At 41.6% G+C, this 64,412-nt stretch overlaps 5 protein-coding genes across 5 annotated transcripts; 4 read left to right on the top strand and 1 right to left on the bottom strand.

Moving 5' to 3' along the window:
* Positions 1-13,229: 13,229 nt before the first annotated feature.
* LOC112963892 (beta-microseminoprotein) lies at positions 13,230-18,242 on the top strand. The gene is made up of 4 exons (XM_026061337.1): positions 13,230-13,300; positions 16,323-16,422; positions 16,887-16,989; positions 17,889-18,242. The coding sequence occupies exons 1-4, from the start codon at positions 13,298-13,300 to the stop codon at positions 18,016-18,018; spliced, it is 336 nt and encodes a 111-aa protein (XP_025917122.1). The 5' UTR covers positions 13,230-13,297; the 3' UTR covers positions 18,019-18,242.
* Positions 18,243-27,207: 8,965 nt separating this feature from the next.
* LOC112963872 (beta-microseminoprotein-like) lies at positions 27,208-29,447 on the top strand (the record flags this gene model as incomplete). Its single annotated transcript, XM_026061314.1, has 3 exons — positions 27,208-27,319; positions 28,499-28,604; positions 29,318-29,447. Coding segments are annotated over 3 exons (348 nt in total), but the record flags the coding sequence as incomplete, so codon positions are not given.
* A 6,060-nt stretch (positions 29,448-35,507) lies between these two features.
* Positions 35,508-35,856, bottom strand: ELOB (elongin B). The gene is given in 2 exon segments (XM_026061313.1): positions 35,508-35,763; positions 35,765-35,856. Coding segments are annotated over 2 exon segments (348 nt in total).
* A 5,558-nt stretch (positions 35,857-41,414) lies between these two features.
* LOC112963870 (beta-microseminoprotein-like) lies at positions 41,415-43,980 on the top strand. Its single transcript, XM_026061312.1, has 4 exons — positions 41,415-41,438; positions 41,811-41,898; positions 42,619-42,721; positions 43,851-43,980. The coding sequence occupies exons 1-4, from the start codon at positions 41,415-41,417 to the stop codon at positions 43,978-43,980; spliced, it is 345 nt and encodes a 114-aa protein (XP_025917097.1).
* Positions 43,981-58,285: 14,305 nt separating this feature from the next.
* LOC112963888 (neuropeptide Y receptor type 4-like) lies at positions 58,286-59,419 on the top strand. The gene has a single exon (XM_026061332.1). It carries the CDS (start codon positions 58,286-58,288, stop codon positions 59,417-59,419), a length of 1,134 nt encoding a protein of 377 aa, XP_025917117.1.
* Positions 59,420-64,412: the final 4,993 nt, after the last annotated feature.

The following is a 64,412-nucleotide window of genomic DNA, read 5'->3' as shown; positions in this document are numbered from 1 at the left end:
GGCTCGGACCGCGCGTGGGGGCGGTGCCGGGGCTCGGGCCGGGCTCGGGGGGGCAGTGCCGCCGTGGGGACCAGGCTCAAGGCAGGCCGTGCCGGGATGAGGGCCGGGCGCTGGTGGCCTGCGGCCTGCGTTGGTGCTGCCACGAGCTCTTCATCAGGCAGCAGTCGGGGTTATGGTTAAGGGTCGGTGGGGCCAGCTGCACTGCTAATGTGTGTTAAGCACAGCGGGCTTCGAGCACGGTCGGAGTGGGACCTGCAGTTTGCATCCATGTTGCGGTACCAGCTGCCTGCCTGCCTGCCTCGTAGCTGTGCACGGGGAGCTTGCCTGTGTGCATGCGTCAGTCTGTCATGCATGTTATGGATACCGGTTCCCACGGGAGCTGACACGTGGCACGGATTAACAGCCCAAAGCTGAGAACAAGCCAACCTTTCACACCTTGGTTGCTCACGCTATGTCTCAAAAGGCTCAGAGCAAATCACAGAGGGGGTTTCCCCAGGGCTGAAATACACCCACGTACAGACAAGGATGACTTTGTCTAGTGATCGGCACCACGTGGTGATATCTGTCATCATAACGGTACCTGTGGCAGGGACACGGGCAAAACAGAGATACACCAACAGCCTCTGTGATCGCCACCAAGCATCAAGAGATCCAGCCACGCACAGCTAATGCTGAGTAAAGTACATGGGCCTCGAGAAAGGAAATCTTTGCAAAGCATAAGGGGGACAGAATATTTGTGAGGGCTCAGCACCCAGACACATGCCAGGTTGTTATACCAGTTGAGGCCCCGCTGCTTAAGCAGCGCAGAAAGCTGGGCACTTGTCTGAACATCTGGCCCTTGTTTTACCTTATAAAGGGGAGCTGTTCAAGGTAGACCCGGTAGACCAGGAGGTGCAGAGGATTTGTCTGAGCACTCAGCATCCTCTTTCATCCTAAATCAGCCAGCGAAGGTGGTTTGAGCTAAACTGACTGAGCTTGATCTCAGACAGATAAGGGATGTTCCCCCTGTCCCTTCTGCAAGTTGTAGGGACAGCAATACCCAGCAGAAGGACACTGAGAAGCAACTGAGAGGTAGCTTCAACCACTGTGACTGCTTCAGAGGTCTTACCTCCTTGACTGAGACACTGTTCATTACTTTAAATAGGGGACCCTACTCTACACAAGGAATAAAGTCCAGGACAGCAGGAATCGCTGGACATGGTAACATGTATGTGGCACAGCAGCATTCACCAGTGGAACATTACAATTGGGTATGAAGTTGCTCAGACTCTTACAAGTAGAGATGGCCCAAATCCTCATATTTTTGTTCAGTTCTTACACAGTCCATAGGTCAGGTAAAATTTCATGTGATTTAAACATGATTAAGCTCAATAAATCCACACCACAATTCCAGGATTTGTTGGAAGAAATAAAATACTATTACAAATAATGGCTTTACCATGGAAGCCCTAGCAGTAGGTATTTTTTTAACCATTTTAGAGTATGATGAGTGAACTATTCTTTTTTTCCTCTTCTACTTCCTATCATTCAAGAAATAATTCTTTTCAAGTAGAGCTARTCTTCAAGATAGCTGTACCCTGAGGCCTTCAGAGAAGAAAATAGGAAGAGAAAGCACTAAGTTGAGCAATAGTGCAAATCACCACACTGGAATTCACAGCGAATTATCCTTGGGCCTTTACAGGTCAAACACCCACTGTAACTTCCCATTTTCTCACTAATTCATTTTTTCCAATGGATTAAAAAACCTCTCATACTATTTTATTTCATATGTTCTTTATTATAAGTGAATAAATGAGAMAGGAAATGACAATAAAATAATCTGTTCTTTCAGTTAGTAACTACATTACTCATTACATAGTCAGTTTATTATTACATGGAATTTATTTATCCAACTTATCTACATCAGGATCTCAGAAGATTGTAATGATCCTATCTGAAAGACCATTGTATATCAGGGAGTTAGTGAGCCACATAACAGTTAACCTGAGTAGGCGCAGACCTGTGCTGTATTGTGCTGCACGTATAGCTTGGCCTTCAGACCTGTGTTATGCTGCATGACCCTTGGCCACAGGGTACACTTAGCTGGCTAATTGTAACGAAGGAGTCTATAGGCAGTCCTCATTTGGTACTGGTGATTACAACASCTGTGTGTCCTTGTCTTTATCCTAAAGTGAAGCAGCAAGTTCTCATGTGAACATCCTTTTGTTTGACAGTAGAAATGATGAATAGAATTTTTTTCTTCTAAGAAAATCCTATAAGAGCTCTAAAGACCAAGAGAACATCTCCACGGATGGGATCTACACCCTGTGCTGTGCTGTGCCATGCCCTGATTGGAGATCAGTCCAGTGCTGCAGAACTTGGGGTTCCCAGCACCCGAAGGGATGTAAGATTATCTATCCTCTTTCCTTCTTGTGTTAGCTCCAATGTATGGTATTTTAAGCAACACCTTCTAGAATCTGAGTGCCTTTCTTACTGGGATCATAATGAACACTAGCCCCCGTGTCTTGCACTGGTGCACAACAAAGGCCTTGGGAGGAACCAGGGACACTGGGAGACTTACTCCTTATCTCTACTAATTTAAATAAGAAGAAACACCCAAGATTTTCAAGTTCCCATTTGTTGATTTTAATGGCTACATCCAGATATTTTAAATATATTGCTAGATTGGGGCCATAGGAACTTCTAAAAGCAAAGTGTCACCATATCCCTTTGAATTCTATTTTTCTATGATAAGATACTATTACTGAACTGGCTCTTACCTTCAACCCCTGTAGAACTTGAATAATTACAATATACTGATAACAGAGCAGAGAATCAACAAAGTACGGGTGGAAAAATTTTAGCCCAGGCTAGTTTCATAACAATAACTTGAGCAAATAAGACTGTAAAAAGCCAGGCAGATGGAATTAATCTAAAATTATTCTCAAAGGCCTTCAGTGTTTTGCTGTAGTTCCTTCCTTTGCAACACTCAAAAACCCAGCAAACTGCCTTTAGTTAGTTTTCATGTTCACTGAAATGTGGGATTAAATCCAATAAGTTCTTTGTTGATAATGCAGTGGGTTTCTCTACTGGCATAAAACTGCATGTATTAGAACATGGAGTCCACATGCTCTATGCATAGTAATGCTGAAAAATGTAGGGCCTTACCATCAAGCAGCTTCAGGTCTAGGGGTGTCTTGCAAATTAGCTTCCTTTAGGAAAACAAACAAACAAACACAAAAGAGTAATGACATGGAACTGGAATATTTCCTTAGGGGAAATTGTTTATTTGTGATGCATACACCAATCTCTGAGCAGAAAGAGTTACAAATGGCACAATAAAAATCTCCCTTCTAGAAGTCCCAGCCTAACTATCATTAGCCTCAGGCTCCCAGAAAGCAATTCAGCCTTAAAATTCCTTCTGGTTACAGAGAAGATGGCAACAAGAAAAATCTCTTGCTGTTCATCTCAGAACTTTCCAAATGAATATGGGATGTAAGGGTATCAATAATCACATATATCACCAGGGACTGATTTGCATGCGAAGAAACAGAACATGTAAGACTACACAGAGCTGAGCTGTCTGATGCCAGCCCCAAGCTCTGTGGCATGGAATGAAACATCAAGTCATGAAAATTACTTTTCTCATTTCCACACAGTTTCAGATTAGGCACCAAGCTMCCTCTCCCTCTCTACAACTTGTGTGTGGCACTGGAATCTCTGTCAGTGCATCTCAGATTCTCTAGGACCCTTTAGAGCAGGGATGTCCTGGAGCTGTCTGTGGGACAGCTTATCTTTCCTGCCTAACACAAGGACAGAATTCATAGCAGACTGCCGTTTCCTGCAGCTTCATCAGTCCCATACAACTGCTCGGCTTTGTATATTTGCAGCAGTATGAAAGGAGTCAGAGGTGTCTTGATGGGGCTCTGAAGGCTGCAGTGAAATTGTTTAAGGTGGAGTCAGACAGTCAGAAGGTTGCTGGAAGGCCCCTGGCAATTACAGATGTGGGCCAGAGTACAGGACACAAAGGATTTGAAGGGAATTTACACAAGACAGATTTGAGCAACATGACACATACTGCAGTTGGTGCTCATTTCTCCTGGGTACCCCTCCAGTTTCTGGAGGAGGAGAACTAGCACAGCAAAATGGGATGCTATAGCTATGCTGACATGAATAACAAACCTTCATGGTCCTTTTCTAGGTCCTACTTCAGTCTACTTTCTGCAGTCATGTTCCATGGTGAAAAAAGCCACTGCCTGTGCAGAAGCTGTTTGTCAATGCTGTCTAAAAAATCACTACTCCAGACTGCTGCCGGTCCATTAATCCCCTGTTTGGTACTAGTAAGCCAACACTTAAACTGGAGGCAGTAATGCTGCAAGTTTGTTGCTCTAGTGTGAAAGCTTATTTACATGCAGACACAGCATCAGGATTATGCATGAAATTGCATCTGACTCTAGGATTTTCTAACTCAGTTGGGTATACAGATGTAAATATGTATCTGTAGTTTGCTTCTTTAGTGCAGGATTGAAACTAACTCTGTTTAGATTCAGCAATTGGGGCTCACCCTGGCACACTTAGGGATTCTGTGCCCTGGCACAGAATTTATCCTGGCCTAGGTCCCAAAGCTTTCTTCCTGCAGAAACCAAGGCATGGGATGGGGAGAAAAGGAGGTAGGACAGGTACAACAGATGTTTGGGGTGCTTATCCAGACCAAAGAGCACAGTAGTACTCCTGAATCACCAACTTAGGTGTAGGTTATCTTAACCACTAAGCTTATTCATTATGTTCACAGGAAAACATCTGTGAACATCAGCACAAGAAGTATTAGCAAAGCAAAGGAGTTAATCTGGTATTTACACTCTTGCACAAGTGGACACCTATTCTTTCCAATGGGCCTGATCCTCAGTGGCATCCACAATAACCTCAAAAGGCCCAGGGGACAGCACAGGACTTTCAGCAGCTGCAGCATGGCAGTGGAAGGCTAAAAGCAAGACGATACAAGCTTGAAAATTATTTGGAGGCCGATACTGTGCAGTCGGTATGTATGAACGCAGCTTACTCGCTCTGCACAACTTCTGCAGAGCTAAAGGCAAATATTTTCTTTTGGAATGGATCCTGACTATTCTCAAACCAAGTAGGGGATTTCTTTGTCCAGAAAACATCCCCATAAACATGACCAGTTTCAAGGGAGGCATTAGATATGCAATACCCATTCACTTTCAGGATATATGAGACTGTATTAGAGACAGAATGCTTTCTAACACGCATGTTAGGCAGATTATGAAATAGCATGAAATATTCTGTATTGGTACAGGATTATTAGAGGGGTATGATTTTTCTCTTTTACTTATTTTTTAAGCTATTTGGATGAAGCAATTGCTAAGTTCCCATGAATGTTTGTTCCTGAAGAATTTACAGCTTACAGTGGACAAAGACGTAGGGTTTTGATATTAAATTAAATATAAATTAAAATGTAATTCTCTCTTCTTGGTAATCCAGGGTAATGAGATGCCATATTGCTGCCTAGGTAAAATTATTTGTTTTTTTTATCTATGGGTAAACTTTGGCAGAAATGCTGCTTCCTGGTGCCTTACAGCTGAAGAGTTAACAAAAGTTTAAACAGACACAGCACTTAGTTAAACTCACAGATGTTTACATGGAAAAAAAGAAAAGAGAATACCATAGCCAGGTTTCTTGATAGCTAACACAAAGCAAACAAGTTTTTATAATGTTAGAACAGGATGCAAACAAAAGAAATATTCAAAGTACAATAAAAAGACAAGCTTCCCTGTCATGCAAGAAAAAAGCCAATACAGTTCATGCATTGGTCTTCATTTTCCATGCCACTCCTCTCTCTAATGCAAATGTTGTGTTGTGTGGCATGGTATCAGTGTGGAGTGAGATGGGGCTACGCATACCCTGCAAATACCAAAACTCCCCAGCGCCCAAGAAGCGGGTTCCAGCTCCTGCATGGTCTGCAGGCCACTAGCACTTGGGGCAGGCTGGCAAAGTCAGGGCTTGAAGATGCCTGTGTCTCATACACAGTATAGAAAGGAGTGTCTATAGCCAGAAGGAAGTACAAGTGTGCTGTCACTGGACTGGCACAGGAACCTTGAATGTCCACAGGTATTTCTGCCTCCTTCTTGGGATTCAGTGCTGGCTGATACATCACAGTAACAGCCATACCTTGGGAGTCCCCACAAAAGCCTCCTCTCCCCTCTCTTCCCTGAAATTAGGTCCTCTGGAAGAATAACTGGGTCACAGCAAATAGTGGTTTCAGTGTCCAGAGCACAGGCAAGGCCATCTTACACTCTGTTGTAACAGAAGTATGAAGCTGAACCCCTAGTTGACCTCTTCTGCTTCTCAGTAGTGTTGCTTCAGGGTTGACTGCTCAATGCTGCAATCCAGTCTGACAAAACCCAGTTAAGCAAGTTACCTTAAAACAGCACTAGAATTATCAGCACACTCAGTGTTATACTCAAAATTGTGCCTTTTAATATTCTCCCAGACATACCCCTGTTTCCCAGCTCAAAACACCATGACCATCGGTTCATCTGGCATTCAGGAGTTGGCAGGGACCATGTGAGCAGGTTGAAGCCAGTAGAGCTGTGCTGGTGACTTGGAATACCATGATGAATCTGAACTGGTTTCCTTGGGAATCACGTGTAAGACAGCTTGTAGACTGTAGGTGCCAATGAAGGAAGTTTGCAGGAGCGCTGGAAAGCACAAGTAACAAGGAACTGTGAAGCTGCCGCAAAGCATTGCCTGTATCACTCTAGTGCCACAGCCATGCTCCAAATAAGTGGATAGCTGCTGAGGCAAATATGTACTTTGAAGTTATACAGAGCTCACAAAGTTCATGCTAGAGTTATCCTGGAAAATATGTAAGGACTTTCAGAACAGATATGGTATAGGCCTGAACCCACAGTTATCTCTCTATGTCAGCATCTCCTGGTGGTACAGTTGGGTAGGCCACAATGAGTTAGGAAACAGGTTGTAGATTTACTGAGCATCACACTATTATGTTTTCTTGGGTAAGCTTCTTAAAATAGCTGACATTTGGTGCAATTTGTTTTTTCTCAAGGCAAAAAGAATGAAGAATCATTACACAGGATTAAATTCCTGCCCTCAGCCATTGAAACATTCTTTCTTCTTTCCACTGGCTTGTTTGTGGTGCATAACCTGCAGAAGGTCCAGACAATATCTCATTTAGTTTATTCAGACTGTGTTTTTCTTACTTTGGAGGGTTTCTTGTTTTTAACTTCTGCCTATGACATTAGTAACATTTCTGCTGCAGACAGAAATGACAGAACACACCACTTGCCTATCAGTGTGTCCCTCTCAGGGGATTCAAAATCAGTTCACCTTTCCTATAAAAAAATTAATTATACTCTGTGTGTTAAAAATAAGCAGACTATAATTACACAACATCATTTAAAAGACCTTGTTGCCTTGCACTGAATTAAATTAAACAAATTTTTCTTACTGGAAGATGTTGTCATGCAAGCAGGAAAAAATTCAAGATGGTTGAATGACAGATTTCCTTTTTAGTTCAATATAAACTCATTTCAGATAATTAGAAATCATAAAGGAAGAAAAAGAAATCCAGCGCAGAACTTATGCTAATGCCCTAAAAGAACCCGGAAAAAGACTCGCACACACTTGACTTTGTTGGCTTATCATTTTCCTCGTATAGATCTGAACCTTCTTTGATCCCCAAAGGTCACCTCTCCCAGTAAAACCATGGTCTTAGAGGATGACCATTACCCTGCAACTGGTTCCCTGTGGAGTGGGGTAGGAATGCCTGGTGTGTGGAGAATGGGGGAGGGTGAATATCAGGTTCTATCTATGGGTTCTGTGGTCCTTCACAGTCATGTAATAAGCTCTGAAACACATAATCCCTGACATACCTAAGGGAGCCATCAAAAACTATGTATCAAGTCAATATTACAATCAAGGGGAAAAAAAAAAAGGTCCTGAATCACAGTCCCATGGTTTTCCCCTTCACTCGTTAGCAAAACTTTGAAACAAGAGACTCATAGGACTAGTAAAATAATGCTGTTCTCTCTCTTTTGGAAACAGGTCAAGAAATACACTCTCCATACCAATTGATATATCATAGTTGATAAAGCAATCCAGAGCAGGATGACTCCCAGTTTGTGTTTTAAGTTTGACCCAGCAAAGCTGTCTGCCAAGCACGTACTTGAGAACAAGGAGTGGCTCCACTGTGGACAATGAAACTACCCACATGTCTAAAGCAAAGTATATATTTAAGTGCTTTGCTTGATTCAAGTCCTGAGATCTAATCAGAAGACTACGGAAGTCAATGGGAGGTTTCTAACTTTCTTCAGCAGCTAAAAATTCTATTTCCTATGTATATAAACTTATCTATGTGATTTCCAAGCAAATATTTATCTGCACGGTGCATGTATGTTTATTAGAATCAGCAGTGAACATTGCAAAATACTTGTTCTCTCATCAAGTATTAACCCACCCACAAGGACATCTGCCCTCTGGCTGTGCAGAATCTGAAAGGGACGTTTTTTTGTAATGGAAATCAGAACACACATCTTATATTTAAAAAGGAGGGGAAGGTATATTTCTTCTTATTTGAAATTGGAAATATCAGAATTATGCATACTTAAATGAACAGCTGAAGGCAGCTGCAAAGGGCATAAAAACTGCAGGGTAATTCTGGAGCCTTGTCAAAGAATTCCTGCTAGGTCCTGTATATGCATATTCATGTTGGGAGAATCCTTCCTTGTAAGAGCAGCATTGCCTCTAAAGCCATTACAGGATCATGCCTTTTTAACTGCTGCTGATGGTCTGCTGCTGCAGAATATATGTCAACCTTGCTTCACAGAAGCAGCCTCTTCTGACCAAAACAGCAGTATATTTAGTATAGCAGGTTATAATATTGTGTTTCCCTCCAAGAATATCATTCTAAACTCTTGTTTATAGTCAGAATTGGATTAGTTTAACAGTAATGATGTGAAATTAGTTTATTTAAGACAGTGCAAACTCATTTAGACTTAAAATGAGTCTCTCTAGCATTTATCTTTAGCAGAGAGAGAATGTACTTAAACTACAGTAAGTTTATGTCAGCATAAACTACACTAGGCTTAAAATATAAGAAGAACATCCAGACTGGGTTTTACATCAATTTAATGAGAAGATTTTTGAATGGATTGGAAGTGAAATCAGAGGAATGAGACTTTTCTGTCTCTCTCTAGCTCTACAGATATACTTCATAAAAGGCCTAATAACAACAGATTAGCTTGAGCTGCAAATTGCCAGGGGGCCACAAAACAGGACTATGGGGGCAGGACAAAGATAAATGGCATCACCTTCCTTTCCATTACCCCAAATAAACCTGATAAGATTTAATACACCCGTCAGAGAAGGTGAATTTAACTTCTTCTTACCAAATCACTTTCACCTTGCTTTACACAGTGGTTAGCCAGCTTGTGAGCACTGCTTGCTGTTCCAGCCCTGCAACGTGGGCTGGCTGCTCTGGGACACCTACTTGTCCAGCTGGCCACAGACGAAGGCACRTGACAGTTTGAATAGCTTTTGCCGCAGACTGGATAAATGGTTGCTTCTGAAAATAACCCTTTGTCATCCTGTATCTGTAGGAACCGGTATTCAGGAGATCCTTTTGTTCCATGTGAGGATATTCCAGGCWCCTCCTCAATATTAGCAGAGCTTTGATAGACAACACAAACTTTTCATGAGCACAGCAACTCACAGATGTACATCAGATACTGACACTAATAAGCCACATTGCATCACACAACTGAGGCTTCACATCATTCAGAAATAAAATAGATTATTGCTATTTTGACATCTGGCTCAGTTATGACTTCTGGATTTTGCCTTGCTCAGGCCCCCACATCTGCACTTACAAAGAGCCTACCTGGGTGACACCTGTGCTCTAAATCAAAACCAACCACTGTGTTCACAGGGAAGACACACTGGGTTTAATCCTCCCTCCAGAGATAAGTCCATGTTGCTAGTTTTGCCTTCAGTACTGAAAGCTCTTGTATCTTTATAAAGTATGTTGTTGTGGCATTTGCATTTTCCCTAAAGACCTGGAGTCACTTTTGAACTTTAAAATGTCCCATTTCCAGTCTTTGTGATTGTAAAGGGAAGCTAGAAAACATGAATTGCACAGACTAAAAAATCCCTAATGATTTCCCCTTCCCCACATCCAAAATATTATTTTTTAAAAAACTCTGGATTTTAAAAATAGCTTTCTGGTTTTTGAGCACTTGAGGTCAGTTATGCTGCATGTTTTAGTAACAGTTTGGCATTGTACCTGTTACATTAGCAGGCGCTTCTTCAAACCTCCTTCTCTTTTAACCTCTGCACTAGGAACTGGTATAATGCATGTCTGCAAACCAATTTCTTGTTCACAATATCTGTCCAGTTGTTGTGTTCCAGGAGCAAGACAGAGTCCTGCAGACTTAGGGAACCCTGAGTTACCTCACCTCAACCCATCTGCATTTTCTTCCAGTCTAAACTGGAGAACCAGAAAGGTGTTTCTAGGTGACAATCATAGGTCCCACCCCTGCATTTGATGATGTAGTAGCTAAGCCTTTGTTTGGGAAGGATCATTGTCCTAGGTGCAGAAATGCACGAAAGGAACACGAGCTACCAATAGGAATGTTCCAGGAAAGTACTTCGAAGTACTAAAAAGAGAATACCATGGTGTCTGAACAGAAAGACCTTTTCAGGGATTTCTCCAGATGTCAACACTTCAGAGAAAATGCTTCATGAAAAGCTGAAAGACACCTGACACGTTTAGCAGTATTCAGCTGGGAAACTAGGTAAACACTAAGAATGAAATTACTCGCAATCATCATACCAACAAAGCGTTAAAAGTGTTTCCTGATCATCAGTAGAGTCTTGCATTCAGAGACAGCAGGCCTTCAAGGCTGTATGCTTTCGTAATCCAGCTACCAGCTTGAGAAAAGTATTGAAAACAATTAGAAATGGCTGAGCTGATCACAAACATTATATTCTCATTAGAGTTGTAGCCAGATCTGAGGCTTTAGGGAGAGGCTGAGGAAACAGTTCTTTTAAAGCAAAATCTGCATATCTTGAGACCGGAGGTTGAAAGGCACTGGAAGGAATGTCAGCCTACCAGCAGATACTTAGCAGCACAGCAGGCAGGGCTCCAGCATGCTTATCAAGAACTCGTTGGCAGAAGAATAAGGTTTTCTGCCTAACAGGTGCTTACATAATCTATGTTTTAAAGATGACTAAATATAAAAACTTCACATCTGTAAGCAAGAATGTTGGCACAGAATCAGTAGTTAGTGGGAGCCAATGTATAATGGCATCCCCTACTGCTATTTCTCAGAACATCAAATGCATATATCAGCATTTTTTTGAACAATGTAACAGGACAAATAGGTTTCAAAGTAAATATGTAAATTTTGTAAAATGTAAAATCCATTTCAACAACAGTAGCCCTCAAAAGAATTTAGGGATGGAAAGCAAATGTTGAGCACCCGAATAATATGGTGCCTAGGACAGTAGATCAGTCTTCAAATGTATACACAGGGAAGTACTTATAGATGAAAGGAGGCATTATCTCCCCTGATAGTATCTGGGGTCATTTCCACAGAATAGGCAGACTTTCCTACCTTGTTATATATTCAGATTTGAAATGAGATACTGTCAAATTGGGACTGTTCAGAAATGGGTTACAAGAATGAAGTGAAGTCTGTGCTAAACTGCTGAAGACTAGAAACACTGTACTTCATCTGAGAGAACATCTGACAGTCCGTAAGCACAGACAAAGAACTAGACAAAGAAAGATTCTGATTATACAAGACTACTTTATGTAGTATGCAGGAAGCAAAGGATGAAAAATGAAATTATTGAATTTTCTCAATGACCTAAACATGATTTTCATAAAATCAAAGTTTTAAAACATGTAGTGATCTATCAGAACAAAAAAAGTCAGCTATAAAGTCTGTAAAAAGCAACGCTTAGAAACTTTTCATGAATTATGTATTTCTTACTCAATGATAATCAAAGCTGCACAGACTTCAGCCTCAGCAATTCCTCCAAGAAGATCATGGAAATATGTGACATGATGTGCTTCATTTTTTTGCTCCTGCTGAATTCTTGGGAATGAATACATCCAAAACCTAAATTATTGTTAGTACTCAGATATACATCGTACACAGGAGGAAATGAACGACAACATTCCTTTCCACCCCTCCAAAGTATTTGCAACCATTTTGTGAATTGTTTAATTTGCTCTCAAAACAAATAATTATTTGGCTTATAATAAAACAAAATTTTCTTGTCTTTATTTGTCCAAAGTTTCTAAGTGTGATTTTAAAATGATATGCCAAACTTCCTATAGCTGATGATGAGTATCCCATGGGAATGAATTTCCAATTACTTGTCAGCATCTATAATGGAGTATGTGTTGTTGAAACAAGGGCAGGGCTACAGTTTATTAATCTCATTCTGAAAAGGGTCACTGAGGTTGCAGGAGTAGGAGAAACCAAAGTATTTGATTAGCACTCTGAAATTTATCTTTGCTTGTGAAAGCATTTTGCATGTATAAAAGTGATCATATACTCTATCACAGCTACTCAAACCAAAGCCTGAAAAGTCCCACAGGAACAACGAGTGTTGGACTTGGGAGGAATTATTTCTTTTACTTGAGGAAAAGTACAGATGTCGTAAAGTGATCCAGCTTTGACTAAGATCTGAATGTTAAGAGGTTTTGATACTGATAATGACCAAGTACCTTTGGTTATCTTACAGTGCACATTGTAGCAATAAACATGAGTATACATCAAAGAGCTGACAAAAGATCTCTAAGCTCCTACTTTCCACCTCTAAGCACATCCCAGCCCACTGAAAGAAGAAATGATCAGCATTCCTGCCAAAGTCAAAAATCCCCTGGACTAATAAGACAACCTAACGACCATATAATACTGTCTACAGCTCTCTGTGTCAGTTTACCTTGAAAGCCTGTCAGTACTTGTATTTCATCCAAAAGGAGTTTAGTCTAATCATAAGCCTTACAAGGAATAGAGAGTTCCTAGTTCAACCCTTTGCCTGGGTCAGTGCTCTACAGAATCAAACACTTTCTTGTTACCGGCTGGCCAGATTTCAGTGATTTCCTCAGAAATTTCAACATAACTGCATTTGAGCTGAGCAAGCTATTTTTATAGACATGACTTGCTCAATATAAAGGCACCACAGAATATTTGCTTGCAGATTCTACATAAAGCACTGCAGAGTTCATCCAGAGACTTCAAGCACTTTGGAATCCACACATTGTACAATGGTAAGTCAATGTTTTAGATCTTTAAAAGCTATTCACGTCAAAACTGCAAAAGAAGGGTATTCAAGAGAATCACTTAATTACACATTTTTTCAGTGTGACTATATTTTATTAAAAAACTGCTAGAAGATGCAAAGGAAATGAGACATTTATGAAGCTGACTGAATTTTGTTCTTTGTTTTGTAATTGTTTGCAAGAAGCTGTACAAACATACCGCTGGGTCCTTTACCTGCTGTTATCCTTTTCTTAGAAATGCGTCCTTTGTAAAAGTCTTTGCAATTTTGTAAACACTTAGGACCATGCTTTCAAAAGCTACAGATGTGAAATACATATAAAATACATTCCCTTTACAATGAAATCTATAATGCACAGTGTATTCAGCCTGTATTTCTCTTTTGATATATCAAGAGATGTCCTGATTCAGCTCTTCAAGCTTCCAAATGTGTTTGCAGAATCTGAATCATTTAGGCATTGTTAAATAGATAAACAAAGCCCTATGGCCCATTTTTTTGCTAATTTATGCCCACATAATCCCAACACATACAGACATTAAATACTACCTTTGATGACAAACTCAGGAATGGCTGAAGTTTTACAAAGGAGGTGGTAGTTTCTGTTACATAAATAGATTTGTAAATAAATGGAGAAATTATCATGTATTTATTTCTCTGCTTAAACTTTTCTGAAGGCTTGTCTATACTCAGTTGGACAAAACATAGCTGGACAAGGTGATCTGGTATCTCATTCCACATGAATTCATTCACTTTCAAAGGCTATCAAATCCAGTTCGGAAGATTTTGTTCTGCAAGATGGCTGATGACATCCCCTTTCTAAGGGAGTGAACTATCTGAAGCAAAAAATATTTGAGTGCTTTGTTAGTGGAAAGCCTGGAACAACACAACCTTGATGTTTAACTAAGATTCCTTGGCATTACTGTAACATTAATAATCTCTCCCATTTTTAATGAAAGATACTGATTCTGCAGTGCTTTCTTACTGCTTTGATACCCTCTGCACTCAGCCTACTTATATGTGGGCCCTTTTCTGCTAAATAACTGTTACTTAGATGATGTATCCTTTGGTCGTTCCAGCATAAGGCCAGTTCAGACACCAATTACACCATGGACCTCCCCTTCTCTTTCTGTGTTGATTCAGTGGAGGATCCAAAACTTTGCTCTTTAGAGAGAGGAGCATGTCCAAGTTCATCTGACTGGCATATTTAGTAATAGCAAGATAAGGACAAACATTAGAGCAAACAAAGGATAAAACATTCACAGAAAGCAGCCCAGGGCAGCAAAGAAAAGGATTCTAGCTGTTGCAGTAAAGGCATAAGTGACAACAGTAAGACCTCTGGCAGAGCTGGCCTGTGCTTTTGCAAACAGCTGAACCAGTTTGGAGGAAGGCCACCCCCAAACTCAGCAAGCTCGCGGCAACTGACATACAGCAAGCACTATCCCAAACATGTCGAGATCCTCTGTGGAAGGCCAGGATCCCCTGAACTCACAAAGCCCCAGGCAGCAAGCAGTACAGCAGACAGCCTTACAGATCCATGCCAAATGCATGTGGAGGCTTAGCAGAGACAGGTTGCAATATTATGTGTTCTCTCATAACTTCACAGTACAGGAGTTAGACAATTTTGCTTTGGCCAGATACCATGGAATGGCATGTTTTAAGAGTTTCTGTCTCTCTTGTTGACTTTTATCTTTCTGGCTACAATGCTGAGCATGGTGACCAGCTCCATTCAACCCCAAAGCCTCAAGAACTCCAAACTGCAGAACCACTATGGAAATTGAGCATTCCACCTTTCCCAGACTATTCTGGAGTCCCTTCTCCTCCCTTTCRCTGCACCATAAATATCCCTACACCCTGTAACATTTCAGTATTTCAGGGATTAAAAGAGCAAGCATCTTCCACAGCAGAGAGAGGAAATTCACCTTGGCTCACCATGTCCCTAAGTTTCTGAACCTTTCACTGTCTTTTGACGTTCATGATTCAAGTCGCCCAAGGTAGGCAGCAGAGCTGTTTCTAAAAACAAAGACTTTCACTGCTACTTTTAACCACACTTTCAAGAAGCAACAGTCTCTGGAGTTTGGAACTAACTGAAAAGATCTATTTCTTTTACAATGCTTTTGTGCTAATCTGCAAGTGACAGCAAGAAATTTTAAAGAAGTTCCTCCACTCATTCTCAGTCTCTGGCCATTCCTAAACTTTTGCCTGAAGCTGTCCATCCAGAGGAAACAATCAAAATAATCCTGTGCTCTCTCACACTTATTCAATCCTGCTACCCCAGCATAACAGCCCATACAAAGTTACAAAGGTCTTTTCAGTTAAGTCCTGGACATTCAGCAGGTCCAAGCTGACATCTTAAAGATGTTTAGCTGTTGCCACCATCAGGCAAKACAAAGGATGTACTGTGGCTTGTCCAAACCTATGTGTGCACAGTTTGACAAGATGCTTCACATGCTTCTAAGCAGAACATACAGCTCTGGAATTCTGCCCTAAGACACTAATTTGTGTCTCTCTTCTCTACCCAGTCACCATTTCACAAAACTTGCTGGAATATAATTAAGTCAGAGATCTTCACTCCACTGGCAGATTTATTGAAACTGCTGTGCTTAAAAGTTAGGGCCCTGACTAAGGAAGAGCATGATCCAAAACCATTATATCTTTAGGAAGCCTGTATCTTTGCAAAACAATGGGCTGCTACACAGTGGTTTGCAGGAGAAATAGCTAAATCTGACTTGAAGGCAATAAATAAAGCACTAATACAGTGTCTGACAGGGCTTTCAAGTGTATACTAGTATTGAGGTTCTTTGCGATTTTACTAGAGATTGAGCCTTAACACAAAGTGATGCTGCAAACACATTTATGTTAGAGCATTTTGTCTCTTCCCATCTAAGGAAAAAGTCATCAGTGTAATGAAATATCTAGGAGTTCCCTCTTACAATGTTTCCATGTGTTTTTCAAAACAAAGATAATCAAAGTGGAATTAAATTCATGCAATGGGCTCTGTCTCTCTCTTACAGAAGGGCTTTCTGGCTTTCCTTCTTGCAATGGGCATCATAGTGGCACTGGGTGATGCATACTGTTTTCAGAAGATGAACAAGCCAGGGGAATCTGATGAAGGTAAGAACAGGGAAAGTTCTGTATTGGCTGAGCTCTGTGGGGAACTGCCAGGAGGGGCCTGAAACTTTAGGGAGGATGGAGATGTCAGAAAGACCTGAATAGGAGGTTCCAGCATCAAGTTTCCCTGGGTGTAGTTGCAGCAATATTAGTTCTGTTGTCCAGCACATGAAGCTGCTAGTGGAGTTGAGGGTAATTCCGAATACACTGTGACAGCAGACAGCAGCCCTGGCTGTTTGGTTGTTCACTTCTACCTCAGATCTGTCACACTGAAACTGTCTCTAAGAAATGAGAGGAAACAGGTTCAGGCTCTCAAAATAGTCTGGGTAGTAGCCAGGAGAGCAGAATGACTTCTACTTTACCAGTATCAAGACAGAAAATTTCCAGGAGACTTGCAGTTATTTTTAAACTTTTCAGCCTTTATGTGGAAGCTTAAATAACTTCTGTTTTGCTGCTGTGTTGTGCAGGCTGTATCCTGGATGGAAAACTATACCCCTTCGGAGAAATCTCAAGGACAGAAAATTGCTACAGATGCAGCTGCACCCGAGATGCAATGCGTTGCTGCACCCTGTAAGTTTGAACTTCTCAGTGGGACCATTGCCCATAGGAAGACTGTGGGTTTGCATCTGTCAAGAATAAATGAACTCCTAAAGGCACAAGATAGCCTTTCCTCATCTATGTCACAGAGCTGGGGCAAGTCACATATGGCTCCTGATCACCTAAATCCCTGGATGTGTTCTCCTTAGCTCACTTCCTACCTCCTGGGAATGGACAGCCCCTTCCAGACACATCCTACTGATACTTGGCTTTACCTTTAAGCCATCTACAAACTCCTCTCAGACTGCAGTGAAGTCTTTCTTTGGCAGGGAAAGTGGGGGCTAGAAGGAATTAGTACCACCAGGTGCTTAACTGAGGCCCCTCATAAGGGTCCATAATGATCAGAATCACTTTCTGGAGATGCTTTTCTCCACTAAACATGGAGACCATAGAGTGACAAGGGCTCTGCTCTGAGGCATCTCACTCTAACATTCACCTTTTCTTTCATTGCACCTTCTCAAAGAGCAAAAATGGCTTGATTATGATCATCGCCTTTGCTCAGGTGACACCCCTCCTGTCAGGAAACAGAAACCACACTCTAACTAAGCAAACTAGCAATAATGAAAAATTAATAGAAAAGAGATAAAGATGGTCCCAGCATGTTTTATGTCACACTGAAGTGCTGTGCTAGAAATCCCTATGCTAGCTTTGAGTGAACGGGTACATCTACACAGCCCAGTGCAGCAAGACACCAGCTGATGCCGTGGAAGTCATCTAGTTGTGTCAGTGCAGCACTCAGGATAGCTACCTGTTCTTAGCTGTAGTTTCAGAGATATCTCACTCAGCAGTCGCTCAATGTATAATCACTGAACCACTAAATTATTGAATCTTTGCTCTCATTCTAACATTTGCTTCTTCTTTGCCAATGACAGCTTTCATACTCCTGTTGGTTACAACAAAGAGAAATGTAAAGTAGTTTTCAACAAGGAAAGCTGCAATTACGACGTGGTGCAGAAGGAGGACCCCTCAAAAGAATGTTTTGTCTATTCTCGTGTGGGTTAACAACAGCCCTGCTCCAAACCTCTCTGCGTTGAATTCCTTCCTTTCCTACAGATGCTTTGCCATGACAGAGATGTTCTAAGACATGGGAGATCTTCTAAGAGAGAGTACTTCAGCAGCTCACTTCTAATCTCCTAATTCTTCTAATTCAGTATATAAGATGTATAATCAGATACAATGTGTCATTTCTGTTATTACTGACATTGGCATCACTGAGCTTTGTTAAGTAAAATAAACCCAGACAAAGCAACCCAGAAGCCCTTCATAACGGTTGTTCTTTTTATATAAAAACACTGGGGAACTTCAACTTCTTTGAGAGGAATGCATTCATCACCTCACTTCCCTGACACACTATATACCAGTGCCCTGGCATAAGCCACTCCCACACTTTGCAGGTTCCCTTCCAACCAAGTGTCAGAGCAGCCATATATTTTCCCTGGTGACAAAATCTGTCACCACTGGGAAGGGATGCACCTGTTCAAACATGCTGCATAATGACTCCCACTCCAGGAACACAGCAGTCTGGGGAGGGGAGAAGGTCATTGGACCAGATTCCCTCCAGGAAGATACCTCCTCCTCTAAATCACAGTTTTTCAATACTTTCAATACTTTGTTGACTGTGACCACCACAGCTGGGTCCCACTTGTCAGATACTGGAAAGCTCTGGAGTAGGAAGAGAATCCAGCACAATCTTAGCTGGCTCAAGAGATGCTCTTGGGATGGAGACCCTCAATCACTTCTTTGTGAGAACTGGACACACAGAGGCACTACCTACTGCCAGGATTCAGAAAAGACCTTGTCTGCTAAGTTAAGCACATCATCTCCCGCTACCCCAGCCAAAAGCGTGAGCCTTCAAGTTACAAAGTAATCCTCTGTGAGTCACATTCAGGCAGGATGTATACAAGCTGTCAGTCCTCAACACACCTTTCTATTACATGGCAAACAAAACACAAGTGATTACAGGTCATTTAGCAAAAACCAGATTTTTGACCCATTGTCTTCCTACTACACCCTTCTTGCCCTAGCGTATTAAGAGTGTCTGCTGAGTACAAACATGTTTTCCCTGGTTCATAGCCATATTTCAGTTTCACTCTCAACATTAAGAGGTAGAAGGTGTTGCAGAGAGAAGAGATCAGTTTTCTTTCATAACCTGCCACCCCTCTTAAAGGTACCTCCTAGATCAGCCCAAGACCAGGTACCCACTTGTCAAGGCCACCTCCCCTCCAACAGTCCTATTCATTTTGGTGGGAGGGTTTTGCATGCATTTCAGGGGAGGTGGTCACATTTTCCACCTCTGACAAGATATGAGTGTTGATTGGCACTTCCCAGCTACTTCTCCAAGCTCTATCTTCTGGAAGGAAAAATGGTAAACCCAGCAGCCTTCTTTGCTTCAAATACCTGGTCAGCCAGAAGCTGCTAGGAACAATAAGATACTGGAGAGCCTCCAAAATAGTGGAGAGGGGGAAACACCCTCTGACTGTCAAGGTAGGCTGCAGGGACAAGTTACAAACCATCACAGATGGGTGCTGGAGTCCTGTGTAACATGCTGAGACCATCTCCTCCAGATTTGTAGCATAGCCATTGGAACGGTGAAAGTTTCCCCCTAGGGACCTCAAACATGGATTTCTACTGAATCCTACATACATTGGAGTGGAAATTAGGGAGGTTAACTCCTTGCAGTGTGAATAGACAAAGTAACAAATAGTCAATGATTTCCCCAGGGAAAAGGGAAGACAAACATGCTGTGCAGGAGTTAATCCACCCTGCACCTCAGTGGTGGTTACCTGAGGGTAACTTTTTGGTGTGGTGTGGACAATGCTGGGTGCTGCTGGTGTTCTGCCTTGCCACCCCTTGCCCTCTGCGCTGAAATATTAACATCTTTTCCCTTGTTCCTTCCCCCCCACCACTTCCCCAGCAGGAGACCTTGAGAATACTTGACACTACTGAGACAGCAAGTCTTCTCCTGCCTCTGTTTCACTTGCAACAGCCATATTAGGTCCTCACACCAGCTTTCTCCCCCTGGCCCTGCCTTAGAGCCTGCTGCCAAAGACACCTCAAACCCTCTACATGCAAATCCCCTATCTGGGGCCTCACAAACCCCCATGTTTCTGAACTAAATTCTGGACTTCTGCCTTTCACCGGGGATAGAAGTCCAAACACGGATGGTCTTCTAAATCAAATTTCCCACTCAGCAGTTGGTTATATCCTAAAGCTGCCCACATATAGGAGGTTAGACTACAATACCCTATAAAATGCTGCTTTGGTGTGGCCTCTTTGATCCAGGATTGAGATAAAAAACAAACAAAAACTGTTTGCTATTAACTTTCATCTGGTTTGAAAACAAGCACACCTTCCAGGGTAAGTGAATTGTTTAGCAATACTTCATGATCTTATTAAGTCTGTTGTCTGGTAAAAGTACAAGGTTGCAAGTGGCCCTGCTGAGCGTTCTTAGGACAGGAATCCTCACTTGGTCCAGAAAACTTGTTAGCTTGTATTTATTCAGCAGTGGTACTTGCTCAGGAAGACCTGTCTCAAGCTCTGTGAGCCATCAGTACAATCAAAAAGATGTAATGTGATGCGTTTTTTCTGGCTTTGTTTTTGGTAATTTGCCTATGAATATTGTTTTAAACTTTTATGGCTTCATTTGAGGTACCTCTTTTGGGAAAAAAGCATCAAAGCATTTTGCAAGCATTGCTATTACATTCTTAGCCTTTTAAAGTTCTCTGCACTGCAGGCTGAATGCCAGTCAATAGTCAGTAATATTTCTGTAAAATTGCTTCCTGCAAAGCTGAAGGAAATCTCTAGGGTCAGAAATCAAGTCAGTTCAGTTTTTTCCAGTACAAACATTTGCATATGCATTTTTTAAATTTGACTTTCATTCACTGATTTAATCATGTCATTCCCCAAATGTTTTGTTTTTCCAGAACAACAGCCTTTGGAAGTGAAAGTTCTCATGTTGCTTAACGTAAGTTTCAAAAATCCCTCCAAAATAGGTTTCATAACCTAATGAAGAGAAATAATTTTGAAACTTGTCATGAATGATTTTTTCCCCTTTTCTGCTGACTCTTGTCAAAATTGTACAGATGCAGCCTCCCATTTCAGGGGAAGAACAAAATAAAGAATTCTCCATAGGCCAAAAACTACAGCAATTCTATATAGAAAACACCAATCAAGAAAAGTCCACAAGTGAAATATATTTTATAGAACTGGCAACTGATGACTGAAGGCTCATTTAAAGAACAAATAGCTGCAGCTTCTTAGCAGAAGTAATATTCTGAGCATGGAGATCCATAGGCTTTCTATTTACATAGCTCACAGAACTGTTTCTTGGGAAAAACTGAAGTTTTCATAGTTTTCATATTTTCATATTTTTTCATATTTTTTAAAATCCAATCCTTGTTTAAAAATAATTATATTTGACTGGTAACAAAAGTGACCTCGAAGCTTCTCATGGTTTACTTTTTAATTGGAACCGTTGAGAACTGTACACATGAGCATTACTGCAAGCTTGCTACAGCCTGGAACTGTGCCATGTGGTTACTGGAATTATCTCAGTATTTCAAGTTTTGCCCTACTTGTAGTATTATGAATTAAGACTACATTTTCTTTTGAAACATATGTTATTTCATAGGACCACATTCATGTTCTTAGTATTTCTTCAATAGGATTCCACATTCTAAGTGATTTGGAGATGCTTAGTTCACTTTTAACTTAAGTAAAATCTGAAGCCTTATTTCCTCCTAGAGTTCCAAGTGTTTCTTTTGAAACCAGGTGCCAAATTTCTTACAGATGAAGATGAACTTCTCGGCAAAATAAGATTTCTAATTTTCTGACAGCACCAGTAAGAGCATGAGTGACTGAAACAAGAAATCTATCACAGCCTTTGGATCTCATGCTTGTTATAGGATTGGAAAGAAACAGCATATTTAATCAACATGATTAACCCATTATTCCAACAGTTAGCTGTGTTGGGGGGAAGTCCATCTTCCATCACACAGTCACCTCCTCCATCACACATACTTGAACGAGAATCTGAACTGCTCAGCACGAACAAGAGCTAACACCAGAGAAGCAAGAAAACGAATTCGGGTGAGTTTCTCAGACTAAGGAAACATAGAAAGAGCTGAGCTAGAGTCTTCAAAGAGTAATCGAACTTCAATGAGATCCAAAATTCCCTCCAGACTTTTAAAAAAAGAGCTTTTACTTTCAACAAGCAATTATATTGGGTTTTCAATTGCCAGGGTATCTATCTGAAACTTTTTTCCTAAAAGAAAAAAAATAGCAATAAAGCTCGGAAATCTTGACTCCAGCTTATGTTATAAACTGAAAAGCCCCCTCTGCTGAGAGAGGAAATGCTTAACAACATTGTTGCAAGTATTTTTTTTTTTTCCTGCATTCATGAGATGACCCAACAGCAGGAAGAAAGCAGGATGGTGTATCACTTACAGTGGAAAACAACAGGCAAGAAAAGAACAGGGAAAAGATCCCAGTGGCCAAGACATCCCATGGATTTGACTGAAGCATTGTGTGGCTGCATTCCCGCCATGACTTGTTCCAAGGCTATGCAGCAATAACATCCAACCACTGAGTTTTATCTTCGTGGAATCAGTGACTAACAAGTTAGAAAATGGGAACAAGCTTGTGCTCTCTAAGTAAAGCTGAATAGGTGGGACACAAACAGAATTAAGTGAGCTTTCCCAACAAAGCCCAGAAATGGTTCTAAATAATTCACTTTATAATCTGAAGTTAAGCAGGAGAATTTCCTTTCATTTCGTGCATGCATGTGCAGGTTGTGTTAAAGACAGAAGACTGCACAAATTTGGTACCACTCAGAAGACCAAGGACTGCTTCCAAAATCGGTGCAGCCAGAGCAGAACCCACTGTAAGTTCACCATGTGAACTTACCCGCCATGTAAGTTCAACAAGTCAGGAGCACCAACGGCAAGAACTACAGCAACATCCCCACCCGTCACACATTCAATGGCTAACTCTTTYAGTCACAGCTCCGTTGAAAAGTCTTTACCTTTTCATAGGTTTATGGTCTTAATTTGCTTAATCAACTGCAAGACTTGAATAACAAGCTGTGGTTGGAATCACTGTGTTTTCTCATTTCTGGAATAAACTTTTCTGGTTCACTGAAGATTTCTAAGATCTTTTTGTTGCTGCATGGTTTGAGCTGAATGTTAGAAGTTTAGGAAATATTACATTTTCCCATAAATTGGAAACCTCTTCTTAGCCAGCTCTGTAACTCCTAATCATTGTTTTACTACCTCCAGATTTTTGACCTTGCTGCTATGGTACCTGTGGCTACCTTCCCCAGCGGTCCCCACATGGCAGAGAGAKAGAGGTAGCCTCCTTGCAAACACAACCTGATGTTCCCGGACCCTTTAGGTCTTTTCATCTTGCTTTATGTCTCTTGCTTAGCACTGATCCTTCATTTGGGGATCATGACATGAGAGGAAAACATTTTCCAGATAAGCTCAGGAATTACCATGTATTTTAAAAACATGTACAGAATTAAGGTAATGTAATTTGATGGTCCTTTTATTCCAAACTAATCATGGAATGCTTACTCCACATTACCTCCGAAGACATGAAGGAGCCAATACCTGACAGAGGACTCAAAGGTGCGTCCCRCAGCATTCACAGCCAAGGTGAAAGAGCTACTTCCACACGATGTAAAGGTTACGAAGAGCAGTAGCAGGCATGCATAGCTAGTACGCTTCCTTAGATCAGAGAGCAACAGTATCTCAAGCTACAACCGTGCTGTTAATTACTTTCATATATACTTGTAAGAGATCCAAAGTGGACATTTGGACTCTGTTGAAGTCAATAAGGAAATACCCAGTGCTTGTGCTCACAGGCTGACATGTCCTGTTGATTTATCAGTGATTAGGTGTCAAGAGAGTAAACCATGCGGCTATATTGTCTGTCCTTTCCTGTTTCAGGACAGTACATATATAAGCTTTGTCAAATCCAATTTTTAGTGATAGGCTGATTCTGGGCAATTTTATCAAACCTATGAACACCTACAAATACCTAAGTTCTTATCTCCCACCCTGAAAAAAGATCTGGTAATTGAAGAAAAGCCAGAGAAAAGCTACAAAAGAAGTGTCTCTTCACACTGTGGTGGCTATTTACCCAATCTACTGAGTTGAAAGCCAGCTAAGGTTGACCCCACAATTTGTGGTCACTCTGTGACATGAATTGCAACATTGCTGGCTTTCTCAAGTGGACATCCTGAACTGACTCTCAACTGAGTAGTATGGGTAAAAGAGGTGGGGTAGTCACCCCAGCATGGAGTTCAACATGAACTGCCAAACCAAACAAGAAGGCAACCCGATTAGGCAGCCAGACTGTGATGGGCTTATTGTTACCAGCGCCACACAGTTTTCAATACTTGAACTAACTTTATCAAAGCTAAGCAACAGGGAGCTGTACTTGATTCCCTTGCTATAAAGCTATTTTCCTAAGCCTTTGGAAACAGCACCTGTTCTTGACGGCCTTTGCAGAAAGGGCCATTCCTTCCTGGCTACAAAGATACAGGGAGAAAGTATAGGATGCCTTTTTTTTACACCCACAGAGGGTTCTACATAGTGGAAAACTGAACGAGGAAGAAAATGATTATCTGGCACCCTTTTCTAAGGACCTAGAGATGCCAGCCTCTCTCCACAGAGATCCAGTCTTCCATATAACCTTTACAACCACCAATCCTTTCCCACAAAAGCCTTCTTTCATCTTCAGTTGATGAACGAAAAAAGCTAGGAGATAGCTCAAAGTCAGTCTCTTTTAAAACCTAGATGTTCAAACTGAGCCTGCAAATTTTGGTGTGAGTAAAAAGTACAACACAATCTCTAAAGAGCTTCTCACTTTGAGTGTTAAATATTCCTTCCAGGCTTGAAATTCCTTCTGAGTACCTCCTATATTTGCCTTCCAGTTCTGCTGCACAGAAGCCACACCTATTTCTTCAGTGCCTTTCAGGACCAAACCTTCCTGTTTATAATTGGCTTATTTTAATAATGCCCACCCATATGAGGTCATTTGGCAAAAACCTTATTGGAGTTATTCATGTATATTCAGTTTGCTCAAGGACTGGTGCCAGAAAGTCCCTCTCATTATATAAGTCCTCTGAGAAGATCAGCTTCCTACAGGCTGCCTCCTTCCTGGAAGCCTTGTAATTCTGCAAGAATGGTGAGTCCTTGCATTTTATGATTAAGAAACATGGTATGCTGCTAGAGATCTTATAGGAGATTCTATCAGATTTATTTGAGCGCTCATAGACCTAAATAACTCAGAGATAGTAAAAGCTCTGTGTTTTGAGAAAAAAAAGTCAGATACATAAGGACAGGCAGGCAAGAACCTTGGGTAAGAGACAGCAGAATTTGTATGGCAGGAGATGTCTAATACTGCCCCAGCTAAGGCTTTTATTATAACTTTATTTTTTTCACTTTCTTGTAATGTTTAAGTGTAATCTCTTTCCTGGCAGAAAGCAGCTCTGCTGTGTCTCGGCATGGAACTGACCTTAATTTTTGTGAAAAGTTTGGGTAACACCTGAACATTTAGTTAAACTCAGAAATGTTATCTTGCCTTTTTTAGTCATTTTCAGATCAAATATAGCTAAACTCTCCCCACAGGAAAATTTATATCACTGCATTCTAGTATCTTGTTTCCTTCTTTCAGAAATACAAAATATTTGAGTGAGACATGTTTAAAACCTTGATCTAACACCTACTGTTTAGCACAACCTTTCCCAGACCCAGACAGTGTCCCTAAAGATATAACAGGTTGATCTCTGGAACTAGTCCCATTCTAGCAGACAGGTGCAGCTCCATGCCGAAATCCTGCCATCTGGGTCCAGAACAAGGAGCTGGACTAAGTGACATCCAGAGGTCTCTTCTGACCTAATTTACTCTATGATCTTTTCCTGTAGCAAGATCTCCTCACCCCTTCCATGACGTGTTTGGTCTATAGGGGAAGCTAGGAATGAGGAAGACAGGTTATGAATGTAGAAAACATGTTAATATGCTGTACTTGACTTGCCTAGAGTGATCAGATACTCCTGTCCATGTTTCCTTGCAAATGGTGCTGGAGCAATGATCACATGATTTGTATGATAATAACATCTATTGTCTTGTAAATTTGCTGCCTTCCAATGAAATCCCTTGTTTTCAGTGCTCAAATTAGTTTATTTTCATTTATCTTGTCCCTACAGGAACATCCGGTGGTTTTTAATCTCTTCTCTACCGTATTATATTCTAGCTTGTCCTTCCCCCCATCTTTAAGAAGATATATACTAAATAGAGATGTACTAAACAGTAAAGCTTCTGGACATCCAAATCATTTCAGCAGTGTCATTACAAGAAAAAAGAAGGGGAAGGGGAGGGAAGAGTGGAACCCACTCCTTTTACAGGCTAATTTCACAGAGCTGGGTCTACCAGTACTGTCTCAGGCAATGCCCAATTTTAACAGCTTGGAAAGACAGACTTTTCTTCTCTCCCTCCTCGCCCCCAAAATGATGCTCTGCCCCTTCCATTATCTCCCTGGTCCCAGCTACACACACTTCACCTGTCTTCTTCTGCAAAGAATCAGAGGCCCAAAAAAGTTGGTAAAGCTACTGCCTTCTCCATTTCCAGTCCTGAAAGGATGGCAGTCTCCTGAGCCAGCAATAAAACTGGTCAACAGTAAAAAACCCAAACAGTAATATACATGCAAATGTGACCCACAAAATGACAACTTTCCAGCCAGAATTTGTTTACCAGCAGAATACGTTTCAGCAAAACAAACATGATCAAATTTGTTGGTGAACAGACTAGTGCCATGCATGACAAGTAGTTCGAGGAAAACATAATAATGTATTTAGACCAGAAGACTTGCATTGCTGAGGACCGTGTACTACATATCAATGAGAACTATCTTGAGTGATGTGGTAAGCACTGAACTGGGAATTTCCAGAACTACAAAGCACGAGCTAGTAAATAGCTTGGGATGTAGCTACCTGACTCAGACCAACTGCAGGTTGCAAAGACTCCTTCTAAATGGTTCGGTGTTCCTAGCTGTATGTTAAGGTGTCTAAGCTGAAAAAGACAATTGGATTTTGATTCAAAACCACAAGGTAAATTTTCTATTTCTAAAGGTGGTAGCATCAAGACTTTTCAATAGTTACTTTTGTGTTCACATTAACTCTGCTTTATTCTTCAGAAGACCTTCTTGGCCTGCCTTCTTGTTCTTGCCATTAGTGTGACATTATCTAATGCATCTTGCTTCATGGAAGAATTGAAGCGGGAGTCTGATAAAGAGGTCCCAGGTAAGAAGCCAACTGTCTTCAGCTTGATAGACATCACCACAAGCAATGATGGACTTGATTTTTCCAATTTATCACAAATTAGAAGAAACTGGGAACAGTGGGGGGAAACCATGGGGAACTGGGGAAAAAATGGGATACAGAGAGCACTGAATTTATAATATGTTATAAAAGGGAAGGGCTTATTTGAGGAGCATCACAGAGGCTGAATTACAAGTGGACTTTTTCCAGGAAAGTAGCATAAGGTTAGTTTATCCATCTGCATGAAGTCATAATTCTGTTTTTACTATGGCAGCTACCCAGTGCATTACATTTGCAATTCAAAACCAGCATATTTAGAAAGACAGAGAAGGGGGGGGGGGAGAGAGAGAGGGAGAGAGAGAAGGGGGTATGTGCGCATATGTGTACGGCAGGGCATTATGAACGGTAGGTGTAAAGCAGGGAGCAGACTGGCAAATGTTCAGCACACTGATTAATATACTCATTAGTTGTTTCCCTGTCCCAAGGAAAGTTCTTAAGAACAGAATTGCTGCTCCCCTTGAGTCTGGGGCAGCTCTTCCAGAACACAGCTAGTCTATCAGACTGCAGATGAGGGGAGCTAGAGTAGAATAAGTGCTCAAAAGCAGTATGCAAAGACAGAACCTAGAATGCCAAAACCTTTCACTCTGTTTTGCCCTGTCCTCATAAAATCTTGTTTTCCACATCACTCAGTTAGGAAATCTGTTACATGACCATTGGGCAGGTACTTTACATCCGCTATATGCCTTCTTCCTGCATTTGAGGACTGGGGAGAGTTTTATGGGCAGAATTAGTCTTGCTCTAAATAACAAGTCAACAACATTTGGTGTTAATGAGAGGGGGGAATGTCAAAGACTTTTCTTGCTCCTGACCAGGTTTCCGCCTAATTTCCTTTCTGCTGGGTGCTCCAATTCCTGTATCTAAAGATGAGCTGCTCGAGGAAAGCCCATGCTGCTGAGAGCCACAGGAAATAGAGGGGCCCAGGATACCCTTCTCCATRCATGACTATAGTAGTAGTCCTGCTCTGTTGGGGACGCTCAGTGTTTATCAAATAGATATGTTCATGTAAAAGGCCTACAAAGATCCCACCCTGTTTGTACAGGCAATAGCATTGTTAGTGCAATTGCTCTGCAACTGAAGGCTGCTTGTACGCTGTATTTTCAGGCTGCACTGACTTCGAGGGAAAGTTCCATGAATTTGGCTCCCAATGGGAGACCAAGAACTGCATGGACTGCTCTTGTTCCAGGCAAGGAATAAGCTGCTGTACCAGGTGAGTTCAGACTGGCAGTGGGGTTTTCCTCTGCTACCCTGATACAGCACAAAACACTTCCCTTTACTCAGAGGTCCTTGAGAAATGACCACAACTCTTCTCTCACTCCATACCATAAAGTTATGTATTAACCCAACACCGTCATCACTGAGCATGCAAGAAGTTCCTGACAAATATAGCTTATGTTAAAAAATAATTTTTGACTAAAAAAAAAAAGTTAAATCTTCTCGGGGCAAAAGTTTCAGATGAAGTCCTGACCCAAGTGAGAACACTTAGTTGCTTAAGAGTTTTCTCCTATTCCTAATCTAGATCTTTCCAATTCCACACGTTGCTGCTCTTTTCTCTCCAAGCAGCAGCTCAGGATACATAGGCTTGACTGTAATTTTTATTGTAGTGATACCTAGCCAGTCATGCAATTCCCGTTCCATATTGTAGCTGAAGAGATATGGCAATGATATTATTGATATTGGAGTAGCAAATAAACACAATGAATATTCCTCAGGTGTAACCAGATCAGTAAACTACAACTTTCTCCTCATCCCACTTTAGCAGCAGACTAAGTAACATTTGCTGAAGCTCCCTTTTCTGCTCCTGAGCAATCACTTCATTTTGCTCCCAATACAGCCTCTTCCTATTAAAAGTGTAGATACTTTCTCAAATAGAAGCTGTTTACTTCTTGCTCTCATCATCTGTCTTTCTTTTTCCAATGACAGCTATGCAACACCAATTAATTTTGATGAAGAGAAATGTGAGGCTATTTTCAACAAGTTGACCTGCAGTTACAAAGTGGTGGAGAAAGATGATCACACGAAAGAATGCCCAGTCTTTGAATGGGTGGGCTAACAGAAAAGGGTGGTGGATTTGGAGGAGATTTCTTTTTTTTCATTTCCAGGGTTCTCTCTCTCAAACTCAAAAACATTGAAATATGCAGCTTTTGAGTGAAATCTACTCCCCAAACCTGATGCTTGATAAAACTGAGAGCTGTATCTACTCACAAAAGATTCCCTGTTTCTCTGCCTTCTGCTTCTCCATGAAGAAGGAGCTGACTTGTTCCTTGCTTGAGATCAGAAACCAAAAGTGACTTTTTTTTTTTTAAAGCATCATCAGTAATTGCTAATTTTAATTATTCTCCAGTCACACTTTGGTGCCAGGGAGTAAGTTCTGTTATCTGCATACAACTGTTTCTTAAAGTTAAAAATAAAATCAGATGAAAAGATGAAACTCATGTGACTAATGGGTCCCTTACTTTCTTTTTTGAGGAAGAAAACCTACAAGAATTAATGAAAAGCAGCTTAAAAAAATCTTTTTGAAAACTCACTTTTCTATGACAGTGTCTTATATGCTTTAACCTAATTATTTCCCCAGACAGACATCTGCTTGTCCAACCTATGGACTGCAGGAGCCACCCAGCATTACCCTCTCATTGCACTCACAGCACAGCAAACCCAGTCTTCAGCCTGGGGGTTGGGCAGAAAAAAGGATCCTTTATTCAAAATAACCCATAAGAAATTCAAGCTGTCAAACTAGCCGATAGGCAGGATTGTGGCTGCATGAACAGAGTGATCTGGACTTAAACTGAGAAGAGACTCAGCAAATCCACAAACAATAACTGAGTGGGATACACATGCCAGTGTAAGCTCTCCCTCAGGGCACTGCTTCATAATCTTTACGGGTACATTTGTTCAACTGCTTCTTCCCACAAATGACTATGAGCATCCTATGTCCCCATGCTCTGTTTCACCATAACAGAAAAGGACATATTAGAGCTTCCACACCTGCTTGTTCCAAACTATGGAACAAGCATACACCTCGTCAGCAGGAACATGGGCACTGTCTTGTTGTCTGTGGGGTCAAGGCAAACCCTGCAGCTTGTGTCAGTGCTGCCTTGACCACATGTGCTCCGGTAAGCAGCACGGGACCCTAGGAATTGCACCCCAGTGATTTACTCCCTTTCCAGTTTCCTTTCTCCTTCCCAGAAGAGAATCCTGTTCGTGCTCTTTTTCCTACACTGCCAGCCACATGCCCTCTTGAAAGAGGACCTCCAGTGATGTACTTTAGAGAACACCTTACAAGACAAAGCTGCTATGCCTCTGCACAAATAGAGTAGAGGTGTCACACAGCCCATAAGGCACTTCTTATATCAAGACTGAGCGGTAGCAATTATGTCTACTGGGAAAAAGGTAAGGGGCTTCTGCATGATGTGTGCTGCTTCTCTCTCTCTCTTCCTCATTTCTAGGACTACAACAGAAAAACTGCAGCACTGATAGAGATCTTGTGCTCCAGATCAGAGAGTCTGCAGCTGTCAGTAGGCTGCCAGGAGCACATGCAAGACTGGGTTGCAACTGAATCGATGCTCTTGCGAAATGCAGGAAAATGCTGCATGTGGAGCTCCAGAGCTCAACACCCCAAATACCTCAGTTTGAGAGTACCTCTTCTCTCATTATTTTTAGTGAGTGTGATTTTGATCATTAAGTACTTGCTTGCCAATGCTAAGGGAAAGCATATTTGAAGGCATCCTACAATGAGACCAGCACAGACTCCAGTACTCCAGGCTTGAGGCCAGAGGACTCAGAAATATTTTCTGAGGAACTAGTGCACTGTAGAGCTTGAATATTGTAGGGTTGCTATCTGCAGTTTCCTCCAAAAGAGATGATGCAGGCAGGGTACCAGCATGGATGCCTTTCTGTATGAAAAAGATTTCCAGATTAAATTCTAAGGTGCCTCCGCAGAGAACATGAAGCCTCAAGTAATCTCCGACCAAAGATTTGCTCCTCCTTAAGGCTAAGTAGGGCTTAAGTGCCCACATTCCAGGAAAAACAGCTTTACTGGTGATCCTACATGACCCAGACCTATTTAATCACATTTTAAACCGCCCAAATACCCTTCTCCACCACCTGTCAAGTCTTGCATGATGTGTGGATCTACCCTGTCTACTATGTAGAAGTAAGAAAAATTAATTTCATGTGTAATCCAAAAAGCCTCCAAAGAGCTGTCTGTTCTCCTCTTCTTTCTTTCCTTTTCAAAACTTGGAGCAGATGATACCTATTGCATCTAGTTATAAACACCAGAAGTACAGCAGGGAATTGGCTCCTTTCTGTAGCAAGGAGACTAGCTGTGGGAGGATGACAAAACCCTCAAAATTAAGAAAGCGGAGACAGATCATACAAAACTCTGCTTTGCTCTTCCCACTTTTGCCAAGTGATGTTTTATCTTGGCATTTCACTACTTCAACACATACAGCTACAACTGCCTCCCAAAAACAAACAAACAAAAAAAGACCAAAAAAAAACCAGACAAGAAAACTCTCTTGAAAGCTTTAGTGTAACAACACTAGCTCCACATGACTGAGAGAATAAACATTTACATGAGAGCCACGTTCCTCAAAAATACTGCCATGTAAACAGTTTAAAAAAGACTTTGCAAACCCTGAGGAGGCTAACAAGCTCTGGGCAGAGCTGAAGAGGTTGTATGCTCTCTTTCATCGGTTTCCATCTCTTGGTTTGGAGGCCCACAGCATTCCCACCGGCCCTGCTAGAGAAGACGGGAAGTTTCAGATAGCTGACTCTGGTTCCTCCACCCCCAGTAATCCTTTTTAAGGCAAGCCTTTTGATCACAGGTAAGGCGTTCTTCTAGCCCTAATAATGAAGTATAATGCCAAATACTGAGTCTTTTAAACCCACTCATTGTCAGGCCCAAAATTAGAATACATATGCCATAAATTGTTAGAAGTTTTTGTATTAAAGACTGTTTATCACCTAAGACTTAACAGTTTCACATCCATTCATGGGGGGGGGGGGGTTTCAGTTACAATTCTTCCCCAATCTGAAAAATCAAATCCAACTAAAACAATCATAAACAAGGAGTGTGTATATCTCATTTATCTTATGCATACTAGAGAAGCCAGAGATTTGCAGCTCACATTCTGCTTCATGCTATTTTTTTAAACATAGAAGAATTCAGTTTATGACAATTTAGTTTGTTCAATTTGCTCTTAGTTAACTCTTCTAATGGTATGCAGGAAAGTTTGCCTTGGCACCTTTTGAAAGCCTGAAGGTTTCTGTTCAAATCTATTGTGTGCATGTTTCCCTAGGCCAAGCAATGGTTTATTTTAGAGCAAACTGATTGGCTTTATCACAGCTATTTGCAGGAATTTCTAGAACACAGAAGTCATATGATGAATCCAAAATGCACACCAGGATTTGGTTACTCTAACACTCCTCCCCACGCCTCAAATTCTGTTTTGACATTTCGTTTCCTTCAGCACAGAAGTCTCAGCCACTGACCCATGCTTTTTACACTTCTCCAGAGCTTCAGTGTTTTTGCACAGACAATAATTCACGTAGGTCTCCATTATGGAGCACTGTTAAACTGCCACCACAGCCCTTTGCCGCCACAAGATGATAACCTCTTTCAAAGCACACACCCCAAAGAAACCCAAACCCCCAAAGCCCCAAAACGCACTGTAAGGACAATAGGACTACAAAGGCTTAGAGACTGTGAAAAAAATTATTGCCCAAGCTGTAGAAAGGAGAAGACACCACAGTCTACCACAGCAGCTCACTGAGGCACTTTGCCTCCCCTTTTCAGTTCCTTGCTTGATGTCTCCAAACACACTATTCCTTAGTCTCCCCATCTCCTGCTTGGGGACAAAGATTCCCAGAGGCTGCAAGAGCATATTTTACTGAGGTACTCTCCTCTTCTTGCCCTGCTGCTGGACAAAAGGATGCATCAAAGGAAACAGGGAAAGTGAACAGGGATTGGTGCATTATTTACTCAAGTAAAATGCTTTAGACCTCTGAAGTTACAGATTGGATTATTTAACAGCCTCTTTTTTCTAACTCAGTTGTTGACTGTTATCTGTAGTATTTGACTGTGATTAGGACTGTAAAGCAAACTATCAAACAAGTTAATTGAAAAATATTTAAAGTATTGTTCTCTAATATGAACAGTAAATGATTTACTGATACAAATGCATTAGATAAGAAATCAGCTCTGTAATATTATTGAGTTCTGGCAGAGACTTTTTGTGAGTATAACACCCAGAAGTTCAATATCTGGTTAGGCTGCATGACTGGCCCCGGGCTTGTATTTTTAGAATATTATTTCTGTTGACAAGTGAATATTTCTCCTTAACACCTCTCTCCACCTTTTTCCAGTTATGGCTTTTAAATAGGAGAGTATTCCATCCCTCTTCAGTAGGAAGAAAGAGGGTTCAAAAGTTAGAACAACCAAAACTGCATCAGACATGGAGAAAGGCATGCCAGTGCCATACTCTGATGTTCTCTGCCAGTTTTGCCTCACACAGCTACAGCTGTAGCCAAGAATTTCAGAGAAAACCTAATTTTTCCAGCAAGCCTTGGTGAAAGTATCAGGCAATTGATAGGGTAAATTTCTCTACAATTCCAGTTGTATTAGTACAGCTTATTCATATGCAGAAATGACTGTCAGCTCCAGAATTTTTTTTTAATAAAAAGGAAAAAAAAAAAAGTGCTGCTAAAGTCACTAGGTGGCATCCTGGTTCTGCCATAGTGCTTTTGTGCTGGAAGGACTACTAGCTGGACAAGCAAGAGCTATAGAGAAGATGAAAACCTAGATCCTGATTCTGCTGGCAGACTTGAGCTTAATTTCTATTTGCTCCAGTGAGGTTTAGAAACATAAGCAGCATTTTAGAAGTGTCTTTAGTCTACTCGACAGAGAGAAGCCCCCAAGCAAATATCATGGGCAGGACTGGGTAGTTTTAGAGTGTTTTTTTGTTGGACATAGTCTGGCTTGCCTGAAATACCATTGATGAAGAGAATGAAAACTTTGCAACAATACTATTTCAAAGCTTCATTCAGGGAATAAACACATTAGCACCTTTACTTGAGGTGCTTTTGTTCTGTGTTAACAAAGACAAGAATTTGCCTCTTGGAGCAGAGTACTGTGTGTTCAATCAGACCAGGTGGCTTACAGTCATCCCTAGGGATGAAGTGGAAGAATCTAACAGTAGGTCTGAATTAGAGAGGCTGGATCATAGAAAATACAAAGCTGGAATCAATTTTGTATTGTAAGGGAAGCAACTTCATAAGCTTTTTCAACAGTAATAGYATTGACAGGACATACTTCATGCTTAAAAACTGCGGTAACAATATTGTCCTTTCTTACAGACCTTTCCTCAAAAAACGCAGTTTTATTATTTGCATTTCTGGTTATGCTTCCTTTTTTACTGCATCCTTCTTCACTTTCAGGGATGGGGACAGTAGATGCCAGAAAGGAAATTCCAAATGCTTTGAAAACCCCTATCAACTGGGGAAGAGTTTTCTTCAACAGCTCATGCCAGTAACTGTACTTAATGTCAGCTTTAGAAGTTCCTTGTTGTGTATTGTATTAGTGCAGTGTCCCTTAACTTTGAGGTAACAAGCTCTGTTTGCCCTCTGCTCAGGTCTTATAGTCTTTCCAAACATTTTGCAACAAACATGACCAGAAGTTCCTTCCGCTCTCTTCTCCCCCAAGATTTCCGGCCAAAGTCTTCAGAGACACTATTTGTGGAAGTCAAGGCAGAAACAACTGCTTGTCTACCAAGTCAGTCTCTGCAACACTTCTTCCCCAAGAAAGACCAGTAACTCAGAGTTGATAAGGCCATGGGCATTGGCTGGAATAAACACAAGTGGCAGAACAAGTTCAATAGGCACACATGTCACTGGCTGCTGCCATGATTCTCCTCCAGCACAACTTTGAGTGAAGAATCCCAGGAAATAGTTCTATGGGTACTACAGCACAATGACATCATGCAACTGAATTGTAATGCTTTATGAGTCAGGTAGTCACATTTATTAGCCAGGTAGTGCTGTGGATGGAAGTAGGATACATAGACATGCAAGACCAACATCCTGTCTTCAAGAGGCAGAACAGAAGATGTTGGTCTTAGCATAAGTCTTGCTCATTAGAGCTGCTACCAGAGTCCTGTGACTTCATAACATCTAGTAGCTCTGCGGTGCTTGAGAAGGGGTCAATGCGCAATGGCTCAAAGAAGCCATTGACAGGTTTGAGTAAAACCAAGCCTACTGGGGCAGGCACATGAGGATGGCAGCTATGGCTGCTTAAGCCACAGTCTAGCAAAGTCTTATCACTGTCATCTTGCAGCTGTTCATCTTTGTAAAGCTGCTGCTCCTCCGATGGCCACCACCTTCTTCGACTCATACACAGTTGTTGTCTCTTTGGCATCAGTGAAGATTGTTGTCTTGTGATAGGGAATCATCAGGTAGACATCCATCCTGCCCTAGGGCTTCCTGCAGTCCTTGGTCTCTGGGAAGGAGACCTCAGGCCTCTTAGCAAGAAAGGTGTATTTTCAGGAATAGCTGAAGTCAAAACAGAACTGTCGTTAGATGAATGTGTCTGATGGGGACAAGAGGGGATATCTACAGGTTGCTGCTCTACTGGACAGACTCGTGCTCTACACAAGCAGAGGTATTAAATGACATGAAGTTCATGACCTTCTATTCCTAACTAGACATCACCTAGCAGACAGCTTTTAACACTTTTAACACTGTTAAAGAGTTTTTGTGTTACTTTGGTTTCTTGCCTGAAAGAGTTTCATTCCCGATTTGTTTTGGCCACCTGCACCCACCTGAGGTCCAGAGAGGAGCTGAGCTGAGGATGCAGCTCTGGCCAAAGCACACCCAGTCATTGGGTTGTGTCAGTTTCTAGTCAGAAAAAAGACAAGAACTTCCTGGATCTTCAGCATTTGGCAAAGACAAGAAAGTTGACAGATACCAAAGTGTCTGGAGATGTCAAACTAACAGACAGCATTAAGCTGTTTCAGCTTCCTGCTCCAGTGTCAGAAAATCAGATATCAGAATGGCTCATTGCCTAGCACCGGTGCAGAGAAGGTAGACTCAGTTTAGGATTAACCCTTTTCTCTTTTGAAATTTGGCTAGAGTGGAAGAGGCTCACACAAGAGCAAAGAGGGAGGGGAAGTTATGGCTGGTAGCATTAGAGAAAAAGGAGGCTTTTTAAAGTCCAGCCCTTTTAGGAGTACTTTATGGTGGTGCCAAATCAGTCACTTGTCCCATACAGAGTGGGTCACACCCAAGAGGCTAAAGGCTCTCTCCAGCATTTTGGAGCTGAGGTGACTCAAGGTCATCTTCCCAGAGCTGCCATTATGGGCTCCCATGGAGTTCRCTGCCAGCTCCACCTGCACTGGCAGCCATGGACACCAGCCCTACTCCCACCACCTGGGAAGAAGGGCCGCACTTCATGGGTTCAAGCAGCTCTTGTCTTTGTGATGAGAGGAACAAGGTCCACGCAAGCTCCAGAGGAGCATGAGCACCTACAGCCTCTTCCCACCCCCTTTTGAGAAATGGGACAAGACACTCCTCAGGATGAGGGCAAGAGGTGGCAGTGGCAAGCTACCTCCAGGCCTCCACTGCTGAAGGAAGGCAGAGCTCTCACTCCCTAGATCAGAGAGGAGGGAAAAATTACTTAAGTCTGTTTTTCTCTTCCCTCTTCCCTTTGATATCACTGGCACATGGAAGCTTTCCATGACAAGCCTAGGCTAGAATTAATCCCTTGTATGGTCATTCAAACTGGATTATGCCAAAGATAGTAACAGATCCAATAAAAACAAGTCTATACCTCCTGTATTGGTTGTTCTGTCCAACAAGGAAACAGACACAGAGCCCAGTTCCACCACTAAGCAGTCACCCCAATGCACTTCCATCAAAGCATTGCCATCAACTGTCTCTCCATATCATGTCAGCTTGTGGGCATGTGCAAGTGTTTGTCCTGGCTGCAATTCCCTGAGCACACTCCCCTGCACTTTGCAATGCTCTCTCCAGGATAGGGGGAGGAAGGACCAGAGATGCCAGGAGTGCAGTGTAGCCAAGAAAGCGAGGAGCTATTCTGGAGCCAGACTCAGGATTTGTGCAAGTGCCAAATCCTGCTGAAAGCAAGTGGGACCTTGGAATCTAAATAACTTCATGGATTCAGGCCTAATCTTCCCCCTCCCCAGTCCTAGTACTAAAGGAAGGAAAAGCAATAGCTAAGTCCCACCAAGAAAAGTGTGTGTGGGGGGGATGTTACATCACATTATGTTTTAGGTCACCTTGCTGAGCAGTTTAAAGAATAAGTCAGGACTTCTGCACGAACAGCAGTTAGAGAAAGCAATTATTGCTGGAAGGAGAGAGTGTTCAGAGAAAAGGCCAGGCTAGACAAAAGGGAGCATGCTCATAGTCTATATAACCCCAAGTGGTTTCTTTTTGCTGAAAAACAAAAACAAAACAAAAAAACAACTGCTCTTTGTCCACAGACTTATAGTAACATGAACTGATGGGGGAAGAAAGGGAGAGTTAGAGAATAGTCTCTGTTTAATTTCAGTTAAGGAGAAGATTTGGACAGAGTACATTTGCATAACCTAAAAGCATTGGGAAGTCAATGCTGAATCCCTCCCACAGAGGGAAGACAGTACCACCTGCCGCAAGTGGTAGCCACACCAATGCTACCGCACCTCTAATAAGCGGCAAACAACATTCTCATTGACAAGGTCTAAGTCACACAGGTGGCAATTGTGTAGGAAAAGTAGAGTCAGATTTCATGAAGTCCGTTTGACTTTCCCAAAGTTGCACACACACAAGCACGGCTAAGCCTTGTCCTACCTCACAACTCACTCTCATGACTTCTGCTAGAAATGGAGGAAATCCTTTGTCAGAGTCAGAAGAAACATCAATTTCACCTCCTAGATTCTCTTTAAACTATACTGATACGAAATAAATTTCACCTGGCTCCAAAATGGTTATGTGCTTTAATCCAATTCTGAAGTTCCACCATTGTCTTTAACAAAGAAATAGTCCATTGATAGAGTTTTAATCACAGAATACAAGGTGGAGTGACAGACAACCAGCAAACCAAGTCTGAAGTCACCAGGCTGGTGAAGAGATATTTTCAATGTCAGCAAGTTTTAGCTGAATTACAAATTTCATGTCCCCTTCCCTCAGTCAGAGCCTCAGTGATCAGCACTGCCACCTGGGCACCCTCTGGTTCAACAGCTGAGGGAGGAAAGCAGGGCCCAGCCCTTTCCACTCCAGGGCTCTCCTCACGATATCCGAAAAACTTCTAATAAGCAAAAGCTTCCCAGGGCAGAACTGCCTCCTCAGCTTTGCATAGAGTCACTGCTTTAGTCAAGCTGCTATGTTAGGTGACCAGTTTAGTTTGGCAACTTCCCCAACAGACAAAACAGCTAGATAAACAGGGAAAGGCAGCACTGGCCATTCCTCTCATCGCTTCACAGACCTCAAGTTGAGGAGACCCATATGTTAACTGCTGCCAAACCCTCAAGGCTGGATGAAGAAGTTTGTTTGCCTTAGGTCATAGTTCATCTGGGGCTGGGCCGGGAGCCATCCTAACACCACAGATCCCCAGGGAAAAGATACACAGGGAGAACAGTGAGTTGCAGTGGTCCCTCCAAGCCTGAGGGGTACTTTACATTGCTTACCTTCCCAGCCATCTTCTAGGCAAGCCAGGCTAGGGGAAATCAACCTTCCCATAACAAACGGGCACCCCAGAGGACATGTGTTTAACACAGCAGCCCCAGAGGTAACGTTCACTTGCATTTGCACAGCAGAGAATCCTCTTAACTCCTTTGTTACTTTTTGACCTGGAAAACTTTGCTTGTCTCAAGAAGAGGCTTCAGAGCAGGTCAGCAGGAACATGGACAGTAAGACAGGTTCAAACTCTGCTCTGATCTGTTACTGACCTCATAGACAGCTCCCCCAAGACTACAGACTTTCAAAAGCATTTGGTCCCTTCATTCTCAAGTCTGCAATCCAAGATGCCTTAAGCTGCCTTGTCTTTTTAAGAGGAAAAAATGCACACAGCGTGCTTTAAGACAAACATATGGTTAAGAAGCAAGAACTATCAGGCATTTCTGACAACAGTAGCCTCAATCATACTGCACTTCAATTTCCTATTTATACATACATTTTACACATTCGCCTACCCAAGATATAGCAAAAGTTATAAGAAACTCATTAATATAGTTATTTCCCTCCAAGATACAATTGATTAAGAGGATAACTTAGAATCCACCGTACCCTCCAAATCAGAAGTTGTTTGTTCTGTTTCCTTGCAACAATACTCTTATAGCACTTGCCTCTCACAAGAAGCAGTGCAAGATATGTCAAGTGTTACGGCAGAGACAGGCCAGAAGTGAGACGGGCCTCTAGACATTAATCAGATGCTTAATTAAAACAAAAGCAATTCAGATCACATATTTAAAGGCGTAGTAGTTTAAGAAATACATTATACTTTCACCTTATTTCTTCTAACAGCTAACAATGAAGTTATTTTGAGGAAATCATTCTTTTCAGAACACGTTTGTTCATTTTCTTATACCTCTCCATTAGAAGTAACACATAAAACAAAAACTCTCCCTCACCCCAACACATTAAATGCAGTGTACTACAACTAAGAAGTATCACAAGAGAGATTTTTCCTCAAGGCATTTCATCAGATACCAGAACTGTTTTCTAGAGCAGAACCACACACACAGAGCATAATCTACAAAATCATAAGAATAACACAAAACTAGTAACACAAAACTGGTAACTACATTGCAAGATTAAAAACAAACCACAGTAAAAGTTCTAAAATTTCCTGCTTGAAAAAAGAAGGGGGGGGAGGGTGTGAAAGAAGAAGAAAAAAAACTTACATGAATTAAGTCTTCTGTCACAACAAACAACTACTTTCTCCACAACCCTCTCTTTACTCTGGACCCTACAAAGACAGGGCTTGCTCTGCCACTGCAACTTTTATCCAAAAACTGCCTGTAGTGCAGCTTCACTTCCTTTAGATGTTTGTCAATCAGTGAAATTTAATGAGTTCAGCCACACCAATCAAGGTGTCTAATGAAACTTAGGTATGCTGGAGGACCCATGCTAATTGGATTAATGAAATTCATTAAGCTAGGAATCCTCTGGTAACTATTTTAACTTGTTATGCCTATGCTCCAGTTCAGCAAAGGAGTGAATCCCTACAGCCCCTGACGCAGCCACAGACAAAAGCTGGGATCTGTACTAGTTTACCTGGTTGCTTTTCAGGTACAGCTTCAAGAACTCTGTATTGCAACAGTCTAATTGCACAAAGACTTAGATATCCGTGGCCAGATGAGTATTGAAAAAAAAAATGCCCTCATGACATCCAGAGTCAACACTGCAAGGCTTCTGATTGCAGCTGTGTTAGAGGCAGGACACACATGTGGTGAAAGAGAACTGGGATCTCACTTTCCTTGCCTCCCCCAACCTTTGGCATCACTGCTGTTGCTGTCAGGAAGGGAGACAAGAGTGAGAAGCATCCTGACTCTTACATTCACTTCTGGACTGAGATTACGCACTGCTCATCTCACTTTTGCTGCCGAAAAGGCGTTATCTGGTCATGGTGATCTGCCTTTGTCCCCTAGGCTTGGCTTTGGATGAACAACTGAGAGATACAAAACTCTACAGCTAGTCCCCACAGGTCACTAAATTTGGACAAAATAATGCGTCTCTTATAAAATAATTGAAATTATAATAAATCAGTCTTAGAACAGTGGACTCTCCACACCACTGCACTGTATGAATGACCTGTTCCATACTTGGGGGTGATATCCTTGTGGCAGGTCAGCTGAACAATAGCGCACTGCCACCTTGCTTACCATGTGCCCTTTCCCCGCTGTTTCTTGATGGCCTGCCAGTTCCGAAGGTGCAGCTTTCTTGGGGGTCAAATTCTTCTGCTAACACCAGTGCTGATGTGAAGTAACTAGTGTATCCACTGGAGTTTCTTCAGATTTACACCAGCACAATGGAGATCAAGAACCTGATGTATGTCAGTGCACAAAACCTGCTTTTGCAACACCTCTTGAGGCCACATCTTCTGATCGATGATCGGAACAGGTTAGAGTGTCCATTGGCACCAGTGGTGCTCACATTTTCATCACCCCCCTTTGCACTGACCATTGTTTCCTCACTGTATATAAATACACACTATTCCTCATTAAGAAATGTGAGCAGTCCGTGCAAGTATGGTAAGTCAGAAGCTTATATTATATGGGTGTGTGTGTACGCTGGGAGTGTTTTTTAGTCCGAGTTTCATGGGAACAGTAAGACGTGTCCTTAATTCTGCACCATCAAGTTATTCTACTGGACCGTTGAAAAAAAACAAACTTATTTTAAAGAAAGCTTCCTGTCTGTCTTCCAGAAATTCTTGCTGGTCTTCTGCCTGATCCTTCTCCTCTCAAGGACTCTGTGTGATGCCCACTGTTACTTTAGACCATCCAGCAAATACGGTAAGAATGGGAAATATACTAGTCATCTTTGAGACAATAGTTCAGAGACTCAAAACCTAATTTTCTCAGAAATGTTGGAATAATATAATTCATTCTGCGTTGAGGAAAGATCCAAACACTTGCATATTTGGGTATCAAACCACCTGGAGGCATCTCTGAGTAGACAGAGACACTATCCCTTACAACAGTCACACCCTCAGGGCTGATGTATAGCTGAAGGCTATGCCTACATGACAAAAAGCACCTATTTTTAAGCAGTGTTGACTAATCTAAGATACCTGACATTAAAATTAAGCAAAAATAACACAACCAGTGTTTAAATTCAGTTTAGCGGAACAAGTTGAAGTCTAATAAAAATTTGAGAGGGAGGGGGAGAGACAGAAATTACAGTCTAGACCTCTGTGTTGAGAATGAAGAAGATCAGAAAGATCCTACTCTAGCCATGAGCTAAGGCTTTTCTTAGACACATTGCAATAGCAGAATAGTATTTCTCTGGTATGTGGCTGTTACCATTTTCTCATACCATATCATACACYCACGCACACTTCAGGAGCAAAGACTTTGTATCCTTTCTGCAAAGTCCTGGGTCACATTCTTCCCTGGTGTAACTCTATGGAAATCAGTGCTTTGGTTGCCAGTCCACAAACATAAGACTGTGGTCTATGTCTGTATGTGTTCACATTGATCTACTGGCTATTGTTCTCTGGTGTGTGCACGTAGGGTGCCTTTCAAACGGAAACCTGTACGTTTTTGGTGCTATGTGGAAGACTGAACATTGCTACCAGTGTAGGTGTAAGATGACTGCAATGATCTGCTGCAGCTTGTAAGTTCCCCCAAATTTGTGTTTGTTTATCAGGAACTGACTGAGATGTTCAGACATAGAAAACCTCAATGAAATTGTGCATTAGAATTTCATATGCACTTGAGAAAAATTCATCTTCCTATTTCCCAGTCAGTTCCAATCACAACCAAGCAAAATGACTTGCCTGGCCCATAGACTTCTTTGGAATGAAACAAAACGAAACACAGCCAAGGACTTTCAAGCACACAGCTCTTCTTCATCAGCCTTTCTTTTGTTTTTGACCCTAACTGGGTCTATGATTCCCTTTAGCCCTAGTTTTCTTCCTCCTTCTATTCAGCAGCTTGTCTCTGGACCCCTAAACATCCCAAAACACATACATGTGGGCTCCTGTAGCTCTGCACCAGGCCRGGGGTCTGCCTGCAAGCATCTGATCAGGCCAGTGCTGTTCACCCTTCTCCATGCTGCCAAGAGCCCACCCTTCCCACTTCACAAAACAGGGGACACAGCCCATGCTCTGAGAATTTGCTTTTTAATTCTTCTTGCAAGTTCCTGCCTCATGGATGCGAGGTGACACATCGAGGAGAGCTGTGCCTTCCAGAATATAGTGGTGTGAACAGTTTATCTCCCCAGAAGGCTGGAAAATTTCTTCTTGAGATGAAGGAGAAAGAGACCCATAAAAGACCTATCAGGAAGAATACAACATGGGGAACCCTTGGTGGGGAATATTCCTGGCCTTCCCCAGCAGGAAGAGAGAGGGAGCTTGCCTGTGCTGAGAAGAAGCTTAGCCAGAAGATATTCACATGGGGGTGATTCAGCACTCTTGAAATAGTTTGTTCTTCTCAAGATAGCCTTAGTCCAAATGGGGAAGCCAAAAGTTGCCTCCCTTTTGTCTCTGTGTGGGAATTTATGCCAGTTTCTAACAGAATGACCAGTGAGAACTGCATATTGGGGGATCACTTTAGCTGTTAACAATCAAGATCAAAGCTCTGTATTCCTCTTATGATAGTCCATAGCATTTGTAATTAATGGAAACTGTGAGTCAAATCAATCCATGGTGTAGCTTGCCCCAGGACTGCTGTGGCTCAGTAAGCATCCTTTTCCTAATCCATGTCTTGGCTCCTGATTTTCTCTTTGCCTTTCTCAATGACAGAGTTTTCATCCCCAAGAACTATGACAAAGTGAACTGTGTTGGTTTGTTCCACAAGAAAAGCTGCTCCATCCGAGTGGTGAAAAAGACCAATCCTGAGATAAGCTGCAAAGTCTACAATGGAGTTGGTTAAGACCATCTGATGTGTTTCTCCTCTTCCACATCTCCCCTAGAAGACAAATGGGTTCTGGGCCTCTCATTTAGAGGAAAGCAGCAAAGCAGCAYGGCTTCAGGAGGAAGGGATTCTCCTCATGCCTTTCACAGCTCTAATTGTGCCACATCTGTCTCATCTCTGTCACTAGGTGGCTTGCCATATTACATACACATTTGAAACCAAGCTTTACCACAGACAACTTTTTGACTTTGTACCTATTGGGATCCAGAGTTAAATAAATTTGCACATACAGCAAACAACTGCTTTTCCTTTTTAGTCGTCACTTAAGTAGTCGATCTTGTAGAAAGCAGAAAAATTCATGGTGTCTGTAAAGAGCATGGTTACAATGCTAATTATTGATTTGGAAATCATTTACTTTTAAGATAACAGGCGTTATACGAACCTGACAGACGGACAGATTCATTATGGYATCCCACGCACATGACATTTCTCCCAAGGGCATGTTTACTAGAAGAATGGGATGAAATAAAGCAGAAGAGAGAACTTTGAAAGCCTAACCCCACCCTGGTGCCTTGTGCAGCTCAATCCATTAGTGCAAATGCACAAGGAAGCATATTTTCCAGGAGATGAGTGGTATATAACAAAAAAAGGCAAACCCATGCCTGAGTGTCCAACTTATTGCAAAGAAATGTCATATAAATAGTTCGGTAGCCTTCCATACTGGGGTAGAATTTCCTGCAATAAACTTGTTTGGTTCAAAGTCCAGTGACAAACAACCCCATGAAAACTGTTTGTACAGAAAGCCTAGACTATAAAACATGTTTAGAGAGTAGACTTCAAGCACTACACTGTGCCTGGTACAAAGTCCATGAAAGCGATATGAAAAATATCCTATATTTAGACAACATTAAAAGCAATTATAACAAGAGAGCTATGCAACTTAAAAGGCCCAGACAAACCATTTGAGTGCGTTCAGCTTATTCAACAGTGACAATATGGGTGTTTTCTTCATCTGCCCTTCTCTTTTGACTACCTTGCTGAAGCTTACTACAATTAATTATTTTAGCTGATGGAAACATCAACTTCTTTTTAATATCTGCTGTGAAAAAACACAGTCATATAGTTGATTTTCAAGTGCGGTGCTGAAAGCATGCACGTAGAAAACTTTCATTTACTAAGGAAAATAGCTTAACAATGCTTGGAAGAAAATCCATCCATGACTCTGGGCACTATTAGAAAGTCATTAAGGTAGTTTCAGGAAGTAAGTAAAATGAGAAATACAATTGTAGCTCCTTAAATCTGTTCCCCTCGGGATTAATTAGAACTCCTTAGTAACAGTTACCCAAGACAATATTCCCCAGTGCCTTCTTGGAAGTAAAGGAGTGGACATGACCGAGACTGGCTATGCCCCATCCAACGTGCCAGTGGCAGACACTGGAGGAGCCCTCACTTTTCCACTTGCTGAGGGCCAGTAAGACAGTTTGCCCAGCTGTGGAAATTTCTGACTACCCTGCTTTCACTTTGCAGGCTGAGAATAAGAGGACACGGACAAGTCAAAGCAAATGAAGCTGTGAACTTGGATCCTGCCCACTGTTTTGCATGAACAGCCTGCAGACAACAGTTACCCCACAGATCATGCAATCACAGTATGTCTTACTGAATTTGATGACACTGGGAAAACAGCAAGAAGTATATTACCTTCTGAAACACAGAGAGGGAAGCAAGGAGATCCAAGAATGGTCAAAATGGTTCAGACCCAGGCGCATCTGCCTGGTGTCCTGTCTCCCACAGCAGCCGTGAGCAGTCACCCCAGAAAGATCCTGGGCCTAATCCAGGCTTGCCACTGATTTTGAGGGTGACTCTGAAAGAACCATGTCATCTCTCTAGGGAATGTTCCTATCACAGCCTTGATTCTCAGTGTAATCCATATCAAACTGCTGCAGCAAATACCTTCCAAGTGATCCACTTTGTGACCCAACAGCTCACTTGGTGATCTGGAGAACAGTAATTTCAATAGGAGCCAGGAGTTTCCTCTCAGAAGCCTGAAGACCCAGAAAAGACACTGAACAAGTCCCAGGATCAACACATTTCAGTGCACTGCTTTCAAATAAATGTGTGGCTAAGCTGTTGCTTCAGTTACTTGTTCTTATTTTTTCTCATAAGTCTCTTCAAAAATGTGTTTGTGTGAGCCTTTATAGCCCCTCTTCTTTTTGCAGAGAAAATCCCTGTCATGAATGGCCATGTACCACTCTGGGTTTTTAGAAAGTTCCATGCTCAAAGATCCTTCCCTAACCAGCTTGCATTGGTTGCCTTTTTCATCTTCAGGCAGGCAGCCTACAGCCAGCATGTTGCACTTGTAGCCTGGTCCCAGGTTTGCTGCCCACTCTCCCCTCTCTGCTAACAGTTGGCCAGGAAATCGTGGACACACACATCCATTTGCAAGGAGACCTTGGAGGGGACACAAACCAGCACCTACAAGTGAGGGGTTGTTTCTGCTTTTGAAACTTCTAAAGCAGTGAAGTGCTAAAAGCCTTTTTGTCACCATTTGGTGGGGAAAAGTTCTCTGTGCCCTTGCAACAAGATGTCTTGTTCTTCTAAGGTTAAAAGGGAAAAACAATAACAACGAACAGTCTTCCTTTGCCTGGCATTAGCATTTATAAAGGCATCAGCTTCATATAACATCTAAACATAATCTATGGAAACACCACTGTTTCATATTCCTTTTTTGACACATAAGCTAAAGCAGGGCACACAGTTTCTGACTCATTTTCTAGTATCACTTTGTTTCATTCTAGAAAAGAAAAGCCAGTTATTGTGAACAACTCATGAAAAATTAGTCTACTACCCTAACATCAAAATCATGCAAACCCATCTTCAAAATTGATAGTACCATGCAGTCTCTTGAGAATAATGACTGGTAGATTAGAGAGAACAGTATCTCTTTGCCTAAACTCCTCTGTATTAAGTGATAGTTATATTGTCATGAAAGGGATGATGACAAAGTGCCTAAGGCCTCAGGCTACAGATCTATCCAGAGGTGTCAGGCTGGACCTTATTGCAGACATGCCCCAAAGGCTGGCCACCAATGTCTCTGTTGTAAATAACTGAGCTAGCAGTGGTTGTATACAATGCTTGCCACAGAACTCTCATGTGTACTATTACTTACCAAATCTGCTGTACCTTAAAAAGCTTCAGAACAGACTTTTGAAATAAAATGTTATTGAACTGTTATGAGACATCAGTTGCTTCCATATCTTCTCCCTGGGCTCAGACAGAGTTCCAGGATTCAGGACAGATGCAAGACCTTGGAAACAGGGAAACAGAGACAACAGGCATATGGGGTAGATAAGGGATCATGCTATCAACTTCCTAAGAGTTAGATGCATTTGTAAGGGCCTGGTTGGGGGTGGGGACAGAAGTTACACGGCTTTCCTCAAGGCAGGAACATCACTTAACCAGTTCAGAAAAATCCCTGGGAAGTTAAATCAGTTTCACTAACTCCTCCACACCATGGAAGGAAGGGTATGAATGAGTTGGAGAAGGCTGAAAATGGTTAAAATGCCTGTTCTGTTTCAAAAAGAGACAGAGATTCTGACAAGACAAAGCAAAACCAAACTTGTTCAAAATACTGTTTAGGATGCTATGAAGAATGCTAAGCTTAGCATACACATGGACTACATACTGCTCTATGATACGTTTTCTCCATAACAATTTTGCCATTGATTACCTAGTACTCTACTTTGTGAACACTGTTTGCTCAGTGGTTAACAGTGCCAGAGAGAGAACAGGACTCCAGATGCTAAACCACAATTAGATTTGCTAGATGTACTTTGGGAGGATTTGTCTCTGAAACTCCAGGTTCACTGGAGAGAAAGAGACACAGAGCTTGGGGCTCCATCCATGAAGGCTAGTATGGCTAGAAGCCTGACACACGAGCCCTGGAGGAGACTCTCAAAGCATTGAAGGTGCAGTTATAGTCCTAGAGCTATGACAATCCCCCTCTCTCCCAGGGAAATACTTAATTGCAGCCCATGAGTGTTTCTTGGTAGAGGCCTTGCTATCCCTGTAATTTCTTGCAGAAACGTGTTCTTTGGCCAGCGCAAAGAGGACTGTTTCCCATGCATCTGTACCCCCTTGGAACAGGCTGTCTCCATAGAGTCCATCTGTCTTACGTAATAAACCACAGAGAAAAGAGGACAGTTCCCAAGCACCTGCCTGCAACAGGAACATGTACTGTGGACAGAAAATTGGAACATGTGTTCTTATCACTCCACGGGTAGTAGGACAGGCTCCATGCTATGCCAGCTACAATTTCTTTACCACATTCTCTATCAACAGCAAACAGGGGCTGGTCCATTGGTTGCTAAAAATCAATGCAAATCTACTGATATGAACAGAAACAGCCAGTGTGACCAGCACATGACTGGCAATAGCTGGCTCTACTGTATTTACATGTTGCTTTCCAACTGCAAGTGTTCTTCACATAAAGGAATTTCCATCCTTACGCACCCCCACACAAGTATTGCTTGTGCATTTGCCAAAAGCCTTAGCAGGTCAGGATTCTCACAGACACTATCCACAGGTACCTGTTCAGTAGTACTGGTTGTATAGTGAAATGAAACACCACCAGCTTCAAACCAGTCATCTCAGGTACCAGGATCTGTGTTCAGCAGGGGGCTGAACCAAGGCTGTAAGACCCATCTGGATAAGGAAACAGATATTTGCATATTTGTCTTGCTGGAGCTGCTCTCACTCCAAGCTAGCTCCAGTATTGTCCCCACTGTGCTGCAGTCAGGACAGCCGCTGCATGGCAGTCCCGGCCCCACCACGTATCTTGGCTTACGCTCAGTGACTACTGTGTGTCTGCGCAAGTCCTAGCTGCAAAAAACAGTGCAGGGCTGGACTCACGCAAATGCTGCTCTCCCATCAGCTTGTTAACAGCGCATATTTTCTCCCTGCAGTTTGGACAGGGAGCAGAAAGAACATACATGCAATAGGACTCTAACGTAGCCCCACTCACCTCACCAGAAAATGGCCAAGACCTTGATATACCAGTTCATCCTAAAGATCTGTCATGAAGAAAGTCCCAGATGCCATAGCAAAGTAATCCCAGTTAGGTCATTTCCTGATCTCTGGGCTGCAGAGGCCTGAGCAGTCTTTCAGGATCAGTGCTGCAACTTCTCTCTGTTGACTTTAGGATGAGAGAAGATGCTAATTTGCTATTGCAAGCTCTGTCCAAAGGTCTGAATCAAGAGAATAAAAGTGACACAGTATATCTGTAACTCTTTGGAAGGTGTGGAGATTAGACTGGCTAAAGAGTGCTGCAAGCTGAGGAGGCAGAGAGAACAGCTCCACAAATCAAATTGTTCTCCTGTAAAAGGACAGTCTGTGTCCTAGTGGTTCCCCTCCCCTTTCTTTAATGTTTTGAACAGCAGAACAAATAAACATATGATAAATAAATTAGGGAAGAAGCAGAAGTGAACAGACCAGCTAAATAAATCATTTCAGTTTTTCTGGCTCCAGCAAGATAGGAAGCCTCTGCTTCCTCAGGAGCTGGCAGGAGACTCAAGATCTGTGTGGCTTGCTGCCTTCTCAGCTGGAAGCACAGACTCTTTGTGCCCCCTTCCCTAAGCAGAAGAGAAAGGTCTTCTCCTTCCGAGGAGCCTGCGTTAAAGCAGAATGCTGGGATACAGGCTACCGTTTCAGACTAGATGGTAAATAAAACTACTGAAAAGCAGGCTGGGAAAAATAAGTAATGCAAAATAAGGAGCAACTCAAGCATTTCCACAAGAAAGAATTGGTAACTAAAGACAACTCTCTAGCTTTCACCATTCATCACACAGATTCCATTTTCACACTTCTCAGTATCATAAGGCACCAGAAATGCCAAAATGCCATGGAAAGACCTTAAATATGCATGCTTCTGATTTGATTATTTCTCTAATGATAAAAGATGTCAGCTAAGAACGTAAAGTAGACAGCCACATCTCTGATAGCTGGTATCAAAAAAACAAAATGAAAGAAAGAATACAGTGCAAATGAATAACTGCTCTTACTCTTAGTTTTTGGTACTGAAATGTTTGATTTTTGTTGATGCACTATGTGCCTATGTACAAAAAGGCATATTTGCTACAACTACTTATCACGCCGTTTGAAGGGCCCCAGAATAGCAGCAACTACTGGACTAGTTAAGCAGTCAACCATGGCTAAAAGGCTGGTTTAAATAAATATCCAAATTAGGTTATTCTGGTATAGCTCTTGAAAATACTCTGTTTGTTCATCTTTTCTCAAGGCAAGAGAAAAATTAGCAACTCTAATTTCTGCATTGGGTTTTCATGAAAAAGGACAGGGGAAAGAATCAATGAGAACTGGCACCTTTGCAAATCCTTTTTCTCCTGTATTTTTTAATTTTTCAAGGCCCTGACATTTCTGAGTTCTTTATCTGAATAACACTGTACCTCTTGGGCTTTCAGAGTCTGGATATTTAAGACCTGAAGCCTGGATCCTTCTAAAATAAATTTGCAATGCTAGTCTGTAGTGGACTGGAAAAACAGAGAAAACTGATACTAGTAAGTTGGTTATACATATGAGGCAGAATTTCTGAATCCTGCAGAAATCTTGCCACAATAAGGAGAATAGAAATAGGTTCTATTCCCTTGTTTCGTTCCTTTGCTTTAGCCTGCATGCCACTCACATGTACACGTGTGCGGCATAGACGTGTGCTATACTTCAAACAGTTTCATAGCTCTATCCTGAAGCTGCTATTTATCTCAAGTATCTGTAGAATTTATACATTCATGCAGCAGCAGAGGGAGCCAGAACTTCAAAGCAGCATAAGGCAGAATTCATTGGCTAAGTTGGAGGGAGGGAAGGAAGGAGGGAGGGAGGGAGAGAGAGGGAGAGAGAGAGAGATGCCATCCAAATTACCTACAGAAACAGCAGAGAGAGCTTCTCTTCTGAACTGCTGAGACACAGAAGATCTTACTTTGCTGCTACAACATTCCTTCATTCTTCCAAGACATAAATGTGGAGCAACAGCAGTAATTTTCTCAATCAGTAACAGGTAAGGATTTTCTAAATTTTGTTTAAACTTTATGACAGCTCAGATCTACTTATTAGTCATCACTTCTGATTATAAAAATCTGTTCAACTTTCACTTGAGTGGCTGACAGCAGATGCCATAATTATTGATTAACTTTTTGCTCAGATCTTTGGATAACTGACTCCAATTTCTGATCAGAAAATGTTAACCAAGGATTCTCCTAAAACTTTCATCCAGGAGTTGAGGCAAGAGTTATATGTGAGAAACATTTGAAGGAGAGTTACTGAGTGGCTGTTGTACTAATACAGTTTAAAGAAGCAAGTTTTAAAAGAACATGAGAATATGGATTAAAAAAAAGAGTTCTGAAATGCTTTATATGATATGATTCTTCATTCATTTAATAATTAGAGTAAGCAGGAGGTAAAGAGAAGCATTCAATTAGCATTTAAATTTAAAAATTGATCCATTGGTGCTGACAGGGACATGAAGTTTAAATTCAAGAGAAGTCATGGGTTAGAAGGCTTTAAACAGACTGGATTCCTAGGAGCAGGGAATTCTTGCACAATCCTTCAGTTCCATTAGAATGTCATGGATTTCTTTAGGGTTTAAAAACAATGCAGAAACAAAGGCAGAAATATGAAGTGAACCTGATCCAAAGTCCACTATAAGTAATGGGCTCTGAATCCAGTCACAAGGCAAGGAAAAACAGTAATAAATTCTTTGTTCTGTTTGTATACTTTTTAGCTCTTTCCCTAACCCTTGTTCACCTTCTAAGGTCTTCAGGGCTGAGACTTGTCTGCTCCTCTAGATCTGTACAGCACTAAGCACAAAAGGACCTATTCTCAATTAGTCTTTAAATACTACCATAATAAACATTATTACAATTATTAATAGTAATGATTTAGCAAGAAGGGTTATAAAAGCAAGGGAGACCTTAATAAATACTTTACTGTTTACAGTTTGGCTTTTGATTAGGTCTGTGCAAACAATTGCTTTTGTCACTCAGTGCCTGAACCAAAACATTAAAAGTATAATTTTGAGGGATTGGAATTTTTTTTTTTTTTTAAGAGAAGAAGGCTTTTGCAGATTTTTAAAAAAAAGTGATTTTGGTATGAATGCAATATTTTGTTCCATTAGAAACAAAATAATTTTAATTCATTTCTGAGCTTTTTTTTAGTGAGACCAAAGGGTGTGAACCAATGCACAGGTGATGATGATACCTGGCTCTGTGATTTAACCCAGTGGAGTTAGTGATTGTCTGGGTTATGAAGGATACTGCATTTTAACTTTCAGCTCCATCTGGTTCAGATCAGGGATTGGAAGGAAATCTCTCAGCTCCATGAAATGTTCCCTTCCCATTGGGTATATGGAGAAAGTGCATTCTTCATGCTTTTGGAGTTCCCAGCTAAATCACGACTTTAAGTCACCCTGGAACTATTCAGCAAATTTGGGTAGAGTTCACAAAGAGTCTGGGTCCACCAGATCATCATTTTTCATCAGTTACCTGTTTTTGATAGATGGATCCAGTGCGACATGCCACAGAAGGCCTGACCCTGGTAAACAGGGAGCACAGCCTTGAAGCCCTGCAGGGCCTAAGAGGGAGATGGCAAACTTCTTGGAGRTTTTCAGGGTTCAGTGTGCTCCCTGCCACCTTGCTGCCTGCCAAAAAGCCTTCCAGGTTATCACTGGTGACTGAAAAACACTCCTCCCTCCTGACCCCAAGACCCCCTACTTTCCTGACCCATTCTGCGCAGTTTCTGCCAGTACCCATCACATCACTCTCCAGTTACCCTAGCTGGCTGCCTGCTAAGATGCCCATTACAGTGATTTATGGATTTCCCACATCCTTGGGTAAAGATCACCTTTCTGAATGCCCAGGCTTGCTTCTTTTCCTCTTGAGTACAAGCCAATTCACAATGGCCTGTACTGTTAAGGGAACTGGGATTTCACTACCATTCTCCAGCCGGCTGACCTGCTAGCCACATTTTACCTTTGTGAACTAGATCTGCATCTTCCATAAGGATGTTATAAACTTAGCCAGAAAATAAAAATTCAGTGTAGATGCTTTTGTAAAACTTTCCTGATTTCTGCAGATCAGAGACCCATGTCACAATCTTATATCCCCTGCATGGTTTCCTTCTGAAAATGTATAGATATGAGAGGGGAAGAAAATACCCACTTTCATGGGTATTTATACCAGCTGCCAATGTTATAGGCTTGCAATGTATTAATACACACAGCTTGTGGTACACCTTAATTATGCACATTTTAGAAATAGAGAGAATTAGCTTTTTTGATGACCTAGGGCACTCACTCCCAATAATTTTGTAACAAATGCAGTTTGACAAGGATAGAGAAGAACAAAAAGCCCACCATTAAATTTCATTGTACCAGAACCCTCACAGATTTTAAATTGCTGTGGGATGACTGTGCATACGCAGTGACAGGTATCCTCTTCTGATTAGTGTTGCCTTCCTAGGAACCTCTAATGACAGCCAACAGATTGCTAACCTTTCTCCCAGATATAAGGTCAAACAGGGCCAATCCTGCAGCTAATGTCGCTGCAGGCAAGAAGGGGGTACCACTGTTAGTCAGTCAACAGCCAGCTCAGTTAATACGTGCAATACGAATTTCAGAGTTCCGTCAAACCTTTCCACTGCTCATTTGTTTCTAAGAGGCTATAAGCAGCCTATAGCTGCTTTACTCCAAATAATTCCCATAGCTTTTTAAATAACAGCCATACACTCACTTCTCATCTATGAGAATTGCTTCTCTCAGGAAGACTTGCTGGATGAAAGCAGCAAACAACTTGAGCTACCAGTTAAGGTACTAAGCCTGACAAAGCAATTGCTTCTGGGTACCAGATAATGGAGACAAGTACTACAAATATACTGTTTTCTTCTACTTATGTCTGAAGTGAAAAAATGATACACAATGTCCACCGCAGCTATGTCTTTTGATTCCTGGCTTTTGATTTCAGTGAGGGCTGGAAGATTAGCTTTGCAAGACCAACCTATCTTTTCCCAGTTAGCACATAAAGTACCTTATCAGCAGTTGTCCCTTGTTTCCCTGCCTCCAGGAAGCAGTTTTTCTTTTTCATAAGACACTTTCAAGTCCAGAGGTCTCTCAAAGGACAGTTGCGCACTCACTGCCTGGAACCACTATCTGGGAGTCTCCTTGAAACACATTGAGGGTTTCATTTTCTTCCCTGAGACGTCTCTATAGAATTCCCTTTTCTATGAGGAGTTTTTCTGGAAAATACAGGCTGGCCATTTGGGACAAGGCTTTCAGGTTGACCACTGATGCATGTTTTTTGTTTTGAGACAAACTGAGTGATTTTTTTTAGTTCAAAAGGCTGCATCATTCAGCAAGACAAAGTCTTCAAACCTTACCTGCTCTATTTCCTTGCTTCCATCACAGGCAACACGGTGATTAATGTCTCTAAGAGACATAGATGAAGAATTTAACTTACACCAAGGTTAAATCTGAAAGCTCCTTCACTTTCTCCTTCTCCATCCAACTAACTTGCTGCAGATTTTTGTGATACTCACCTTTCAGAGAAACTATCTCAGGCTGCGTGTTAGCTTTTATAACTGATGTCTCTTGAAGTTCATTGAGGGTTCTGAACAGGTTTACTCTTTTCTCAAATAACAAAAAGGAAAAGAAAAAAAAGAAAAAAAAAACCTTATCCACCTCTTCCCCCCCACTCCTTCTCCAAACTGATTTAGGAGGTAGGCTTGTTACTCCTACAAAGCAAGTAAATATTGTTTCACTCTCTAGAAACTAATGCTGTTTTGTCAGCTCATACATATGGGTTTTGCTATATTTCACTGGCTATTCAACAAATCTTTGATATAGCAAGGAGCTATAGCTTTTTCCTTTGCATTTGTAATTCAGTACATTAACTAACATTTCATTCAAATGTCTGAACAGAATAAGTACACATTGCTTACTACTAGCTCTTAATTTAGACCAAACCAAATAGCAGTCAAACACTTTGAGATGGTACAGGATCTGCCATCTAAAGATATCATAACAGGAGCCATAAATATAAGCTCACCATAACTTTTATTTTCCTGTTTTTCTAGAAATGCTTCTTTACATTATGGTTGCCATAATAAGAGACACAGAGAACTATGGACCCAGGTGATCTGGGCTCTGACTTTTGCAAAGACATCGGGTTGGCAGGCAGTTATAAGTACCTGCAGAGTGCACCACAGATTCCCTTGAGACACTGAGCAGCTGATGTCTCACTGCTCTTCTGTCTCTCAGTTCCCTTATCTGTGATAAGACATTGATAATACATTATTTACCTCTGGGCAGTACTGGAGAATGGATGTCTAGGAAATGCTTGACAGCCACCGTGTGAGAGACACCACAGAATGCAAAGTATTGAGAGACAGTGAACCCAAAAAAATGCATTCCAGGCCTTCCGAGACATTCATTATCCCCACCATGTATGCCGCCTGCCGCAGACCTACAGCCACACTCCGCCTTTGGCAATGCACCCCTTACAGTGGTGTACTCTGGCTTCTACTTTTCGAGCGGCTCCACTACATTGTATTCTTGTGTCAGCATTACTAGCTGTCATTACTGACCCCTCAGCACATCCAAAAGAGTCTGGGATCCTGGTGAGGGCTTAGCTTGTTAGGCACAGATGTTTGTAATAACCCAGCACACATTTTTCAAGCAACAAAAGAGAAGCATGTGCTTGTTGTCCAGGATACTGTAGCTAAGGATAACTAGGCTGGAACCATAGTACAAAGCCCATGTGTTCACAGAAAGCAGAGCCTGTTTGTCCTGTCCGAATGCCACGACTGAGCTCCTTCAACTGGTACCACACAATATTGCAGGCTGCTGATCGCATTGCTCTTTTTCCCATGCAGCATCCCCACAGGCCAGCAGTCATGAAAAGCTATGGGACTGGTTCCTGGCTTTCCATTCTATCACCGTTTTCACACTGAACGAGCTGAAACAGGCTCTTCTCTGCATTGACCCTCCCCATACAYGATAATGCAATTCACACACAGTCATTGCCTTTCCTTGTTGGTCCGGAGAGGAAGTAAATCTGTTCACCCTGGGTGAGGAACAACACAAAAGCGAGTGGACAGAAACAGTCATACCTATGCCCACATTTTGGAAAATTTCCTTTGCCGTCTTTGGATTATTATTCAAGGTTTAAAATGCTAAGGAAAAGAAAATTCAAGAGAAAGAAAATATTAACGTATCTTACTTGTGTGACTGTCTCTGACATATAGGTGCCTATATATTACAGATATATCAACAGGTCTGACAAAGCAGCAAAAGAACTGACTGTACTAATTTTTGCAGATCAAGCAGAACAACAGCCACAAAACACCTTTTTATTTACTGTACACGGTTGATTTTATTGCCAGTTCCTGAGAAGCAACATCTCAAGAAGCAGACAGTACAAATCATAAAAACAAAAGATGAGATAAACCAAAAAGCATAGTATGGTGGACCCTTTCTGTGTAGTATTGGTTACCTTTATGCATGCAGTTGCTCAGCAATAAATGCTACTCAAACAGTGATAATCTCACTACATTATTTTATTTATGTATTAATATCTTGACCACTTGTTTTTCTGAAATCCTGAGAAGTTTATCACAACCTCACAAACTTGTTTGAGTAGCATTTTATTGCTGAGAAAAGGCTCATGCAATGGGTAAATAGTGTCGTTCCCTGAGTATTTATTTACACTGCACATTACAAGCCTTCATACTCCACGTAGCTGCCTGTGACCTGAGGAGAACTCTCAGCAGATTTAGATGTTTTTCTCCACTTCTTGACATAGCACAAGACTGGACTCCAGAGGCAGGACTGTAGAGCAGACTGTGCCAAGGCAAGGGATAACTATCTACATAAGTGGATTCTGGTACTTGGTTGAAGGGAGGAGCCCTGCACCAGGAAACCCATAAGGAAAGGGAAAGAGGATATCCTCCCCCTGTACAAAGGAGGAAAGGGATCTGGGAAGAAGGGGTGATGTGGGTTGATTGTAACAGTCTCCCAGGGGCCCACTGGTAGAGTCCATCGTATGGCTGAGATTTCCAGAAGTGTCCAGCCCCTATTAATTCTGTGTGCTCATCTGCCTGAGACGTCATTGAAAAGCCCAGCTCAAGGGTTGCAGCAGAAGCTAGCAAGCAGACCAGTCTGCCTGTGCAGAAACAGTATCTAGTAAATCACTAGTCCATATTATTACAACCTTTGAACTCTCTTGGTTAAAAACTGCCAAAAGCAAAATTATGCTGGAGGAGAATCAATAATAAACTTTTCACAAGAAATTAAGTGAGGCTGTTGAAATCAATGACTCCTATGGCCAAAATCAGGAGGCTGGAATATATTTCTGGTAAGTCCTGTGATGACTACATTGGCCTCCCAGAGGGAGACATCAGTGCCTCATGGACACGGGAGTTCATCCAGAAAGGAGAAGCAGGGGAGTGGGACTAGAGTTCTCATGAGTTATTGCAGCTGCATAGAAGCAAAAAAATGTTGAATTGATTTTGAATCTTTTTACACTTTTTCAAAGCTGTTCCATGTTATCCCTGCTGAGAATCTGAGAGTAAATTTTTGCATGGTGATTATGTCTCAAGCAAATATGTGTTCTGGTTGCAATTGCAAATTCAGTTCACAGATTAACTCGCATAGGATATTTCTATGTTAGCTTTATGCAGTTAGTATGCCTTAGATTTCACCTTGATGTTTAGCTTGAATGACGTTAAATGCAGCCTCACCCAATACCTTCTGTTCACTTTTGGATCAGAACCTTCCAAATCCAGAATTACACATAATTTTTACTTCCAACTGTAACTTGGCCCAGTCTTTTTGAAATGCCAGTCTACCATGTTAATGATGTTTGAGATACTGCACTGAGTTAAATCATGAAGGTAAGATGTTCTTAAATTCATGGGGTAACCTCAATACAAGTATATTGCAATAGAGTTGCACTGACTTAAAGACAGTAAGAACCCTTAGCAAAGCCAGCAAATAACTCCATTTTATGGTCCAATACACTAAATGAAAGGGAGATGAAAAAAGACACACAGAATCATTGGTGTTCACTTCCCTATCTCACTCCCCCATATGCTACCCTTTTGACTTATCTCATGTAGCATAATTAAGCAATCTTTTTTCCTTTCCTTTGCAGATTTAACCAGATCCTCTGCAGCTGCACAGAACAGATGAGAATCTGAGTCTTCTGAAGCCAACCCTAAAAGCGTCTATTTCCTTATCACCTTTTTGGATAATCTTTTTGGGTCCAGGATGAATAAAACGAGGGTTGTTAATGATGGTTTTCCCTTCATGAACAGTAAGAACTGGAGCTCAAACCGAAGCTTCCCCACACACCTTTCAAATCAGTGCAGGAACATCACTGATCTTACTGTCTTTCTGGCCACCTCTTACAGTTTGGAGACTGTCCTAGGCATTGTGGGAAACATCTGTCTGATTGCTGTCATAGCCAGGCAGAAGGAAAAGGCCAATGTCACCAACATCCTCATTTCCAACTTAATCATTTCAGACTTGTTTATGGGTCTTGTCTGCCTGCCTTTCACCATTGTTTACACCATGATGGACTACTGGATATTTGGGGAGGTCATGTGCAAAATGACCTCTTTCACTCAGTGCACATCTGTGACAGTGTCAATTCTTTCTCTTGTCCTTATTGCTCTGGAAAGACATCAGCTCATCATAAATCCGACTGGCTGGAGGCCAAGTATCTCCCAAGCCTATCTAGGAATTGGAGTCATTTGGACTTTAGCATGCCTCATGTCCCTGCCCTTTCTGACCACATCCATCTTGTCTAATGATTTGTATGAGCAGCTCGCGTACATCATGAATTTTTCCACTGACAAGGCCATATGCATCGACTCGTGGCCTTCTGAGCAGCACAGACTTATCTACACCACCACTTTGCTGCTTCTGCAATACTGCATCCCCCTCTTCTTCATTATAGTTTGCTATCTGCGTATCTACTTACGTCTGCAGAAGAGAAAGGACATGTTTGAGAAAAGCGAATACAGCAACCGAGCAGTTCAGCTGAGAAGGATAAACATTTTGTTAGCATCCATGGTTGCTGCCTTTGCTGTTTGCTGGTTACCACTGCACGTTTTCAACACCATTGTGGACTGGAATTACAAAATCATTTCACCTTGCCACCACAATCTGATCTTCTCATTGTGCCACCTGGTAGCCATGGCTTCCACCTGTGTCAACCCTGTTATCTATGGTTTCCTAAATAGCAATTTCAAAAAAGAAGTGAAGTCACTGATTCTGAGCTGCCAGCATAATTCAGTAACTGCATCAATGGAAGAATATGATCATTTACCTTTATCCACCATGCAGACTGAAATCTCTAAGGGCTCACTGATGTTGAACTGCAGACATAATTCTATCTAGCAGACAGTAAACGTTTACAGAGGGATGCATGGAGCACACTGCAAACCAACTATATTACCTGTCAGTATAAAAAGCAACTGACGATGCTGTAGCTGCGATATGAACAGGAGCCCATTGCTGCCTGATTTTTGGAAGAACGGGCAAAGGAAGCTTGTAAGCATATAGCTCCTATGGTGCACAAGTTGTTCATGTCACTGAGACGTACAGACAGATATTGAGAAGACTGGGCTGCTCTAACAGCTCAGTAACTAAGATGTGGATGCACACAGACTGACACTAGATTCATCAGCTAAGCTCACATCTCTGTCATGACTGAGGCAGAATCCCAGACTTTCAGTTTCGGCGCTGCAGGCTACCCAGAGCGTTACCCAGCTACCCAGATTCTCTTTGATTTTTCAGTATTAGTAAGATTTTTACCCACTGTTGACAGACCAGTGGGACAGAGACATGAAAATTCAGAAAAGTTTGTGCTTTGCTGATTCTCACAGCTTGTTAGGTGACACTAATCTTTCAGCAGATCTAGTTCATATCAAACAATTGGATGCCAGTTTGCAACGTCTGTCTACTGTAGAGACGCAGAACAACGATCCTATTACTTAAAGACTACAGTTACTTATTGAGGAATGGTGGCAGATGAAAACGTTACTCTGTGGATTAGACTCTTAAACACATTGAGATGATGCTGAGCATGATTTTTAAGCAGACGAAAAACAGTTGCAGATCTACGTGGAAATCCAGTCTGGTTGACTTCACGATTCCTGCTCCTGTCAGTCACAAAGCTCCACATGCTAAAAATGCATGCCATGATAATATCAGATGGCTGGATTACTGGAGTTTTTCCAAGCCTTAGTAGCAAGGTGCTACTGCTACTTCAACAGTGAAATGCTTTTTAGCTCTTTGGTACTCTAATTTCAGAGTATCCCATTTAGAAGATTGAAATAGACATGAAAAAAATGCCTCCAGAAACCCTAGCTTTTAGGAGCGGTTGCACTCCCAAAGAGATAAACTTATGCATGGAGGCTTTCAGTTTCCTGTTAAAATACAGCCACATGTCAAATACCAGTCCTGCTTGCTGGCATCAGCAACAGAGAGGTGCTCAAACTCTGACTAATCAATTAAAGGTCAACAAAAACACACAAGTGGAATCCAGGTCAGGTGGAGACACATATCTTAAAGCCAAGCTACATGTAAATAAGATGCATTATCAGTTGCTCTACTGAAGTGAGGGTCATTTTTTGTTTTGTTTTGTTTTTTTTAAATCTGTGGTATTTTTAGACTTTGACCACAAAACCTACAAATAAGCTCATTTTTCTTCAGAAAAGAATGATATGACAAACTTCTGGAGCCTGAGACATTGCTCAATGACTGCTAAGAAACCAAGAAGCAGGTACTCTCAAGAAGCTCACACTGAGGAAGTGATTTAAAAAAAAATTAAAAAATAGCAAGTGTAAAAAGACAACCAGCATCTTAATTCACAGTGTAGTAGGTCAGTGCTAAAGACGTATGGAGCCATCTTCTGTCCTGAGTTGTTAAGCTAACCTTAGCACAAGACTGAACAAAGATGACCACCTGAGGTCCTTTCTAACCTGAATTATGCTATGATAAGCTGTCCTTACTCATCATAGTCAATAGGTTTGCATAGAATTGAAGCTATCCAATGTGTAGCTGTGCAGAAAGCTAGAAATCCCTTAGGCTGGAAGCTCTCTGATTAGATGAGCTGGTAAATAATTAYGTGAATCCTTCCCATGCTGCGGTCTGACAGGCCATATGGATGTTGGACAAAGTATCTGAAGATGAAGCCAAGATTGTATTTAGGGGTGAAGACAAGAGCAAAATCTTATGCTATAAAGTAGCAAGAGCCATCAACAAGCAGCGGATCATATCCTCAGCTGACATAAACGGGAGTGAATCTCTTCTCATGAGCTGGGCACATAGAAATTCTTGGCAGAGTACATGTTTGGACCTTAAATTCTTATGTTCAGAGTATTAACGCAAAAGCTGAGGCTGCTGCTCTTCTGAATCTGTGCAGAACCTGTGTATCTCAGTAAGAGAGTTCATGTGCAAATACCCTTTGCATCTTCCCCAAACTTTCTTGCAAGATATTTATGCTTCTTTCTAATGGATTTCTGCTTTGTTTTTTTCATTGTTTCTTGTCACAGTTATGATGAAGAGTTGTTTTTCTTGATTCATTTGTATGCAATGTCATTTCTAGACTGGAGACTGAGCCCATTAGAAACACAGAACAAGAGGACTTATTTTTTCTTATGTACAGTTCTAGTGTAAAATTTACTACTGTAACTGAAAACAGAGTTATGCAACCATGTGGTGCTGACTAGTGCAAAATATATTAGCTCCTTCTAGCAAACTTGATTTATACATGAATTATGTTGTATTTGAGGGCTTAAATACTGCTTCAACTTTGTGGTGTCTTTGTATTTTGGGTGAAGTTCACCCCTATTAGCCTTAAGTAATCCTGTCCATTTCCTGTACTTGTTATAATTCCACATTTAATTAACTAAGATGTGTGTCAAGCTATAGTAAAATACTCTACTAAATGTGAACATAGAAGATTATCTGATCTGTAATCTTAAATATATACTTTTCAAGCAGCAGTGCTTTAAATTGAAGCAATTACCCTTGAAATTTTTGCTTCCATGAATATGTAGTTTTAAGTGAAAACTTTTGATAAAGAAGTTATATAGCTCTAAGGGCCAATTTCTGACATGCTGTATGTGCGTTGTGCATCAAGTCCCAGCTATTCCTGTGAAGGGTAGAAACATAAGCTGAGTCTGACTCTTCTTTGAACTGTAGTTCATGTGGCCATTGACACCCACGATCACAAGTGCATATGTGAAGCAAGCAGATCCAACGTTAGAACAACCCAGACTGACACAAACAGGGATTTATCTTCCTCTAGTGACTGAAGGAAGTGTCAAGCTTGGAATCAAGTGCTGTTTGATGCTAATGGACTTTTGGCTAGATAAACTAAAGGATTTAGGCATTAAAACCCACCAAATCCCACCCATACATCTAATTGCAAAATTCAGATCATCAAAACTCCCAATCAGCTGCTGCCCATTCATCCCCTTACATACCATCTGGAGGCACATGTGTTTCAACCTCCAAAGTTCCTTAGGTAGCTAAATATAAACTTTAGGGTAAGCCCAGAAAAACCTAAGTTCCAAAGGGCTAAACGTCTATGCCACATGTAAGCCCTATCTGTATTTACACACTGGGAATCCTTCCATCACAAGGACAGGAAAGGTGCCTTTACCGCCACTTCTTCATTATGTGTGGTCGTAAAGACTTGCAAGGCTAAGCATGTAGCTGTGCACAAATGCAGTAGAAGATATTAAGCTGTTAGTTTTTAAGAACCACTCTAGCAGCTGCTCCCTTTGAAGGCAAAGGCACAAGGCTGGATGCAATTACAGCCTGTGTCTGTTGAAACAGGCAAGAGAGGCTCCCTCTCTTTAGTCCTAGCAAAGGGTAACAGGACAGAAATAGCATATATACATTTTTTCCATTTGTAAATAACTAATAATGTTCACATTTAAGAAGGATCAAACTTTGTTGTGTTTGTTGTACTGCAGTGATGCTTTTAAATATGCTCTTTACAAAGTTCTGCCACTGAGTTGCAAAAGAAATGTGGAGGAACCATGCAGGAAGTATTGTGCAAATCATGAGTTCATAAAACTCTCAGACCTTACCCCAGCTTTTCTTTTTTAAACCTTTTCATGATCCTGCCTCTTGTGACATGTTGTAAGAACACAGTAAGATCTTCAAAGCAAGAAAACAGCTTATTCCTGTGATGTTAAGTGACACACTTTGGGAAATCTAATAATAACAAATAAAATGATATTGCCTATATTACTTCATTTCTCTGTGCCTGCTTCTATAAAATGGCATAGTACTATTTACAATGTAAAGTACATAGGATTTAGTTCTCAGCTAGGGCCAATCAGGAGGGAAAAAAAAGTTATACCGTATCATTAAGGCTCACTGGTATGTGAAGGATTAATAACTCAATATGTTATTCCTCAGGACAAACAATGGTGCTCAGACAACTGAGGAGAAGAGGACAGGCTAGGTATCAAAAATTCAGCATGGGACATTTCAATTTTCTGATCCCAGGACTCAGCTCACCTTCACAGATTTGCCTGAATTTCATAGGACTCTGGGCCCTACACAACATATGGTCATGAACCACAACCAGAAACCCAACTGGAAAAATAAGGTTGCCAGTATCAAAGTTTTACCGAACCTCAGAAATGCTTTGATTGGGTCAAAAGAATGAGTATATTTTTATGAGCTGGGTTACCTGCCCCTACAAAGTAAAACAAGGTACTGGAGATGACCACAGGCTGCGCTCTAACCCGACTATGTTTATTACATTGACACATGCAGGGAAGAGGAGCAGCAGCAATGTCTGCTCATGGCCCAGTGTATCGCTGCGGGGCACAGACATGACGGTGTTGTCACAGGTGGCTGGTAAGGATGTGTAACAGCCAGCCGGCAGGCCCTGCACAGGAGGGCTGTTCCCAGCAGGGCCAAGGCCAGATGCAGACCAMACATACCAAGTGTGATAGTCTATACAGCTTGCTCTGAATTAAGACATCACAACCTAAGGACCCATTAAGGACTCTTTCATGCCAATAACTTACTTTGACATATGTGACTTCTCACATGTTCATCTGACCTTTCTTTTACAGGCCCGTCTCTTCAAGAAATACTGGTGTGATTTTCAGGGATATAGCACATTTGAAATCAATGGAAACTGTTGTTGCTTAGCACCACGGGTAATCTGGGTTTACGTTTTATGAACATCAACATCCATGTAGCTTTTATGAGCTTCCCCCACTATCTCAGTTTGTTTTACAAAGTCACTGCTTTGAACTCAGGAAGTCATAAGTAGGATAAGACTGAGATTTATATTTTTGTATAATGCCTTTTCCTGCCAGACAGTGCTCATTAGGCCTTAGTCAGAACTGTTTTG

This window comes from Apteryx rowi, unplaced genomic scaffold (genome assembly GCF_003343035.1).
Source record: "Apteryx rowi isolate R43461 unplaced genomic scaffold, aptRow1 scaffold_18, whole genome shotgun sequence".
Taxonomy (NCBI): Eukaryota; Metazoa; Chordata; class Aves; order Apterygiformes; family Apterygidae; genus Apteryx; species Apteryx rowi.
Note: the sequence above shows the minus strand (reverse complement) of the source record. Positions and strands in the feature narration are given on the sequence as shown.

Coding starts and splice junctions, on each gene's coding strand:
- LOC112963888 (XM_026061332.1), top strand. CDS start 58,286: ATGAATAAAACGAGGGTTGTTAATGATGGTTTTCCCTTCATGAACAGT.
- LOC112963870 (XM_026061312.1), top strand. CDS start 41,415: ATGGAGATCAAGAACCTGATGTAT. Junction 41,899..42,618: donor TAGACCATCCAGCAAATACG/GTAAGAATGGGA, acceptor GTGTGCACGTAG/GGTGCCTTTCAAACGGAAAC. Junction 42,722..43,850: donor GCAATGATCTGCTGCAGCTT/GTAAGTTCCCCC, acceptor TCTCAATGACAG/AGTTTTCATCCCCAAGAACT.
- LOC112963892 (XM_026061337.1), top strand. Junction 16,423..16,886: donor GCCAGGGGAATCTGATGAAG/GTAAGAACAGGG, acceptor TGTGTTGTGCAG/GCTGTATCCTGGATGGAAAA. Junction 16,990..17,888: donor GCAATGCGTTGCTGCACCCT/GTAAGTTTGAAC, acceptor TGCCAATGACAG/CTTTCATACTCCTGTTGGTT.